This window comes from Tachyglossus aculeatus, unplaced genomic scaffold, assembly GCF_015852505.1.
Source record: "Tachyglossus aculeatus isolate mTacAcu1 unplaced genomic scaffold, mTacAcu1.pri scaffold_102_arrow_ctg1, whole genome shotgun sequence".
NCBI classification, from domain to species: domain Eukaryota; kingdom Metazoa; phylum Chordata; class Mammalia; order Monotremata; family Tachyglossidae; genus Tachyglossus; species Tachyglossus aculeatus.
Window position 1 is genome coordinate 866,946 of NW_024044843.1, and position 72,089 is coordinate 939,034.

Genomic DNA, 72,089 nt, shown 5'->3' on the forward strand with positions numbered 1-72,089 from the left:
CAGTCATACTCCCATTCCTGATTTCAGAACGGTACTCGGGTTAGGGGGTGGTGTTTCCACCCTAGTAAATTGGAGTCTAGCTTGGGTGAATTGATTCGCATGCAAGCCTCCACCCCGCTCACAGTCCGTGTGACCAGCCAGCTTTTCGGAACAAACCACCTGAAACCCCATCCCCCAACCCCAGGGGAGTCAGCGAGACCAACTCACCCATGCCCCTATCTCCACGCCAGAAAGGGAACTCCGATGGTCTCGAGGGCGCGACCTGTGTGGGGAGGAGGGGTTCAGCCCAAGTCCACCTGTTCATTTCCCAGAGATCCTTCTTTGTCTTCTCTCTCTCTTCACACCCGATCTGAAAAAAATCAAGCAGTGTGGATAAGTGGATGGCGTATGGGTCTGGGAGTCAGAAGAGCTGGGTTCTAATCCCAGCTCTGCCATTTGTCTGCTGTTCGACCTTGGGCGAATCACTTAACTTCTCTGTCCCTCGGTTACCTCACCTGTAAAATGGGGATTAATATTGTGAGCCCCAAGTGGGACAGGGTCAGAGTCCACCGTCTTTATCTTGTATCTACCCCAGAGCTTAGTACAGTTCTTGGCACATAGTAAGCACTTAGAAATGCTATCTTTATTATCATTATCATATGATCCCCCTGAAAACCCCACTTGCATTTTCCTTACTCCAATCCCCATCCTCAACCTATCCCTGAGAAGGTCCAGACCCTCGTTGGTTTCAGCCTCTATAGCAGGGCTGAGGTGCCGCAGCCTGGAAGTTGGCAAATGAAGCTGGGGTGGGGAGAGCTTCCCGCTCCCTTCACGCATGCCGGCTATTAGACTATTTCACTCTGCACCCCAAACCAGCTCTCAGACCTCCTTAACTTCATCTCCCCTGAAGCTTTTCCTTCTTTCTCCGTTTCTACTGAAGTTCAACTTCTCCCCACCCCCTCCCGACACTCTGGGCCCAGGCGGGGGTGGGGGTGGGGTGGGAGGAGGGAGTGGTTGTGGTAGCGGAATCTACATATTCAAAAGGTTTCCTCCAACTGACGCTGGTCATTTGAAAGCGGTCTTGGTGGTGAATGCCCAGCCCAGCAATTTCCATAACTGAATCCCTCAAGAAAACAAGACTTAGAGGAACTGGTGACGAGCAATCTGCAAGGCTAATTTTCTTTGTGTCGAGATTGGTAGGTGATGTTTGTGTTCCGGATATTTCTGAAGAGTTATTTATTTAATTTATTTTTATATGTCTCTCTTGTTCGTATTAGTACTCCAGTAGATACCACCTCACCCAGTGAGTTTATGATTCAGGGCACGGTAACGTTTCCGTTCTGTTTTCCTACTGCGCAGAGCTCCCAGATATTTTTGGAATAATTTTACATAGATTAAGTTGGAGGCCACGTCTCGGGTCTCCTTACGACTTTCCCGAGTCTCTGGGGGGCAAGGGGAAGGGGAAAGTGTGGGGGTGGGGAGGCCGGAGGAGCGGGAGGAGTTTGGCTTCGTTCCCGCACTAAGGGGTTAGCCCTGTTGTAAAGGAGAGACGCGTCTTGGAGCACCAATAAAGTGTCGATCTTGTTTAGATTAGAGCTTGGAAGGAACTAAACACTCGGGTCTGCTGTTCTCTGGAATGGAGCCACCCTCAGGTCCGGAGCCCATAAAGACGGGCTGGTGGCAGAGTCCACATTTACACAGTCAGAGCAGTGATTTCGCAGCGCTCACGTCCTCTGGAGGGCAGACCCAACTCCAATTTCCCCGTTCTCTTAGAGCGCTATCTTCAACCTAAGGGGTTGGGTTTGGATATTGGAACAATAATAATAATAATAATAATAATGGCATTTGTTAAGCTCTCACTACGTGCCAGTCATTGTACTAAGCACAGGAGCGGTTACAAACAAATCGTGTTGGACATAGTCCCACTCTCACGTGGGGCTCACAGTCTCGGTCCTCATTTTACAGATGAGGTAACTGATTCCCAGAAAAGTGAAGTGACTTGCCCAAGGTCACACAGCAGAAAAATGGCGGATATGGGATTTGAATTAACCACCTTCTGACTCCCAGGCCAGGGCTCTAGCCACTACACCACGCCAGCTCTGTCCTCTATCGGGGTGTCCAGGTGGAGGTGGGGGTTCGTGGGTGCCCCCAGGGAAAAGGTGTGTAGGGGGCATCTCTCCAAGCTCTTAAATCCCGGACTGCCCGGGCGGAGTCCGAACCTGCTCCCTCTGCCCCTCGGCTCTGACCTTTGCTCTGCCCTCGGCCCCACCCACCCCAGTGTCGGCCGCCCCGGCCGGACCTGAGCGTCCCCCTCCCACCCCAGGCCGGACAATGAGGCCGAGGCAGCCCCTGGCCCGGTGTCCTGTGTCGGGGGTGGCACTTTTACGTAGCTATGGGCTCGTAGAACCACAACCTACCCCTTCCCTGCCCGGTTCCCCTCCACTCCCTCGCCCGCCTGCCGCCAGCCTGCAGGAAGTCCCCAGTGCCTAGCCCTCCAGGGCCCTGTGACGGGGACGGCAATATTCCAGATTTCTGCGAGAGGAGCTAGGGGATGTTGAGGGTGCTATAGATCGCTCCAAAGGGGGATGGGGAAGGGAAATGGGGGGTGGGACTGGGAGGAGAGGTGACTTGGGGGAAGAGGAGATGGAAGTGCTTTCACGGAAGTGCAGTTTAGCGAGTAAAATGGTCCAAGAGGAGAAGGGAAATGGAGAAAAGGAGATAAAGTCAGTTAATTATATTCATTCATTCAATAGTATTTATTGAGCGCTTACTGTGTGCAGAGCACTGTACTAAGCGCTTGGGAAGTACAAATTGGCAACATATAGAGACGGACCCTACCAACGCTTACTGTGTGCAGAGAACTGTATATGTACCTGGGAGAGTACAATATAACAATTAACAAATACATCCCCTACTCACAACGAAGGTGTTGAGAGCAGTTTTGCAGAAGGGCTGGGCGGAGAAAGCGAGGAGAAGGTTGACAGAAGGAGGCAGCCAGACAACTCAGGACAACACCCTTCTTTCCTGATCGGCAGGAAATCTAGCTGTGATTAGGCTAGCTTGGCTGGACCTCTAGCCCTACATCGATTCTCTAAGTTCCTTCCGACTCCGGGGGCTGCGGCTGCAGTGTGAGAGTTTGATGGTAGACTGGCAGTGGCGAGGGCACTAAGAAACGTGGCCGGGGAAGCCTCTGCTATCCCTTTCCTTAGAGAAACCCCATCAACCGGAGGCGGGAAGAACAAGGGTCTCAAGGAGCAGGGGGATGGACAACAATAATAATGATAATAATAATTCTGGTATTTAAAAAAATCTTACTATGTGCCAAGGACGGTTCAGAACGCTGAGGTAGATTGAAGGTGATCAGGTTGGACCCAGTCCCTGTCCTTCATGGGGCTCAGAATATTGATCCTCACTTTACAGATGAGGTAACTGAGGCACAGAGAAGTTAAATGACTTGCCCAAGGTCACACAGCAGACATGTGGCAGAGCCTGGATTAGAACCTATGCCCTCTGACTCTCAGGCCCGTTCTCTTTCCACTAAGCTATGACCCCCGTAAATTCAGGAGAAGAGGCGGTGGGAACCGAAGTCTGCCTCATGGCCCAGATGGAGGCCACAAAGAAGCACGAGGTGGGTTGCGAGGTTGGACGGGGACGGAATTGCGCTGACGCAGTGCGCTCTCCTCGCTGCCCACGTTGTCCCAGACTCAGGTGCTGGAACGGAGAGTGAAACTCCGAACATCTGCCGCCCCTGTTCCGCTGAGCTACGGCGGCCGCTCCTGGACACAGCTGGCAACCGGCCAGCGGGCTGCAGCTATTTCCGGGACCCGCGTTCCCAGGTAACAGGGAGCAGCTGGGCTTCGACACCAGGGAGCCGGGGGAAAGGGGACAGCATTGGATCGGGCTGATTCTTCTGCAGAAAGGAGCCTGGGCGCGGTGACAGGGGAGAGTGTTGTTGGAGAGATATAAATCCTCTCTCAGTCAAAGACATTTTCCGAATCAGAGCTCAGGAGTTGCTTCACGGTTTCCTCGCCCGACCCCTCTCCCTCCCCCACGTCCAGAGCCGAGTTGGTCTCTATCTCCCAAAGGCCTTCCTGCTGCCTAAACCCAATTCCTCCTACTGCACCGGACGCGAGCTCCCTTCTCCTGAACAATAATGGAACCAGCTCTTTCCCCGCACCCCGGGCCGAGAGGAGAGGCAGATCAGGGGGGATTGGGGACTAGAAGACCTCAACGTTCCTCCTTCTTCCCACACCCGTGCATGCGACCCAGTCATCTCCCTGATGGCGTCTCTCAGTCTTCGAGCCAAAATAGTCAGCCCCAGTTCCTTGGGAAGCTCTCCGCTCGGGAAGCACTGATAGGGTCTCCCTCCACTCACCCCCACCCATGCCCAAGCGGTTCTGACAGTGCCCAGCTTCCCCGTCCACCCTCCCCCCCCAACCCCCAAGCCTGCCAGCACAACTGCTGCCTTGTTCGACAGTGTTGGAATCTCACTGGCTCCTTGCCCGGCCTGACTCGACCTCTCTCGCCCTGCAAAGAAGGAGGCAGCTGGGCCCGCCCCCTCCCGTTCCTTCGCCCCCTCCCGCTCCCCCCACCCCACGACTCTCCGGATGTCCACCCCATCCCACGACTCTCCATACGCCCCGGGAAGGTGCTGGAGGTCTTGGCCGCGCCCCCTCCATACCTTGCCCGCATCTCTCCTGCATTGTCCGCTGCCGTCGGTGGGGACGTAACGGGGTCAGACCGCAGCAGAGAGGGGAGGGGCGGGCTCTTTGTCCGGGCAGGTGCCTGACTCTGCTTCTTTGCTCCCGGAGCTGAACCCCTCCCCAATTGGTCAAGCCCGGTCACCATATGCTCAGGGCATACGAGGCAATCTAGCGCTGGATGTAAGGTGGTGGAGGAGGGATGGATTCCCCTAGTTCTTGGGGACGGATCAGAACAGATAGAGTCTGTCCGGGTCAGATGGGCTGGGCACTCAGGAAAACAGATGAATTTGGCTCAAGAGCTCCAGGACGGAGGGAGGACCCAGAAAGTCCTGCTGACTCCCCAGGGATACAGACAACTACGGTCCGGGTGTTAATCCACCCACCTCGGCCCCAGTACTGCTGTGTTTCCGTGTCACCGTCACATTACCTTTCTGGTTCTTCAATGACCACAGGGCAGGGTTAAACCCTCCAGGTTACCAGATCTCAGGCAGCAGACACAAGAAACAAATACACAAAGTCTGTAATTCATTCATTGATATTACTCTATTTATTTATTTTACTTGTACATATCTATTCTATTCATTTTATTTTGTTAGTATGTTTGGTTTTGTTCTCTGTCTCCCCCTTCTAGACTGTGAGCCCACTGTTGGGTAGGGACTGTCTCTATATGTTGCCAACTTGTACTTCCCAAGCGCTTAGTACAGTGCTCTGCACACAGTAAGCGCTCAATAAATACGATTGATTGACTGATTCATTCATATTTACTTATTTACGTTATTAATGTTTCTCTCCCCCTCTAGACTGTAAACCCTTGTGGGCAGGAGTGCCTACCAACTCTGTTATAATATGATTGTTGTATTTGTTAAGCACTTACAATATGCCAAGCACTGGACTAAGCACTGGGTTGTAACAGGATAGTCAGGAGCACATGAAGCTCACAAAGTAGGAAGAAGAACAGTTATTTAATCCCCATTTTGGAGAGGAGAGAACTGAGCCACAGAAAAGCTGAGTGACTTGCCCAACGTTACACATCAGGTAACTGGCAGAGTGGGGATTAGAACCCAGGGCTTCCACGTTCAGGCTCTTTTCAGTGGGCAACCCTGCTTCCCATATTGTACTCTCCTAAGCACTTAGTACAGTTCGGTGCACACAGTAAGTGTTCAGTAAGTAAGATTGAAAGAATTGAAGTTTCCACATGGCTGAGCAGAGTTTGAGGTTATTAGAGGTACGGAGGCCTCAGAGAATGTCCTGGGGAGGTGTGCCAGGGAGTGGTGGCACGAGGCTTCAAGACTCTCCATCACCTCGCCCCCTGTCACCACACCTCCCTTCTCTCCTTCTACAGCCAAGCCCGCACCCTCCTCTCTTCTGCTGCTAACCACCTCACTGTACCTCGTTCTTGACTGTCCTGCCGTCGACCCCCGGCATACGTCCTTCCCCTGGCCCGGAATGCCCTCCCTCCATACATCCGTTAAGCTAGCTCTCTTCCTCCCTTCAAAGCCTTACTGAGAGCCTTCCCAGACTGAATCCTCTTTTTCCTCTCCTCCTCCCCATCCACCCGCTCTACCTCCTTCTCTCCCCATAGCACTTGTATATATTCGTTCAGATTTATTACTACATTTACTTTACTTGTACATATTTACTATTGTATTTATTTTGTTAATGATTTGCATAGCTTTAATTCTATTTGTACTGACGTTTTTGACACCTGTCTACATATTTTGTTCTGTTGTCTCCCCCTTCTAGACTGTGAGTCCGTTGTTCGGTAGAGAGCGTCTATATATGTTGCCAAACTGTACTTCCCAAGAGCTTAGTACAGTGCTCTACACACAGTAAGCGCTCAATAAACACGATTGAATGAATGAATGAATGAATGACTAGTTATTGAATGAATGAATGAGTAGCCTTGAACAAAGGCTAAGTTTCAAGAAAAGAGGCAGAAGGAAGGAAAGAAATGATCTGCTAAAGGTGTAGTGACAAAGGCCTCCTCCATCACCACTGGGGAAACAGCTTTGTTTACAGTAAGAGGAACAGAGGATGGACTGCAGGAGGAACTTCCTGGAGATCTGGATTTGTTCAATGGAAGGAGTGATGGAATGAGGTTCCTGCCCCGATGACATTCAGAGCCCCATAATTCCCACTGCTGTTTGGGCTAGAAGCAGGTGGATGGAGAGGATAATCTCCGAACAACAGGAAGGAGGCAGCTGGTTAGAAAATGAAGCTGGGTTGGGGTGGTGGTCACCAGCTGTCCACCGGCTTCAGATCATCTAGTCCGGCTGTCCCCTGAGGCTAGTCTCCTCCTTTAGGTTTCTCTCATCAGCGTCCACCACCGTCCAGTGACCCAGTGACCTCTGGGGTTGGGGGGCAGGGGAATCTAATGAACCTGTTGGGCACCACTCGGGGGCTGCCGAGTTTCTTGTTTCTGCAGTGATTTTTAGGGTCTCTTGCACTCCCTTCCCCATCTTCCTCCGCTCCCCCCGTCCCGGAATGGGGTTCCAGGACCCTAGACAGTGTTCTTTACCCTCTTCCCCCAACTCACCATATGCAGAGCACTGTACTAGCTTCTTGAGATAGGGATCTCTCCGGTTCTTCTCTCCCTGCCAGTGGATAGAGCCTGAACCTGGGAGTCAGAAGGTCATGGGTTCTAATCCAGGATCCGCCACTTTTCTGCTGTGTGACCTTGGACAAATCACTTCACTTTTCTAGGCTTCAGTTACCTCATATGTAAAATGGGGATTAAGATTTTGAGCCCTATGCGTGACAGGGACTGTGTCCAATACTATTGGCTTGTAACCACCCCAGAGCTTAGTACAGTGCCTGGCACATAGTAAGCGCTTAACAAATATCACAATTATTATTCTTAACCCCGACTCCTGGATGTCCGGGGTTGTTACCTGGGCGAGGAACTTGCTCCATTTCTGATTGGGCCGCTGACGAGTCTGCGAGGATCACATGCAGCTGGAACCGATCTTATCCGAGCGGGGTAGGGAAATGTCCAGGGGTCCAAGGGCCCTCTCTAAGCTGTAAGCTCGTTATGGGAAGGGAACGTGTCTGCCACTTCTGTTATATTGTATTCTACCAAGTGCTTGGTTACAGTACTCTGCACACAGAAAGCCCTCACTAAATACCATTGATTGATTGATTGAGGAAGGATTCGGGGGAAGGCTAGTGATCCAACACAATTCAACAGTGGAACTGAATAATGCAGTGAGGAAAGGGTAAGAAGAAGGGATAGGGAGGGGAGAACTGGTCTACCTAAAGGTCTGGGGGCCCTGGCTCTGGGGCAAGAGCCTATCAACACTTCCATCGACTGCTGATCATTTTGCACTGAACCCAGTCTTTAGTGGAAAGCCTGGCACATAGCAAGCACTTAAATAATTTCATTATGCTAAGTCACGTCATGTCTGTGGGCCTCGGTTCCCTCCTCTATAAAACGGAGACACTTCTCCCTCTTAGATTGACCTCCGAGTGGGACAAGGACTGTGTCCCATCTGATAATCTCGTATCTATCCTAACGTTTAGCACAGTGCCTGGCACATAGAGAGTGCTGAACAAATACAGTAATTAATTAATAAGCACGATAATCAATGCGGTAATTATTATTAGATCTAAGCCCATTTTCTGGGTTCTCCACTGACTCCTTCCTCTAGAGGTCTTAAGGCAGTTTGCAAAGAAAGGAGAGAAAAGGGAAGGGAAGAGGTGGGAAGGGGAAGGGAATAGAGAGAGGAGAAATGATGAGGACGGAGGCCATACTCTGCACTGGGGGGAATGGATGGGGTCGGGGTTGCCAGGTTGAGGTGTCCCAGAGACAGTGAGAAGTCACAGCCTGTTCAGTGCTCGAGGTCAATTAGGCAAAAGATATCAGGGTGGGGTGGGTAGGGCACACAATCATCGTTCATTCTACTCCACCACTTCCCCCCTGTTTGTTCTTGCAGGTGACACCCCGTTTCCACAGATAATCTGGGCTAGTGCCCTTGGACGCTGCCGCCGTCTCGCTTAGCCGGGCATAGCGACCTGTTGGTCGCCTGGGGGATTTTTCTGAATCACCTCTCCCTGGGAGTACTGCAGGGGTGGACTGGGGGAAGGGTTAAGGGTGTGGCGGGGGCTATGGTGGTTGATGGGGCTGGGGGAAGAGCCATGGAGGCGAGCGGGGTCTCCACTGGGACTACCAAGATCTGCCTATTTTCTCTGCTTGGTGGACACTGTAGGCTGGACACAGCTCAGCCAGAGTTCTCTCTCCAGCTCCGTCATGGAATCATCTCCACCGCCCCGGACCTTCTCCATCACCTGGAGACTTCCTTAGCGGGTTTCCCAGGAAACCGGAGTGGAACAGGAGAACAACCTGCCAACCCCGTTTCCACACCGCTCCCATTCCGGGTCTAGGATGGTCGCACTTTTGGCTTTCGTCGTGTTTCCACGGCAGGTCACCCTCACTGTCCCTTACTTATGAAGGAACCCCTAGAAACTCTAATTCCTCGTTATCTAGCCTGTCAATGCTACGGAAAGTAAAGTTGTCCGGCCAATCCCACGGGCACAAAGGCATGGGGAAGAGAGGAGGAATGGGGCTGGGCATAAGAGAACTGCCCTGTTGCTCGGTCATAGTGGCATTTTGTTAAGCGCTTACTATTGCCAGACACTGCATTAAGTTCTGGGGTAGATACAAGATAAGTAGGTTGGACACAGTCCATAACCCACATGGGGTTCACCGTCTCAATCTCCATTTACCGTTTTTGGTAGGGACCATCTCTATATCTTGCCGACTTGTACTTCCAAAGCGATTAGTACAGTGTTCTCCACACGGTAAGTGCTCAATAAATAAGACTGAATGAATGAATTTACAGATGAGGTAGTTGAGGTACAGTGAAGTTAAGCGATTTGCCCAGGGTCACACAGCAGACAAGCGTCAGAGTCAGAATTAGAACCTAGGACCTTTTCCAGCCCCAGGAGGGTATCCAGCCCACAGCGGAGTAGGGAAGTTGAGAGTCATGTTTTTGCCCCCAGAAACCTGTGGGGTCACGTTGAGGTAGAAAAGGAGGGAATGGGAATTTCCTTCTCAGTTCGAAGATTGCCCCTCCCCCCCAGCCAACCCCACCTGCTCAGTTTCCACTCTCGCCTCTCGCTCTCCTCCTAATGTTAATAACAAAAATGATGGGATTTATTAAGCGCTTACTATGTGCCAAGAACTGTTCTAAGCGTTGGAGGAGATACAGCGAAATCAGGCTGTCTCACGTGGGGCTTATACTTTTACAGGTGAGGTAAACTGAGGTACAGTGAAGTGAAGTGGCTTGTCCAAGATCACACAGCATACATGTGGCGGAGTCGGGGTTTAGAGCTCTCACCAGGGTTCGTCTCTCCCGATGTGACAGAGGGGCTCGTGGAGTCGTGTTCTCCGAGGCTCTCAAGCTCCCTGGACGCGGTGACCCTGAACCTGATCCTCTCTCCACGTCCCCGTACCGCCCCAACTCCCCACCGAGCCAGTCAGCTTGTGTCAGTTAGGAGAGCAGATGGCGGGAGGAGGGGGCGGGGAGGGCGGGAGAAGGGACGTGTTGCAGTACTGTTCCGCTGCTCGGCCGGCAGCAAGCGCGGGATCCTGGTCTGTTTAGCGAGCAGACCCTTGTCTCCCACCTGCTTAACGGGAGGGATCCAGCCCGCGTCATGCGACGTTATTACCATGATTATGATGTTTACCGTCATGACATTGATTAACTAATTACTCTGTTAAGCACGAGGTAGATAAAAGGTTATGAGATCGGACATAGTTTAGTCCCACTCAGGTCTCTCAACGTATTTTACCTACATTTACAGATGAGGAAACTGAAGCCCTGAGAGAATAAATGATTTGTCCAAGATCACTTGGTAGTCTAGTGAAGGAGTCGAGATTCGAACCTGCCTCTCCTGACTCCCAGTCCCATGTTCTTTCCACTAGGTCATTATTACTACTATTATTGCTATTGTTGTTGCTTTTATCACTATTATTTTTATTCCTAATGTCACCATTATTATATGGCCGGACCCTATGCCCGCCGCTCCGAAAACACTCTATGTGGCATCTACGGCGGGGGATGAGGTAGCAGCTAGAGGGTTTAAGGGTAAATTCTAAGAAGACTTAAATGGAGGGGAGCGTTGTGAGCAGAAACGGTTCCCATCACACATTAGATCCTCTACTTAAGAGGTTTACTGAAGCCGAGACCCCTCGTCAGGAGATGGGAGGTGAGACAAAATGTGTCTGAGGATCCTCTGAAGTCCTTAGGATCAGGTAATTTAGACAGAGGAAAAGGGTCCAGTTGCGGGTAGGGGAAGTAGGGATTCGAGAGCGCACCTGAGCGGCGGCCGATAGTCCCGGCGCAGCGGCGAGATTAGTCTTATCGGCCGAGACCTTGCCACATTTTAATCAGAATTTGGACAGGAATAATCCAGTCTTTAAACTCGGCCCTCGTCCAATCCCTCTAAAAATTGCTAAGTCGCGGGGACGAGGGGGGAATGGTGCTTGAGGAGAAAAAGAATAGGGAGGAGGAAAGAGGAAGGAACTGCTAAGAGGGTCAGAGGGATGGCTCTGAGTTCATTGGGGAAGCAACGAGGGCTAATAGAAAGAGTCAGAGGACCTGGGTTCTAATTCCCCTCCTCGCCACTTGTCGGCTATGTGACCTTGGGCACGTCACTCATCTTCTCTGTATCTCAGTTTCTCCATCTGTAAAATGGAAATTCAATACTTATTCTCTCTCCCACTTGGATTGTGAGTCCCATGTGGGACAGGGACTGAGGCCAAACTGATTATATTGTTTCTACTCAGAGAAGCAGTTTAGCCTAGTGGACAGAACAGGAGCCTAGGAGACAAAAGGATCTGGGTGCTAATCCTGGCACTGCCACTTGTCAGCTGTGTGACCTTGGGGAATTCATTTCACTTCTCTGTGCCTTCATTCTCTCGTCTGTCAAAATGGGGATTAAGACTGTGAGTCCTATGTGGGACAGGGACTGTGCAAAACCCGATATACTTGTATCTACCCAGCCCTTAGTACGGTGCTTGGCACATAGTAAGCACTTAACAAATACTATAATCAATCATTAATTGGGGATATTGGAAATCCCTGCAGAGCAGAAGCCAGTTCAGTGGGGGCGATGGAGTCGGTGTTCCCTGCTGTGGAAGTTAAGCCATTTTCTCCCACAAATTGTCTGGGCTCCATTTCGCTCCCTTTCTCTGTCTCAGATCAGACACGAGAATATTCAAGCAGAAAGGACTGAAATCGCACTTTCTTTCAATAATTCATTCAATTGTATTTATTAAGCGTTTACCATGTGCAGAGCACTGTACTAACTGCTTGAAAAGTACAGTTCGGCAACAGTTTCTGCTTCATCAGATCCCCATAGCGCTTTCTGCTTCATCAGATCCCCTCACTCTCCTCACCCCATTGCTTCGTTCCGCCTTTGCCCTCCGCACTCAGTGACTCGCCGCCACCTGTAGCCTTGAGATCTTTCCTCCATCTTCGAGTCCTACAGACAGGTCTGCCTCCAAATCACCCTGGACTGAAGGGAGCTGTCAGCAGCGGTAGGGCGAGGAAGATGTGGCGAGCGAAGGATATTTCTCCAGGGGGACCAGCCTTTCTCCAAGCCACAGTGACCATCCCAGAGTCTAACCTGAATCTTCCCTGATGCAAGAAAGGGCCTTTCCCAGCATCTTCCCTCCAAACTTCTATCCATAAACAGAAATCATCTCTCCTTCCCTTACATTGTTTGCCGGACCTGCGGTAAAAATCCGTGGAAGGGCTAGAGGTACAAAGTTCGAACCTGCACCCTCACTATTTCCAGCTTGACCCTGTGTCCCCCCGCCTCTGCGAAAGAGGCTTTGTGGGGTGTGGCCGCTGCTCCAGCCTAATCCAATCTAAGAGGTAGCTCTAATGAAGTATGAAAGTGACGCTTTAATAAGAAAGGATTGGCAGCCCGCTTCGCTGATAGGGTCCACCTGGGCCTTTCAGGCTGGCCGGCCGCTGGGGAGCGTTACACGGGAGGGTCGGTGTCCAGAGATTTCTATTCCCGCACTCCCCATCCCCTTTCTGCCCTCCAGCGGGGCTGGGGACTGAAGAGGGGGCCTAGAACTAGGGTGGGGAGGGAGAGGGCAGGGATGCCCTGCCCATTTTAGATCCTTATGTAACATGATACTAGTGCGGAGATTCGCTCCCGAGTCAGCCGAGGAAAGGGATGGAGAGCTCTTTCTGTCCTTACTACATACAGGGGGATGGGCTAGTTGACCTAAAGCACATTAGGTGACTTAGGGTTTCCTGCAAAAGGCATTCCTCAATTAAGCCTTCTTTCCCCCTGCTCGCTCTCCCTTCTGTGTCATCTTTGAACTTGGATCTGTGATCTTTGGGCATTTGATATTCTCCTCAACCCCAGGGTACGTAGGTACATATCTTTAAATTGTGGATTATAAATTGTTTCTTTAATTATGTTAATGTCTGTCTCCTCCTCTACACTGTAAGATCTGCAGGAGCAGGGAAGATGGCTGATTATTCTGTTGTATTATCCCAAGATAACGTTGATTTATTGATTGATTGATCGTTTTAGGTCTCTTCGAGCCCCAGGCGTTAAAGACTTAACGATGAAAAGGAGCAAAGTGACTAGGAACCGAAACGTGCTTTCCCAGAGACAGGAGGTAAAAGGGCAAGGCCAATGGTACGGGAAACGAGGGCACAGTTACTTCTCTCCCCAGCCTACCTCTGTCTTGCGTTGTGGCCGGGCCCCAGAGGCGTCATGGTGGGGATTACACACTAACTGAGCTCCTGCTTCCGCAGCCAAGGATTCGAGCCTAAAGCTGCCGGCATTGGGGCCATCAGGATCCGACCCATTCGTGATCGTCAGGCACCGCTGAGGCTTGCATGAAACGGCTATTCGGGAGGGTTTTGCCTACGCTATCTGACTCCAGAAGCGCGGTCTAGAGAGCTGCCTGGGCAGAGAAGGAAGGTCAGGGTCGGCCAGAGGACTCGGCAGAGTTTGGCCGGAGTCCAGCACCCAGTCCGAGGGGGCTGAACCTGGAGCCGCGCGCCGAGTGGGATTAGAACCACCAGGCCCTGGACTGGCTTTTTTCCCTTCCGCTCCCCATCCCCCGCCCGCGTCGCACTCCCGAGGATGAATAGACGCTCCCTCCCCCACCCTGACAAACCCATTCCCTGTCCTTTCCGCTAAAACCATCACCCCCCAGTACTCTTGGGAAATTTTATTTCCCTCACCCCCCCCGCCCCCCGCCCAGCCTCTGGTGAGGTGGGGGTCGCAAAAGGAGGCTGGGAAACACCTCTTTCTGGCTGCACGGCTAAAGGCCAGAGCCCCGCCCCCGCCCAGGGCTCAGATTGCAGGAAATCTTTGCCCGCCGTTAGGGAGGAAAGGGAGGGGGCCAGGGAAGGGGGCCAGAGATGGCTTCGCCGCTGCAACAGTTTGTGGAGGATGGGGGGTGGGAGGAGGGGTGGGATGCCCAGGAATGTTGCATGACCTAGGCTAGGGAGGACAGCGCGGCCCAATCGCAGCGTCCACAGAACCGCTGGAGCCGATAGAGTCGGGGCGGGGTTCTGTGGCCAAACTCAGACTCCTTATTGGCGCTGGACCCAGCATGAAAGCCATTCGCACTCGGGTGCTGGCTTCAATTCCAGGCCCTCAGGGAGGCCAGCGGTGAGGAGACAAGACAGCCAGAAATGTACTCAGCGTGGCTTAGTGGAAAGAGCACGGGCCTGAGAGTCAGAGGACATGGGTTCTAATCCCAGCGCCGCGACTTGTCTGATGTGTGACCTTGGGCAAGCAATATAAATAAATAAAATTACAGATTAATTACATATAAGTGCTGTGGGGGGGAAAAGGGCGGAAAAGTAAAGGAAGCGAGTCAGGGTCACGCGGAAGGGAGTGGGAGATGAGGAAAAGTGGGAACTAGTCTGGGAAGGCCTCTTGGAGGAGATGAGGCGTGAATGTGCCGGCCACGAGAAGAACATAAGGAGAGTACGAGGGGGTACATGAAGGAGATACGTACGAACCACGAGATGAGAGCAGAATACGCAAATGGAAGCATGAGGGAGGGCGAGTATGGGTTAGACTGAGAGCACATGGAAAGCATTACGGGGAGCACGAGGAGGGCACAGGAGGGCCCGGAGAAGAGCTCAGAGCACGAGGAGGCACGAATAGGGCCCGGGCGTCCACAGTTTAGCCCGGCGTCTGACCTTGGAGGGCCGTGAGGACCCGCCGGCCCAAGATGGGACCTCCTTGAACGCTGCTCTCCCCGCAGAGGAAACAAGGTCACAGCTGCGAAAGCTGGTGTCACACAAGCCCCTGAGGTCGTGGGGGCTCCTGGGAGTCTCGGCGGAGTAATAATAATAATAATGATGATGGAATTTGGTAAGCACTTACTATGTGCCAAGCACCGTTCTAAGCCCTGAATAATAATAATGGTATTTGTAAAGTGCTTACTCTGTGCCAGGCACAGAGTTCTAAGGCACTCTGTTCTAAGAACTGGGGTAGAATACAAGGTCATCAGGCTGTCCAGAACAGAAGTCTTTCTGTCCTGGAAAGGGCCGCTTATTAAGAAGAGAAGATAAGGCCCGGTCCTGGAGTAGGGGGGGTAAGGGGCCAGAAGGCTAGCAGACTTCTCTCCCACAAAAACTCTGTTCCCCTTGCCCGGCCTCCTATTCCAACCGGCGATCCTCCCCGGGTTCATAATGGCAATGTGGGAAGATGATGCCACCTGGTGGCAGAAGGAGCTTTTTACATCTGATAAGTAACACTGGGAAAATCAAGTCGGATATAGTCCCTGACCCCCCACGGGGATCTCAGTCCAAGTAGTGAATTAAACAGTTATCGAATCCTCATTTTACAAGTGAGGAAATTTTAGTCACAGAGAAGTTAAGTCACTTACCCAAGGTTATACAGCAGGCAAATGGCGGAACTGAGATTAGAACCCAGGTTTACTGTCTCCCAGCCTCAAGCTCTTTTCCACTAAGGCACACTGCTTCTCTAAAGCCCCTTAATTCATTATATGGGATAGCTAAGCCTGGAACCCCAGAGACAACCCCCGACTTCGGGACCACAGATCCCTTCCTTTCCCCAAGGCATGATCACAGACCCTTCCTCCTGGGCCAGGACCGTAATCCAAAAGCACCCCCGGGCAGGTGCAGAGCTAGTCTTTGTCTCGGGGAGCCCCCGAGGCTCTCAGAAACCCTTTCCACTGCCCTCACCCTAAATATCGGGGAAACCTCTGGGATATCACAGTTCCAGAAGGATGGAGAGGGGTGAGAGAAGGAAATCTAACCCCATGCCTATTCCCCGTTCTACTGAGAGAAACTCCGTCCTGGTCAGGACCGAATTATTATCTCAAATGTCCACCTTATTCTGTCCTCAATGGTGCGGACCCCCATCCAGCCTGGACACAATTCCCTTCCATCCTCAGCATCAATCAACCTGCACGAACCAGAATATCAGCGTACCCGGGTTCTAATCCTGTAAGTGCCATCTGACTGCTGGGACGTTGGGCAAGTCATTTAACTTCTCTGTGCTTTAGTTTCCTCATTTTCAAAACGGGGATTAAATACCTGTTTTCCCCCCTATTTAAACTGGGAGCCTCGCGTGAAACAGGAATTGTATATGAGCTGATGGTCCTATACCTACCCCAGCTCTTGGCACAAAGTAATAGCTTCTCAACTACCCCTGTTACGATTAAGTAAACGTTTGTCTGTATCCCTCCATTAGAGGGGAAGGTCCTTGTGAGCAAAGAAAGTATCATATCTCTGGTTTGTTCTTAGTGTTTGCCCTCTCAGCTGCCCGGCAAAATTATTTCTCTACTCGGTCATTAATTCATTCACTGACATTTATGGAGGGTTTACTGTGTACAGAGCACTGAATTAATCACTTGGGAAGGTACAATTCAATAATAAACAGACACATTTCCTACCCACAACGAGCGTACACTCTAGAGGGGGGATACAGACATCAATACAAATAAATAAATTACAGATATGTAATTAATTTATCGCTATTGACACCCATGTCAATTACCCTCGCCAGTTGGTCCAGACCTTTAGCTCCCTTCTCAAACCCTCTGTCCCTTCCCCTCCCCCATCTCTTTCCCCTAGTGACCTGACACCTATTATTGAGAAAATTTTCATTATCAGGTGTGATCTCCCTTAAATTTTCCCTGTCCCTCCATAGTACCTCCCCTCTCCTTCCCCCTCTTCAACTTTCTGCTTTGCCACCAGTATCTCCAGAGAATATTTTCTATCGTCTCTCAAAATCCACCCGCTCCACCTGCGCATCTGAATCCATTCCTTCGCACCTTGTCGAAACTCCTGCCCCTCCCTTCTTCCTTCCCTGTCATCTTCAACTGTTAACTATCCAATGGATTCTACCCCACTAGTTCCAAACATAGCCATGTCTCCCCTACCCTAACCCCTCCCCCCACCCCGCCCATGACCCTAAGGCGCTCTCCAAGTTACCACCCCATCTCCCGCCTACCAAACCTCTTGAACGAGTTGTCTACACCCGCTGTCTCAAGCACCTCTCCTCCAATTTTCTCCTTGATCCCCGCCAATCTGTCTTCCATCTCCTTCAATTCGCAGACCCCGCCCTCTCAAAGGTCACCAATGACCTTATTGCCAAATTCTAGGGCCTCCACACCATTCTAATTCTTCCCGACCCCTCAGCCTCCTTCAATACTGTCGACCACTCCCTTCCCCAGAAAACATTATCCAACCACGGCTTCACTGAAACTGTCCTCTCCTGGTTCTCCTATCCCTCCGGCCATTCGTTTCCTGTCTCTTTCATGGGCTCCTCCTCTGCCTCCCATTCTCTAACGGTGGGAGCTCCTCAAGGCTCATTTCTGGATCCCCTCCTATTCTTCCACTACACCCTGGAGAATTAATTTGCTCCCATACCTTCAAATCCCACCTCTAAACGGATGGTTCCCAAATCCATATCTCCAGTCTGATTTCTCTCCCTCTCTGCAATCTCACATTCCCTCCCGCCTTCAAAGTATCTCTACTTGGACATCCTCGTGTCACCTTAAACTTAATACAGCTAAACCAGAACTTCTTAACTTCCCACCTAAACCCTGTCTTCCCCCTGACTTTCCCATTACTGTAGAAGGCACCATCATCCTTTCTGTCTGACAAATCCATAACCTAGGAGTTATCCTTAATAATAGTAATGATAGCATTTATTAAGCGCTTATTATGTGCAAAACACTGTTCCAAGCGCTGGGGAGGTTACAAGGTGATCAGTTTGTCCCACGGCGGGCTCACAGTCTTAATCCCTATTTCACAGATGAGGTAACTGAGGTGCAGAAAAGTTAAGTGACTTGCCCAAAGTCACACATCTGATAAGTGGCGGAGCCGGGATTTGAGCCCCTGACCTCGGACTCCAAAGCCCGTGCTCTTTCCACTGAGCAACGCTGCTTCTCCTTGACTCCTCTCTCTCATTCAACCCGCATATTCAATCAATCCATTACTCAATCCTGTTGGTTCGACCTTCGCAAAATCACTAAAATCTGCCCTTTCTTCTCCAAACAACCTGTTACCATGTTAATCCAAACATTTATCCTTTCCTGCCTTGATTATTTTATCAGCCTCCTTGCTGACCTCCCTGATTCCTATCTCTCCCTACTCCAATCCATACTTCACTCAGCTGCCCTGTTCATTCTTCTACAAAAACATTCCGCACATATTTCCCCACTCATCAGGAACCTCCAGTGTTTGCCCATTCGCCACCAACAGAAACTCCTCACATTTTGCTTTAAAGCACTCAGTCACACTGTCCCCTCCTACCTCACCTTCCTACTCTCCTACAATTCAGACCGAACACATTGCTGCTCTAATGCTAAACTTTGCACTGTACCTCTATCTCGTCTATGTCACTGCCGATCTCTTGCCCAAATACTGCCTCTGACCTGGAAAGCCCTTCCTTCTCATATCCTACAGACTGTCTCCCCTTTCAAAGCCATTTTGGAGGCACATTTCCTCCAAGTGACCTTCCCTGCCTAAGAGCTCTACCATGTTCCCTTTATTCATCACCAACGCCCCCAGCCCCACAGCACTTAGTTATACATCTGTAATTCATTTATATTAAAGTCTGCCTCCCCCACTAGACTCTAGACTATTGATTTCAAAATGCTCCATCACCTTGCCCCATCTTAGCTCACCTCCCTTCTCTCCTTCTACATCCCAGCCTGCAAACTCTACTTCTCTGGTTCTAACCTTCTCACTGTGCCTCGATCTTGCCTGTCACACCGTCGAGCCCTGGCCCATGCCCCAGCTCTGTCCTGCAATGCTCTCCCTCCTCAAAACTGCCAAACAATCACTTTTCCCCCTTCAAAGCCCTACTGAAGGCTCACCTCCTTCAAGAGGCCTTCCTGGATTAAGCCCCCTTTCTCACCTCCTCCTCCCTTCTGCATTGCCTCGACTCACTCTCTTCCCCCCGCCCCGCCCCACAGCACTTATGTATATATGTATATATATGTAATTCTATTTATTGATATTGATGCCTGTTTACTTGTTTTGATGCCTGTCTCTTCCCGTCTTAACTGAAAACCCAGTGTGAGCAGGGGCTGACTCTTTTGCTGAACTGTACACCGACTCTATTACTTTTCAAGTGCTTGCTACAGTGTTCTGCACAGTATGCGCTCAATAAATATGATTGACTGGCTGACTCCTTTGAACCTAGCGGGTACAAAGTAAACACTAGGACTACTATTCTAAGACACAAGAGTGCTACCCTGAGTGTGTTAGTGTTTTCTTATAGAAGGAACTAGTGGTATTACTCCGTCTCCTCCACTTTGCTGTGTGACCTTAGGCAAGTCTCTGTGGCCCTTATCTGTGCCTCAGTTACCTTATCAATAAAATGAGGATTGAGATTGGGAATCCCACGTGGGACAGGGACAGTGTTCAACCCGATTTGCTTGTACAGTGCCTGGCACATAGTACAGTGTCTGTCACCATTATTATTATTATTATTATTAGTAGTAGTAGTAGTAGTAGTAGTAGTAGTAGTCATCCCTAGCCCACGTCATTCCCCTGGCCTGGAATGCCCTCCCTCCCCAGATCCCCCAAGCTATCTCTCTTCCTCCCTTCTAGGCCCTACTGAGAGTTCACCTCCTCCAGGAGGTCTTCCTAGACTGAGCCCCCTCTTTCCTCTCTCCCTTCCTAAACTGAGCCCCCTCTCCATCCCCCCCGACTTACCACCTTCCCTTCCCCACAGCACCTGTATATATGCATATATGTTTGTTCGTATTTATTACTGTATTTATTCATTTATTTTACTTGTACATATCTATTCTATTTATTTTATTTTGTTAATATGTTTTGTTCTGTTCTCTGTCTCCCCCTTATAGACTGTGAGCCCACTGTTGGGTAGGGACCGTCTCTATATGTTGCCAACTTGTACTTCCCAAGCGCTAAGTACAGTGCTCTGCACACAGTTAGCACTCAATAAATACGATTGATTGATTGATTGATTGATAAAGGAAAAACTGAGGCTCAGAGAATTTTGGGGACTTCCCCAGGACACCCAGTGAGTGTGTGCTGGGGGAAATCTGTCCCTGTCCTCTTTTTGGACTCTCTGTAACTGTGTTACCTAGTCCTCATGGATTATGGCCCTAGAGCTCCGTGAATTCTTCTTTGATTGCCCCTGTTGTGTCTTCCTAAGTAGCTGATTTTCAGCTTCCCTCCCTCTTCCTCTTCCCCTCTCTCTCATGGGGGTCCTTCTAGGAAGCCTAAGACACCTGCTCTCTGGGTGCAATTAGCTGGAATGACTGCATAAAACTGCGAAAACCCACCAACCTCATTAACGTGACAATCTCCACCTCCCCTCCCTTCCCCCTTCTCCGGATAATTGTAGTCCGTTTCTCCCCACTTCCTCCCAGTGCTCTCATCCCTTCCACGCAGAATGGAGAATCATCTTCCTGCGGCTTGACTCCTTGCTAGCTCTTTCTACAGCTTTTGAAGCAGGTTCCGTCCGACTCCAGTCCTCTAATTTAGCCCCGTGCTCCCGGAAAGGACTGTTTCTCTGGGTAGCAGGTCTGTGACAGAGAGGGTCTTTATGCCTCCTCCAACATTCACGCTGTACCACACTCTCCCCTCACTGGCGCTTAACTGCTTCTTACCTCCACTTCCTGGAGCTCTAGGGGCTTTCCTGATTGTAACCGTTTCCAGCCCCCGAAAAGGCCCTTCAGGGCACCCCTGCCGGACAGGGGGCCTGGAAATGGACCGAAAAGCACCCCCTCCACCACCTGAGGTAAGAGTCATTGAAGCGGGAGGCAGCCATCCAAATCATTTCTTGTGCTCCCTCTGCTGCCCTTGCAGATCGACGGCTTCCGGCGATCAATCAATCAATCAATCAATCAATCAGATTTATTGAGCGTTTACTGTGTGCAGAGCATAGTACCAAGTGCTTGGGCAAGTGTAATGTAATAGAGTTGATTGACATGTTCACTTTCAACAACTAGCTTACAGTCTAGAGGGGGAGACGAACATTAAGGTAATTTAATAAATTACCGATATGTATATAAATGTTGTTGGGTTGAGTGAGGGGTGAATAAAGGATGTAAATTCAAGGGCGACGCAGAAGGGAGAGAGGAAATAGAAAGAGAAGAGGAAATGAGGGCTCAGTCAGGAAAGGAAGAGATATGCCTACAAAAAGGCTTTGAATGTGGAGAGAGTTATAATGTGTCAGATATAAAGAGGGAAGGTGCCCTAGGCCAAAGACAGGACGTTGACAAGAGTTCAGCAGTGAGGTAGACAAGAATGAGGTACAGTGAGTAGGTTGGCATTACAGAAGCAAAGTGCACAGGCTGGGTTTTAGTAGGAGAGCAGTGAGATAAGGTAGGAGGAGGCAAGTCGATTGAGTGCTTTGAGAGCTTGAATGAGGATTAAGTGACTTATAAAATCCTAGCTCCTTGAGAGATCACCTAACCCAGACAGGGCCTCACTTTGAGCATCTCCCGTTTTATCATTCATTCATTCAATAGTATTTATGGAGCACTTACTGTGTACAAAAAACTGTACAAAGTGATTGAGAGGGGACAATATAACAATGAACAGACACATTCCCTGACCACAATGAGCTCACAGTCTACAGGGGGAGACAGGTTGTAAACCCAAACCCCAGAGTCCGGTTGGTCTCCCCACAAGCCTATCAGAATCTTACTGCTGCTACTGCAGGGAATATGAGAAGTCCTGTTCTTCACTACTTCTACTAATAATAATGATAGTAATACTTATTTAGCAATTACTATGGGACTAGGTACTGTGCTAAGCCCTGGAGTAAATACAAGATAATCAGACTGGACAGAATCCCTGGCCCAACCCGGGCTCAAAGTGTAAGGGATATTAACCCTCAGAGAAGCAGCATGGCTTAGTGAAAAGAGCACGGACTTGGAAGCCAGAGGTCATGGGTTCTAATCCTCGCTCCTCCACTTCTCAGCTATGTCACTTTGGGCAAGTCACTTTACTTCCCTGTGCCTCAGTTACCTCATCTGGAAAAGGAGGATGAAAACTGTGAACCCCACGTGGGATAACCTGATTTCCTTGTACCTACCTCAGTGCTTAGAACAGTGTTTGGCACATTATAAGTGCTTAACAAATATCATCGTTATTATTTTTATTATCACTATAAACATCATGCAGCCCTTCCCACGACCCCCACTCGAAGCCTTCTTTTCTCTGGACTACACACCCCAACGTTACAAGGGCTTTCCAGAAGAGACTGTTCTGTCATTTCATTGGTCATGTCTGCTTGGCTTCTTTAGCTTGGTCTGCCTGGCTCATGTTTTTTATTTATCAGAATTCACGGGTTTCTCAAAGGCACTAACAATACCGACTTTATTAGGCTGCTCATCGTAGAGAAGCTACTATAAGGAAGGGAGGAGAAAGAGAAGGGGAAGCAAGAGGAGGAGAAGGAGGGAAAGGAGGAGGAAAAATAAGAGAAGAAAGAGCAGGAGCAAGATAAGAAAGAAAACTGCCTTAGTTTTCTTGCTTAGCACTTTTTAAAAAATTCTAAAGTGCTTATTTTCCATCCTCACAACACTGCTACAAGGGAAGAAAAATCAGACATTATTTTACAGATGAGGAAACGTAGGCCCATAGAGGTGACATGACTTGACCTAGGTCACACAGCAGGCCAGCGGATGTGTTGGGGCTAGAATCCTGATCTACTGCTCCCAGGGGGACAGAGATACTCCCTCCGATTGTCCAGCTGCCAAGGCCTAGAGAAAGGGAAAGAGGGAGGGGATAAGGGGAAGAATACGTGCGTGGAGAAAGCGGGCGCATCTCAGGTTTAGAAAACACTGGGTCTTCCTGGACTGAAGTGAAAAACTCCCTTCGGAGGAGATTCATCATCCACAAGGACACCGAGTCTGCACCTAATCTTGCGCTTCCCTGTCAGGAAGACCACAAACTCGGGCTTCAGACGGAGCCCGCTGACGGCTCTCAGGGGAAAAGGACCTAGTAGAATTTATAGAGCTGTATTCCTTGTGTACAGCTTGGGAGAGTACACAGAGGTAGAAGGCAAGATTTCTGAGAAATCGCTACTTCTACATCAAGCTACCCAGAATCCAAGGTTAAGAATTACATAATTTCGGTATTCGTTAATCACTATGTTCCAAGTACTCTACTAAACGTTAAGGTAAATACAAGATGGTTATATCAGATCAAGCCCCTGTCCCACACCAGGCTCACGATCTATGACCGAAATGAAGAAACAGGCACAGAGAAGTGAAATGATTTGCTCAGGATTCCACAGCAGGCACAAAACAGAACTGTACTCTCTCAAGTGCTTAATACAGTGCTCTGCAAAAAGTAAATGCCCACTACATACCACTAATGATGATCATGATGATGACGATGAGATTTAAGCCCCGTCTCCAGATTCCTGTACGCCAGTTCTCTTTACTAGGCCACTCTACCTCTCTGACTCCCATGCTGCCACCTCTGTTTCTGTAGTTTACCTTTACGGTGCTCAGACTAGAAGAGAGGAGGTCACTGCATCCATCCCCCTGCCCGTAAAGTGTCCAACTTCTCAGATGGTTTTAAGAGGGATATCCTAGCCTTGATTCTGTTGAAAGGTGCTCCCTGTTGTCTAGCCTAATTCCTCTTGCTGCAGCTCCAGTAAACCCCCCTCTCTGGACCTCTCACTGCTCAGAGAAGAAAAGGTACATCCCAAGGTAGTGTAAAGGAGAATGAAGTGGTTTGGTCCAGTGTACAATAATAATTAATTTGTGGTATCTGTGAAGTGCTTATTATGTGCCAGGCACTGTACTAAGTGCTGGGGTAGATGCAAGATTCACGGATCAGACCCACTCTCTGTCCCATGTGGGGCTCACTGATTCATCCCCATTTTTTCAGATGAGATAACTGAGGCACAGAGAAATTAAGTGACTTGCCCAAATTAATCCAGCAGATAAGTGGCGGAGCCAGAATTAGAACCCACATTCTCTGACTTCCATGCCCATGCTCTTTTCACTAGACCACGCTGCTTCTTTGCAAGTGGCAAGGACTAGTTACTACCACTACTATTACTGCTAGTAGTAGTACCTTGATTACTACTAGTATTAGAAATAGCATTTATTTGGCACTTACTTTAGGCAGAGCACTGTATTAAGCACTGGGATAGAGTACACAAGAAGGAATTAGGCACAGACCCTGTCCCTTGAGAGGCTCACAATCTACGGATAAAGATGGGGGAGAGTACTTGGGACACACAATGAGAGCAATGAAACAATAAAACATTAAGACAGCATAAGAGACAAAGACAAATACACATAACACGAAATAAAAAACAAGTCATTAGGGAGCTGTGACTGGAGGAGCATAATTTCAGGGTCTTTGTGATTTGGAGTTCATGGCATACAAGAAGTCACAACAATGGCTACCACAGTCACTAGCCTTCCCAAGGACAAAGGAAGTCTCATGCTGCAGATGTTGGGGAGAATGGTCAGTACGAAGTGTTGTTATACTGTCCGTAATCTCTGATCATGGCTCCTCTTATGTTTTCAACAATATGATAAGCCATTCCTCCTCAGTTGTAGGGATGCTGCGTGAATGATAAGAGAAGCAGCATTTCCTCGTGGATAAAACATTGGCCTGGGAATCAGAAGGAGCTGGGTTCTCATTGTGACTCTGTCACTCATCGTTTTATGATTCTGGGCAAGTCAATTCACTTGTTTGGTTCTCAGCTATATAATTTGTAAAATAGGTATTAATAATATAAGCTCCATGTGGTAAAGAGACTGTGTCCAACCCAGTTTGGTGGTAATAATAATAATAATGATGGTATTTGTTAAGCACTTATTAAGTGCCACGCAGTGTACAAAGTGCTGTAGTGGAGACAAGCATATCGGTTTGGACACTGTTCCCATCCCACGTGGGGCTCACAGTCTCAATCCCCATTTTACAGATTCGTTAATTCAATCAATCGCATTTATTGAGCGCTCACTGTATGCAGAGCACTGTACTAAGCGCTTGGGAAGTACAAATCAACAACATATAGAGACGGTCCTTACCCAACAGCGGCCTCATGGTCTAGAAGACGGGCTCACAGTCTAATGAGGTAACTGAGGCCCAGAGAAGTGAAGTGACTTCACACAACAGACAAACGGCAGAGCCAGAGTTAGAATCCATGACCTTTTGACTCCCAGACCCGTGCTCTATCCACTACATCATACTGCTTCTCACGGCAGTGCTTAGGCCGGTGGCTGGAACATAGTAAACACTTGCCAAATACTATCATTATCATTATTACTGTTATTACTATTATTATTAATAATAATAATGATGTGGGTCTTCATTAACTCGTATGCCTGGATGTGTTAATGCAGGAAGTCCACGCCCTTCTCTTTGCCTACAGTTTTGCTGGGTACCTGTTACATTCTGTATAGCTTTTTCCGGTCTGAATTCTACTAATTTCTACGCTACTTTTGATTTTCCTGGCTAGCTTCCCCTTCACTCCCTACCCCAGGAATTCATATACAAGCTGAAGCAGACGGTCCACTGTCCCTTTCTTCTCTCAGGTTGCCTTGCTCTTTCTCCTAGGCCTCAGTAATTGGACTCTGAGCTGCCGCAGCAACTGGCAGTCACTGCAGGCAATGGTAGCTTGGAGCATAGGATTGCCAACAGGCAACTAGACAACTGCGACTATAATTACTACCAATAGAACAGTTGCTAGTATCACTAGTAATAATAGTAACTATACTATTAGTAGTAATGATAATAAGAGCTATCTAGTACTAGTAGCAGCAGCAGTAGTAGTAGTAGTAGTAGGAGGAGGAGGAGGAGGAGGAGGAGGAGGAGGAGGAGGAGGAGGAGAATGAGGGGGAGGAGGACTACAGCATGGCTCAGTGGAAAGATGCCGGGCTTGGGAGTCGGAGATCATGTGTTCTAATCCCAGCTCCGCCACTTGTCTGCTGTGTGACTTTGGGCAAGTCACTTAACTTCTCTGTGCCTCAGGTACCTCACCTGGAAAATGGGGATTAAGATTGTGAGCCCCACGTGGGACACCCTAATCACCTTGTATCCCCCCAGCACTTAGAGCAGTGTTTCATACATAGTAAGTGCTTAACAAATACCATTATTATTATTATTATTGTCATATTATTAATAATAGTAGTAGTGGTAGTACTAGTAATAGCAGCAGCACTAATGAGAAACATTATGGCCTGGTGGATAGGGCACAGGCCTGGGAGTCAGAAGGACCTGGGTTCTAATCCCAGCTCCAGCACTTGTCTCCTGTGAAAACTTGGGCAAGTCACTTCACTTCTCTGGACTTCAGTTACCTCTTCTGTAAAATGGGAATTAAGACTGTAAGCTCCATGAGGGACCTGTGCTATGTCCAACCTTACTACCTTGTACCTATCCGAGTGCTTAGTACAATGCCTGGTATACTTAGTAAATGCTTACCGAATACCATTTTCATCATACTAGTGCTATTACCACTTCTGCTGCAATATTAACAAGGTTTTTGCTCTTCAGCAGACCTCCAGGATGGGCAGTGAGGGAGACGCCAACCGGTCGGTGGGAACCTACTTCATCTTCGTGGGCTTTAGGTTCAGCCCAGAACACCAGATCTTCCTCTTCCTAGCGTTCCTGGTGGCCTATTGTCTGGTGTTAGTGGGAACGTCGGCATGATAGCCGTGATTCAAGGGGACCTCCGGTCTCATACCCTTATGTACTTCTTCCTCCAGAAACTGTTTTTCTCTGACCTTTCTTACATCTCCACCATCACCCCCAAGGAACCGGACAGATTCTGGGAACAGGGTAAGTCCATTTTCATCCTGGGCTGTGCTGCCCAGTTCTTCCTGTTCACTACCTTCACTGTAACCGAGGGCTTCGTCCTGACGGCCATGGTCTATGACAGTCTGGTCGCTATTTGCTCACCACTCCTCTACTCCTCCCGCATGTCTTGGTCCCTCTGCATCCGGCTAGTGGCTGGCTCGTAAGCCTGTGGCTGTATCAGCTCCACTCTCCAGTCTACCATGACATTCTCTGTGGCCTTCTGCGCCTCACGGGTCATCAAACACTTTTACTGCTATGTCAATGTACTCTGCCGGATCACGTGCTCAGACACATCCGTCCAGGAGGACGTGTCCTTTGTTCCGTCCGCAGTCATCATCCTGCCAACCGTCCTGATTATCCTGGGCTCTTACATCTTCATTGTCTCTGCCATCCTGAAGATCCATTCCTTTGAGGGGCACAGGAATGCTGCCTCCACCAGTGGCTCTCATCTGGGCGTCGTGAGTCTCCTCTTTGGAACCGTGGCTTTCGTTTACCTCAATCCACCCTCATCCCCTGAGTGTCGCAAGCTGGCTGGCATATGCTACACCCTTATCACCCCTATGCTGAACCCCGTGATTTATTCTCTGAGGAACAAAGATGTCAAGAAGGCCCTGAGAAGGATACTGGGAAAGAAAATGGCTTCTCTCTGAAACGCCCCCCCCACAAATAGTAGTGGTAATAATAATAATAATTATGGTACTCGTTAAGTGCTTACTATGTGCCAAGCACTGTTCTAAGCTCCAGGGTAATGATAATAATAATTATAATAATAATGGCATTTATTAAGTGCTTACTATGTGCAAAGCACTGTTCTAAGCGCTGGGGAGGTTACAAAGTGATCATGTTGTCCCACGGTGGGTAGAGACAAATCAATCAGGTTAGACACAGTCCCTGCCCCACATGGGAGCTCACATTCCTACTCCCCATTTTACAGATGAGGTAATTGAGGCCAAGAGAAATTAAGTGACTTGCCCAAGTTCACACAACAGACATATGGCAGAGCCGGGATTAGAATCCAGGTCCTTCTGACTCCCAGAACCATATTGTATTCACTAAGCCACACCGGTAGTATTCATTGAGCACCCCCTGGGTGTGGTGCACTTGTACTGAGCTCTCAGAAAATACAGAATTTAAAATTCCTCTGCCCACACAGAATTAGTACTCTAAACATACAGCCCACTGGAGGAGGAGTAGAATTAGTATTTTTGAACACCCATGGTGCACTGCTTTTTATTGCTGTTGACGCCTTAACCATGCCCTCCCCCTAACTTGGAACTTCCGCCCACTTCACATCTGGCAGGCCACAGCTAATCACATCTCCTCCAGGAGAACTTCCCTGATTAGTCTCAAATCTCCCCACCCTATTTCCCCCCACTTCCTACCCCATCATTTCTGCATCACCCGAGCACTTGGGTACTCACGCCTGATCCCTTTGCACTTATATCCTTATCTTTAAACTCTATTTCTTCCCAATCACCTGTGATTTACATATTCATCTATTTTCTCCACTAGATTGTAAATTCTTTCAAGGCAGGGATCGTGTCTCTCTTGTACTCTCCCAAGTGCTTACTACAGTGCTAGGTACAGAGTAAGTGTTCTGTATATTCTACTGATTGACACCAAGTGTTTGGGAGGTACAGAATAAAGGACTGACACAATCCCTGTCCACAAGGATCTTAGATTCAAATCAAAGATACAGACATACAAATATTCGCAATTAGAGTGGTTAAAATTAATCTCTGAATATGTACATTAGTGTCCTCTCCTTTTCCCCTAACTGCCAAGCCTCTTCCATTTGGATACTTTTTTCTGGCAATGCCTGTGTTCTTACTGTACGACCTTCTGCAAGTCACTTTGCCACTGTGAGCTTCAGTTCTCTTCAGGGCTCTATCCAGGAAGTACATATCGCACACGGTCCCCACAGCACCAGGACAGGGTTAGGAAAGAGCTAAGGAGGTGATGGGGAGAATTTAGGGAGTTCACACAAAATGATTTCAATTTCTTTAGCAAAGTTATTAGCAATATCATTAGTGGCAAGAGGAGTTGGGGTCACAGAGGGTTGAAGGAGAAAGTCAAAAATCAGGAATAGTTGGTTCTTGGGTTTCTTGAGCAGTGAAATCGGGGAGAATTTGAGATGGATGAGGACCGTCCAAGAAAGTTTATAAGTAACCATAATAACGAAAACAGAAGTATTTATTTTACACTTACTATATGACAAGCACTGTACTAAGCACTGGCGTAGGTACATGGTAATTGGGTCAGACATACTCGTGGTTCCACATAGAGTTCATGGTCTAAGTAGGAGGGAGAACAATCATTGAACTCCTATTTTACAGATGAAGAAGCTGAGACATCGTGATGTTTTAGAAAACATGATCTGGAGAGCAGAGGGCAGTGTGGGCAAGGGAGGGGAGACGATAGTGACAGAGAGGTCTGCGAGGACAGGGAAGTAGTAATCGAGTAGGGATCTGGACTAGCATGGTGGTATTTGCTGAGCCCCACTGGGCACAACACACAGAAGTAAACATTTGGAAAGTGCGGTAGATCTACAAGACAGGTTTCCTTCCCAAGGGAACTTCCACTCTACTGAAAACAGACAAAAAAATCCCTAAACGTTATAAACAGGGTAATCAGAATAAATAAGGTAACTGCACAATCGATGATACATATATGCATATGTGCTGAGAGAGAGAGTAAATCACTCAATATGTAAGCACCCCCAGGGGTGGGGGTGTCTGGGAACTAGTGGGATCCTGAGGATAAAATGGGTAAAAATGCATTACCTAAGAGCATGACCTGGTTACAGAAACCCAAGAAACTAAAACACCTAAAGTCCTAAGACGTTCCATACTTCATCAGGTTCACCATCTACCTATGGAAGAGTTATAAACCTCTCATTCATATCTAAAGGGGGTTTAACTATGATCAAGGATTTGTGTGATATATGAATGGGCAGTCAGTAAGGACTTATTAGGGAGAAACTGGGGGTTTCAGGTGGTCAGCCCCTCAACATCAATCTGTGAAAAATATTAAATGAATGCCTACTGCTTGAACAGTCCTACACTAAGCCCTGGAGAGAGCATAGAGTAGTGGGCAAAGACATGCTCTCTGCCCTAAAACAGCTTGCACTCTAACCATAAAGATGGATACCATCAAGGGCATTCACATACCCATCTCTCCATGTTGTCCTGTTGCCACTGACAGACATGGAATTCTGGGCTGGATGCATCAATGGTCTGCCCAACTATCTTCCATCTTTGTGGATTTCTCCATACTGGGATTTGACATCTTGATGTCCAGCAAGATTCTCACTTCCTGTGGAAAATGTTTACGTTTCCTACCACATCCCTGAAGGCCTGCTTTACGTGTTGTTTCCTCAGGGTATAGATGAAGGACTTGAGCAACTGAACCTCGGAGGTGTGGAATAAGGCCACCCTCTTATTTTAGTCTAAGCCTTCCTTGGGGGAACAGATTAACATACATGAATATGAAGCTGCTGTAGGAGTTGGAGACCATGACCATGTGGGAGGAGCAGGTGAAAAGGGCCTTTTTCCTCTGCTGGGGGGAGGGAAGTCTCAGGATGTCATGGACAGTGGCCGTGTACAGCACGGTCACTAGCTCCAGAGTGACCATTCATTCATTCATTCAATCGTATTTATTGAGTGTTTACTGTGCGCAGAGCGCTGTACTAAGGCGCTTGAGAGGTACAAGTTGGCCACATATAGATATGGTCCCTACCTAACAGTGGGCTCACAGTCTAGAAGGGGGAGACAGGCAACAAAACAAAGCACATTAACAAAAGAAAATGAACAGAATAAATATGTACAAATAAAATAAATAAATAAATACAGTACTAAATACGTACAAACATATATAAATATATACAGGTGCTGTGGGGAAGGGAAGGAGGTAAGGCGAGGGGAATGGAGCGGGGGAGGAGGGGGAGATGAAGGAGGGGGCTCAGTCTGGGAAGGCCTCCTGGAGGAGGTGAGCTCTCACTAGGGCCTTGAATGGAGGAAGAGAGCTAGCTTGGCGGATGTGTGGAGGGAGGGCATTCCAGGCCAGGGGGATGACGTAGGCCGGAGGTCGACGGCAGGACAGGTGAGACGGATGCACGGTGAGGGGATTACCGGCAGAGGAGTGGAGGGTGCCGGCTGGGCTGTAGAAGGAGAGAAGGGAGGTGAGGTAGGAGGGGGCGAGGTGATGGAGAGCCTTGAAGCCGAGGGTGAGGAGTTTCTGCCGGATGCCTACGTTGACTGGTAGCCACTGGAGATTTTTGAGGAGGGAAGTAACATGCCCAGAGCGTTTCTGGACAAAGACAATCCGGACAGCGGCGTGGAGTGTGGATTGAAGTGGGGAGAGACAGGAGGATGAGAGATCGGAGAGGAGGCTGATACAGTAATCCAGACGGGATAAAATGAGAGCTTGAACAAGCAGGGTAGCGGTTTGGATGGAGAGGAAAGGGCGGATCTTGGCAATGTTGCGGAGCTGAGACCGGCAGGTTTTGGTGACGGCTTGGATGTGAGGGGTGAACGAGAGAACGGAATCGAGGATGACAACAAGGTTGCGTGTGGTGTATGAATGCACGGACTCCGGCTAGGGTAAGCACGAAATCGTTTACTGGGTTAAGCAGCAAGTCTTTTATATCTTTCAGTTACATTCTGTTTTTTTCCATGTACCTGTGTTTATAGCTAACACAGCAATTCTGTAACCTTCAAGGCCAGTAACAAGTAACAACCGTCTATGCAAGGTCGTAGGGCCGATAACAAGTAACTCTTGCCTGTACAAGGCTGTGATAACAGAGACCAGCCTTTTGGCCACAGCTCTCCTCTCGGTTCCTTGTTTACTTGGCCCTGCTGTTCCCCACATCTCCCCCTCCTTCCTTTATATAGGGGGAGATACCATTAATGAGCAATGCAAGGGAAATATAAAGATAAGATTGTTAAGTAGTGCATCTAAAGAAGAGAAACAATTCCCATACCATACATTGATCAAGTTAATACAGTACGTGCGGTTGCTGTGGCTTATGGTAGCCGCTTGTGCCATCGCAACGACGTAGGGATGTGAAATGCAAATCATAATTGGATCAGTTCGTAACTGTGTAGCGTTAGCAGTATGATTAGACAGGGTGAGATTCCATAAGGTACGATTAATAAACGCGAAGCCTAAATGCCAAATTCCCATATGTAATGGGGAGGCGGTGTTGTTGGTGGGCATATAAAACTGTAAAAGAGGGCCCAGCCAACCCACTGCCATGCCAGGATACACTGGTTATGGATGCCGAACCCAACAGATTGGTTGCTCGCCGGGTCCCACAGAACCCCATGAGGGCCCCAGTCCAAAACAGTTCCCGTAGTTCCGTTGACGCTAACAGGATAAGGACCGAGCCCGCGACATGGCTGCCAGTTTATCCGTGTGTTGTTTACGAGTGGGTCCTCCGTACAAAGGGGCAAGTCGGGGGTATATATCCCCACTTCCGTCAGGTTGTGGAGAGACGATGTTCCAGATGCACCCGGGATGCTTATTAAAGTGTAATTCTTTGTTCCACGTTTGTCCCTCACTATCAGGTGTTGCTGAGGTGACACCAGAATACAGCCGATGTCGCTGTCATTACTAGTTGTCAGACAAAGGGGTGGAAGGTCAGTCACAAACTCAGTATTGGTGAGAGCAAAAAAACTAGAATTGTTAGGCCCTCCGTCTATCACCGGGGGCATCCATATCCCACCTATCCATTCAGTGTCATTATTCCCGATAGGTGTTGTAGCATCCCACCAGGTTATAGGTTTGAAGACGGGTGGATCAAGAATATGTGCCCAGTAAAGACCATTCCCCGTGACAGGCAGGCAAAGACTCCCTATCAGGCTCCAGATCATAAACATTCTGACCGTATCGAGCGCTGTATCAGGGGGCGCCGCCCGGGCTAATGTAAGTTGTTGCGAAAGGGCAAAGGCTAACATTTCAGCCTTAAACTGCTCAGAGCCAACATTCTGGCACGCCTTAATTAGGTCCGATAGCGTCTTTGCCTTGTTCCTCAGGGGATCCAAGGCCTTCCTGCAATCAACATTAGCATTTTCAATTGCCAATTGTAACAATAACAACCGCTGAGCCTCCTCCGAATCAATCTGACGCTCTATGGCAGTTTGGAGCCTACCCAGAAACGTACCGTAAGGCTCCTGAGCACGGTGATGGACGGCAGCAAAAGAGGTCTCCCGCTGACCCGCATCAGGGACTTGTTTCTGCGCCTTCATGGCTAAGGAGGCAGCCTGGGTAAAGGCCACCCGGCTTAATTGAACCTGTGCTTGGGGCGTGGCAAACTGCCCTTGCCCTACTAACTCATCCACCCCAAGATTAATATTGTTAGCAAGATCATCCATAACATGCAGGGTAACAGCTTCCCGATACTCAGAGTCCCACACAGAGTACTGTGCCGGGCTAAGCAACAAACGCGGCAAAGTGCACCAGTCATGGGGTGTCATCACATACGATTCAGAGACAGCCACTATTAGATTCATTGTATAGGACGACTGTAAGCCACAACCGCGAACACTTTTCCGCAACTCCTTAATCAACTCATAAGGGAGAGACTCATACTGAGCCGGCCGCCCGGGACGATACATCACCGGCATCGCTTGCAGTAGCTGTACGTCCCCTCGGCGCAATGCCTCCTGCCGGCAGCCCAAAAGGGCCCCGGTATAGGCAGGCTGCGCCGTAGCAGGTGCAGCATATACATACGACGGCACAGCAGACAAAGGGGGAACAAGGGGGGAGGGTGAGCGATCGACGAACAGGATACTGCCTGCAGGCGCTGAGTCTGCAAAAGATCCTTTGCTGTGGGCGCGGCAGCAGCCGTCGTTGTAAGAGGGGCCAAAGGCGGGTATAGATCAGATCCCTCCTTGTGGTCTGCAGTCCCAGAGTCAGAAGGATCGCCAGAGTCTTTATGATCCTGGTCCCGATACAACTCCTCGGGATCCGGAACAGCAGCCTACACCGGCTCCAATTCTTCTGTTGGTGACAAACCTTCAAAGGACAGGGGGTCCTCCTGATCACTCCCTGCCCCCAAGTCGCGCGTCGCCGGCGACCCTGCAACACCCGTTCAGCGGGATGCAGCGCCCGCAGCGCCGTAAAAACAGTTTTCCATGTAATCAGTACCCCTTTGGGTAGGGGCTGAGACAAGCTTACACGAGTCTGTAGCTCCTGGCCCACCTTTTGTCATAAGGTAAGATCATAAGAACCACCTTCAGGTAACCATGTACAATGATCCCGAATCCATACTAATAACTGGACCAACTGCACACGTGGCACCTTGAACCCCTGCTCCTTCAAAATACACCGTAATATTTCAGGCTGCAACTTCTGCTCTCTCCTCGCTGATTGCCCCATGCTGTCAATTCTTCCGCGGCTGCTCACCTGTCCGTCCTGCAGATGGTGATGTCCTGGTAATCGGCCGAATCTTTTATGAATTCAAATCCTCTGTCCAGCCGCGGGCAAACCACCGGATCCTAAGTTCAGATTTGTAGTCCCGATTCGGGCGCCATTTGTGGTGTATGAAGGCACGCACTCGGCTAGGGTAAGCACGAAATCAGCAAGACTTTTATATCTTTCAGTCACATTCTGTATTTTTCCATGTTCTTGTGTTTATAGCTAACACAGCAATTCTGTAACCTTCAGGGCCAATAACAAGTAACACCCGTCTTTGCAAGGTCGTAGGGCCGATAACAAGTAACTCTTGCTTGTACAAAGCTGTGATAACAGAGACCAGCCTTTTGGCCACAGCTCTCCTCTCAGTTCCTTGTTTACTTGGCCCTGCTGTTCCCCACAGTTGCGGGCTTGTGAGACGGGGAGGATGGTAGTGCAGTCTACAGTGATGGGAAAGTCAGGGAAAGGGCAGGGTTTGCGAGGGAAGACAAGGACTACAGTATTGGACATGTTGAGTTTTAGGTGGCGGGCAGACATCCAGATGGAGATGTCCTGAAGGCAGGAGGAGATGCGAGCCTGGAGGGAGGGAGAGAGAGCACGGGCAGAGATGGAGATTTGGGTGTCATCAGCGTAGAAATGATAGTTGACGCCGTGGGAGTGAATGAGGTCACCAAGTGAGTGAATGTAGATCGAGAACAGAAGGGGACCAAGAATTGAACCTTGAGGAATCCCTACAGTAAGGGGATGGGAGGAGGAGGAGGAGCCTGCAAAGGATACTGAGAATGAACGGCCGGAGAGAAAAGAAGAGAACCAGGAGAGAACAGAATCTGTGAAGCCAAGGTTGGCTAGCGTGTTGAGGAGAAGGGGGTGGTCCACAGTGTCGAAGGCAGCTGAGAGGCCGAGGAGGATTAGGATAGAGTATGAGCCATTGGATCTGGCAAACAGGAGGTCATTGCTGACCTTTGAGAGGAGAGTTTCCGTGGAATGCAGGGGACAGAAGCCAGATTGGAGGGGGTCGAGGAGAGAGTTGGTGTTGAGGAATTCGAGGCAGCGCGTGTAGACGACTCGTTCAAGGAGTTTGGAAAGGAATGGGAGGAGGGAGATAGGGCGATATCTAGAAGGTGAGGTGGGGTCAAGAGAGGGTTTTTCTAAGATGGGAGAGACATGTGCATGTTTGAAGGCAGAGGGGAAGGAACGAGTGGAGAGTGAGCTGTTGAAGATGGAAGTTAAGGAGGGGAGAAGGGATGGTGCGAGGGATTTCATGAAATGTGAGGGAATGGGGTCAGAAGCACAGGTGGCCGGAGTAGCACTTGAGAGGAGGGAGGAGAGTTCCTCTGAGGATACTGCTGGGAAGGATGGGAGAGTAGTGGAGAGCGTTGAGAGCCGGGGGTTTGGAGAAGGGCGGGGGAGTGACTTTGGGGAGCTCAGATCTGATGGATGTAATTTTATTAATGAAGTAGGAGGCCAGATCGTTGAGGGTGAGGGAAGGAGGAAGGGGAGGAACCGGGGGCATGAGAAGGGAGTTGAATGTGTGGAATTGCTGAAGGCGATGATGTCCATAGGAGTCAATAAGAGAGAAGAAATAGTTTTCTCTTGCAGAGGAGAGGGCTGAGTTAAGGCAGGAAAGGATAAACCAGAAGTGAACGAGGTTGGCATGGTGTTCAGATTTTTGCCAGCAGCGTTCAGCAGCTCGAGCATAAGAGCAAAGGAGGCGGACAGTGGTACTGATCCAGGGCTTTGGTTTAGTGGTTACGAGAGCGGCGAAGGGAAACCAGGAGTGTGACTACTACCAAGGCAAGAACTATCCCCTTTATAGGGTGGGTGTCCGAGCAGGTCGCTGCAGTAATATTATGTAGTCGCAGCAGTAATGGTTGATTACGTTGGGGCCATCGAAAGGTAGCTGGCTGATCATGATGTTTGGCACTAAAACAGTAAACAATCCAGACATCCTGGAACCAAGAACCAGCAGGATGCAGACGCTGCCGCTCATGACGGCCGTGTAGTGCAGGGGCCGGCTGATGGCGACATAACAGACATGGCGGCCAAGAGGAAATACTCTGTCGCCTCCAGCAGGATGGCAAAAAATTTTACAAAACAGCTAACTGTAGAAAAAGCTAATGGTCTTGTTCCCAGTTCCGATGCTGCTTTTCTGGGGACAAAGATAGACGTGAAGAAGATCTCCAGAAAGGAGAAATTGCACAGGAAGAAGTACATGGAAGTGTGTCACCCTTCGTCCGGGGACGGGTTCGTTCAGTAATCAGCGCGGCGAGAGAGGGAGAAAGAGAGAGGACGGGGACGAAAAGTCTGAGTTTTTTTATAAAATTTATTCCGTGAGGCGAATTGAATTATTTAGTTGTTTAGGCGCATTGGATTGAGCTTCCCTTTCGCGAGGAATGTAATCAATTAGCAATATTCGAGCTTCCCGAACGGAACACAATCATACGTCAGTCTCACGTGGGTGAGGTGGCTAGCTCTTACCCATTTGCACTTCCCACTCGGGGCGAATCCACTTAGTTTCCCACACGGGATGAATCCATTACGTTACTCGCGCACGTGGTGGGCGGCTAGCTCTCACCATGTGCTCTCCCTACATGGGAGGAATCCACTTATGATCCCCATCCGCAACGGGGCACCTGTGTCCCTCCCACGAGACACTCACCCGTCCCTCCCGCCAACCTAGCCTCAGTGTGTTGGTTCTGGTTGCAGAGCGGGCATCTGGCCTTCTAGACAGAGAAAGACACGTGGGCCGCTGATGCTGCTGCGACTCCTCCTGCTGATGCGTGTCTCGGTGTCTTGCCCCCGAGGATCAGAGGCGACAAGTATTTATCACCTGTGCTCCTCGGCCATTCCAGCTTCCGGCCTCAATTTATCCAATCTCTGCCCTCCTCCCTCCTCCATACCTAATTTTATTGGCACGGGGAGGCGAGGGACACCTGTATTCCCGGCTTGGGCTGTCACTCTAGCAGTTTTGGTTGTGGGGGCGGTATGCCTCCCTCACTTCCGAGTTCGGCCTGCTGGCTCAGGTGGTGACGAGATAGCATTTGACCTTGAGATGGCCGGTACCCCAGGGTCACCTTGGGACAAGGTGTGGAGGCAAGAGTCCAGCAAGGTGAGGGTGATGATGGTCAGGTTCCCGGCGACGCTTGGCCCATAAGTGGCAAACAGAAAAAGGAAAAGCAGAGCCTGAAATTCTGGATTGTTTGTCAACCTGTGGAGAATGAACTCTGTCACCATTCTTCGGTTTCTCATCTTTGACTCCTGCGGGCACTGAAAGAGTAGGGAGAACGCAGGTGGAAGAAGAATTGAAGACTAATCATTCCATAATTCTCTCAATACATCAGTCATCTTTATTGAGCTCCTATTGTGTGTGGAGCACTATGTTGAGCACTGGGGAGAATACAGTAAAGTTAGAAAACATGATCCCTCCTCTCCTTTGAAGTCTAGCAGGGGGAACCAGACTCTGACAAGATTTATAACAAATCAGTCATATTGAGTAAGCTCCTAAAGTGTGTAGGGCACAATGCCAAGCACTTGGGAGAGTATGATAGAATTAGTAGATATGATCCCTGCCTTCTAGGAACTTACAGTCTCTCCTGGAACACAGACAGAAAAATCAATTACTAATGTCCAACCTGATTATCTTGTATCTACCCTAGAGCTTAGACCAGCGCTTGACATCTAGTAAACGCTTAACAAATGCTGTTGTCATTATCATTATTAATAGGGGGAAACACTAGAGTGTAAAGATCTGTACATAAGTGCTACAGGGAAAGGGGGAGGATGAGTTCCCAAGTGTATAGTTGGAAAGAGAGGGCTGAAAAATGGCAGCTGGACAGGGCCAAAAGAAAACAATTTTATGGAATCATGAAAAAGGGGATAATGTCTTCATCTGTCTACCTTGACCTCCTTTAAATATTCTCTTCTTTGGTCTTCATCTTCTGGGTTCCCTCGTGCTTACTAGCTCTGTTGGCTCTCATGAAGGCACTCCCACTTTCCAAATCTTCATTCATGCCGAAACGTTTCTCTGAAAACGATTCCATCTACTTCTAAGCCAGGAATATTAATCTTCTGCTTTTCATTCCTCTTTGGCGTATTCCCTTCTACTGTGAATTCTCATCTCAGTCTCACCTTCTCCCTGAGACTTGTTTTCTTCTCTGACTCCCTCTCTCGCCACAGCAGTCCTTCCACAGCTCTCCCCATCCACAAAGCTTTCCTGAAATCCTAACTCCTCCAGAAGCCCCATCTTGATTCGTTTTTCTTCACTCTAGATCACATCCTCCCAACTACAACAACAGGCCTCTTGCACCAACTACATATTTCTCTACACGTCGACTTACATAAGTTATTCTTTCAGCACCAACGCTTTGACAACAAGCACATTTTTCTTTCTCTTTTTCATCAGACATCTCTCTATCTGTTATTTCTTTCGATGTTTGCTTCTTCCAGGTGACTGTAAGCTTATGGAGGGCATAAATCATTCCCGCTAACTCTAATATACACTCCCAGGTTCTTAGTACAATACTCTGCACAGAGTAGACAGTAAGCTTCTGGGTCTGTGTCTACCAATTCTAGTTTATTGTACTCTCCTAAGCTCTAGATTCAGTGCTCCACATATAGTAAACACTCAATAATTACAATTGTTTGTTTGATTGAAGTGTTTCCCCTCCCAGTCTTCATCTTCCCCAACCCCTGTCCCTAAAGGTTTGACTCCTATTCCTTCCCCCAGTCCCTCGAAGCAGTTACAGGAACATATGACACTCTGTGAGAGAGTGAGGAGTTTTCTCACACCCAAATACCTTACAGCATTCTGAAAAAAAGAATTTCATTTATATGATCCCACTCAGGGTTTTTCGTACACTCACCATCTCAAAATCAATCTGACCATAGAATTTACTGAGATAATTTAGGAGGCATTCAACAGACCTGGGATTTCAGCAAACTACCACACCAGAAGGCAGATGCCTCTTTGAGAAACTAAGTTGTTTCCGTCTTTCCCGAAGTGGTGAGAACAGCTACAGGGTGTTCGCATTTAAGGGATAGCATCTGTAAAGAACCCGTATGGAGGAGAGAGCTCTCCAGGAGCCCCAAAATATTAATTGCAGCACTTAGTAAATGCTTAGCATATTCTATGAGCTGCAGTGGATACATGATTAATAGATCGGGCAGAGTCCCTCTCCCACATGGAGCTCATATTTATTTCCATCCTTGCTAGCCTTTCCTACAGTTTCTATTCAGTCTAACTCAAACCTTCGAGAGGACCTCTGTGGTCAGTTAGTGCTGCCCCCATCCCCCAGGAAGGGCTGTTTTTCACGGTGGGAGAGAATCTGCCCTAGGCAGAGATAAAAAGTAGAAGATCCATTAGCTAGTTTGGGACGGAGAGGGTCTCTCTCTCTCCTCCATCCACCCTCTACTTCACTCTCCCTGAACCGGATCTGAACTGCTTTTTTCTCCATCCTTCTGGAGCTTGAGGGGCATTCTAGTTTGTAACCATTTCCAGCCTCCAGAAAGAGCCTTTAGGGCACCCCGACCGGATGGGTGCAGGGAAAAGGGCCGAAAGCTTTCCCTCCACCTCCCGAGGAAAGAGTCAGTGGAGCCAAGCTCTGCGGCCAGCCATCCATTCCAGGCCTTGCGTGCCCTCTGTTGTCCTCGCAGATCACCACTTGCAGCGATGAGGGATTTTGGTCTGGGGCGAGGTGATTCACAGAATCATAGCTTCTCCGAGCTATAATCTAGTCCAGTTCCCTGCTCCCAGGAAGTGCAACACCTACCACATCTCCCCTGTTTTAGACCCAGCCCTCACAGCCTGTACGTTCTTCCTGCAGCCTATCAGAACCTTGCAGCTGCTGCTGCTGCCACTACTATTTCTGTTGAGGAGTCCCAGTCTTCACTACTACTACTACTACTACTACTACTACTACTACTACTACTACTACTACTACTACTACCACTACTACTAATGATAATAAAATAATTGTTTAATATGGCCTACTGGAAAAAAACTGACCTGGGTGTTAGAGGACCTGAGTTTTTACCCCGTCTCTGTTACTTGCCTGCTATATGATCTTGGACAAGTCAATTAACCTCTCTAGGCATCAGTTCCTTCCTCTGTAAAATGGGGATTCAACCCCTGGTCTCCCTCCAACTTAAACTGTGAACCCCATGTGGGATATGATGATTTGATTTTGTATCTACCCCAACACTTATAAAGAACTTGGCACATAATAATAGCATAATATTGCTATTTCATTATTATTATTATTATTATTATTATTATTATTATTATTATTATTATTACTAGCCAAGTGCAATGCTAAGTGCTGGGAGTAAATGTGGGATAACCAGACTAGACAGAGTCCCTGACCCAAGCGGGGCTCACTGTCTGAGGGACATTAACTCTTGGATAGCCTCATCCAGCCTCGACCGCCCCCCATCTCACCTCCCTTAGCCTTATCATCTCATAACTAAACAGCCCAGCACCCTAAGGCTTTCTGAGAAGAGACCATTCTATCATTTTATTGGCCTTCTCTTCTGGTATTTGTTAGCTTGATCTGCCTGGGTCATATTTTCAATTTATCAGAATTCACAGCTTTCTTAATGCCACTAACCATACCAACTTTTCTGGCTGTTTACTTTAGGGGAGCTGCTGTCAGGAGGAGAACAGAAGGAGAAAGAAGAGGAGGAGGTCAAGGGAGAGGAGGAAGAGGGAAGAAGAGAGGTGAAAGAAGAGGTAGTAGTGTTTATTTTTTGTTTAGCATAATAATAAAATTTCCAAAGTACTTTCACAACGTTCATATACTTTGCGGTAATTATTAAGTGCTCACTTTGCCCAAAAAGCTACAGTAGATACATGATTAACGTAGTCCCTCGCTCACACATAGAACACAATCTACGTAATAGTCTTTTGACAGGGGAGGAAACTGATTTAGGGAAGGTGAAATGAATTACCCAAGTTCACCCAGCAGCACAGTGGCAGAGGAGAACTCAAACTCGGGTCTACTGATTTCCTAATGAGCAGTGAAGGAAATCAAACCCTTCTCTGGGACTATAACTCTTCCATCCTCATTCAGAACGCTTGCCCATCAGATACGTCTCGTTCTTCAGGCATCTTCAGGCAAACCGGGCATCGCTGAAAGGCACTGTTAAAGATACAAAGCATGTGTTAGGAGTCTGAGGTGAGGTAAACGGGTCCTGACTAGAAGAGCTATGGCTTCTCTGGAAAATGCCCAGAGACAATGGTTGTATTGTGGCGAGAGCAGAGACGTGAAGGAGATGGGAGCCTGAAAAATCTTAGCAGGACTAATGTCTTGCTTGCCTCCCTCTCTCTTACCTCACTCGGGGGACGGGTGGCCCTAGTTCCTTGGGGCCCTTCATCTGACTCCCAGTATTTGAGGGCTCATGTGCCATAGGAGACGCGGATTCATTTAGCCTAAAGAGAGTGGAATTATTAGATAAGCTTTTTTTGTCACCTGAGTCATCTTCAGATGAGAGCGAGCCTTCGATACCTTATAGTGGATAGCTCACTATACACTGTGATAATAGCTCCCCATACAGTGTGCTGAGTAGCTGTCAGCAGAATTACGTATGGACTGAAGTGGGGAGAGACAAGAGGCGGAGAAGTCTACTAGAAGTCTGATGCAGTAATTAAGTTAGGATAGGATAAATGCTGGGATTAGCATGGTAGCCATTTGAGTGGAGCGGAAAGGATGGATTTTAGCAATGTTGTGAAGGTTGAGCTGACAGGATTTGATAATAGATTTAATATATGTTTTGAATGAGAGAGCTGAGTCGAGGATAACGCTAAGGTTACAGGTTGGTGAGACAGGGAAGATTGTGGTGCTGTCTACAGTGATGGGAAAGTCGGACGAGGACAGGGTTTGGGTGGAAAGATGAGGAGTTCTGCTTTTGGCATGTTGAGATTGAGGTGTTGGAAGGTCATCCACATAGAGATGTCTTGAATGAAGGCAGAAGGAAATAGGAGAATACAGAGAAGGAAAAAGATCAGAACTGGATGTAGAGTTGGGGTTGATAGAGATGGCAGTTTGGTGAATGAGTGCTCTCAGGGAGTGGGTGTAGTTACAGAATAAAAGGGGTCTCCAACTGAACCATTAGGGACACCCACATTTAGGGGTTGCGTGGCAGAGGAGAAGCCCGCAAAAGAGACTATGAATAAGTGGCCAGAGAGATAGAACCAGGAGAGGATGGTGTCAGTGAAACCAAGGCTGAATCATGTTTCCAGGAGATGGATGTAGTCGATAGCGTTGAAGACAGCTGAGAGGTTGACAAGGATTAACATGGAGTGGAGTCCATTGGTTTTAGCATGAAAGATCATTTGTTACCAACTCTTAGCACAAAATAGTAGCTTGGCCTACTGGAGAGAGCGTGGGACTGGGAATCAGAAGGGCCTGGGTTGTAATCCCTGCTCTGCCAAATTGATTGCTGTGTAATCCTGTACAGGTCACTTAACTTCTCTCTGCTTCAGTTTTCTCAACAACGAGGATACCTGTTCCTCCTCCTATTTAGACTTGTGAATCGACTCCGCTCATTCATTCAACCCACACATCCAATCGGTCACCAAAACCTGCCGGTCTCACCTTCACAACATCGTCAAGGTCCGCCCTTGCCGTCACTGTAGACGGCACTACAATCCTTCCCGTCTCACGAGCCCGCAGCCTTGGTGTCATCCTCGACTCTGCTCTCGCGTTCACCGCGCACATCCAATCTGTCACCAAAACCTGCCGTTCTCACCTCCACAACATCGCCAAGATCCTCCCTTTCCTCTCCATCCAAACCACTATCCTGCTGGTTCAATCTCTCATCTTATCCCGACTGAATTATTGCATTAGCCTCCTCTCTGATTTCCCATCCTCCCGTCTCTCCCTACTTCAGTCTATACTTCACGCTGCTGCCCGGATCATCTTTGTGAAAGAAACGCTCTGGGCATTATACTCACCTCCTCAAACAACTCCATTGGCTACCAGTCAACCTACTCATCAGGCAAAAACTCCTCACTCTCGGCTTCAAGGCTCTCCATCACCTCGCCCCCTCCTACCTCACCTCCCTTCTTTCCTTCTACAGCCCAGCCCGCACCCTCCGCTCCTCTGCCGCTAGCCTCCTCACTGTGCCTCGTTCTCGCCTGCCCCTCCAAAGACCCCCAGCCACGTCCTCCCCCTAGCCTGGAATGCCCTCTCTCCACACATCCGCCAAGCTAGCTCTCTTCCTCCCTTCAAAGCCCTACTGAGAGTTCACCTCCTCCAGGAGGCTTTCCCAAACTGAGCCCCTTCTTTCCTTTTCCCCTCCCCATCACCCCGCTCTACCTCCTTCCCCTCCACACAGCAATTGTACACATTTTTACAGATTTATTACTCTATTTGATTTGTACACATTTACTATTCTATTTATTTGGTTAAAGGTGTACATATAGCTATAATTCTATTTGTTCTGACGATTTTGACACCAGTCTTCATGTTTTGTTTTGTTTTATGTCTCCCCCTTCTAGACTGTGAGCCCATTGTTGGGTTCGGACCGTCTTTATATGTTGCTGACTTGTACTTCCCAAGCGCTTAGTACAGTGCTCTGCACACGCTAAGCATACAATAAAAATGATTGAATTTATTCGTTCATTCATTCAATCAATCGTATTTATTGAGCGCTTACTGTGTGCAGAGCACTGTACTAAGCTCTTGGGAATTACAAGTTGGCAAAATATAGAGACGGTCCCTACCCAACAATGGGCTCACAGTCTAGAAGGGGGAGACAGACAACGAAACAAAACATACTGAGAGGTGTCAAGTCTTCAGAATAAATAGAGATAAAGCTAGATGCACATAACAACATAAATAGAATAGTAAATATGTACAAGTAAAATGAATAGAGTAATAAATCTGTACAAAAATATATACAGGTGCTGTGAGGAGGGGAAGGAGGTAGGGCGGGGGAGATGGGGAGGAGGAGAGGAACAAGGGGGCTCAGTCTGGGAAGGTCTCCTGGAGGAGGTGAGCTCTCAGTAGGGCTTTTAAGGGCAGAAGAGAGCTGGCTTGGCGGATGTGTGGAGGGAGGGCGTTGCAGACCAGGGGGAGGACGTGGGCCGGGGGTCGATGGCGGGACAGGCGAGAACGAGGTACAGTGAGGAGGTTAACAGCAGAGGAGCGGAGGGTCCGTCAGGAGGATCATCATGTTGGAGTGGATAAACCACTAGTCGGGGAGTCAGAAGGTCATGGGTCCTAATCCCGGCTCTGCTACCCATCTGCTGTGTGACTTTGGGCAAGTCACTTCACTTCTCCGGGCCTTCAGTTACGTCCTCTGGAAAATGGAGGTTGAAACTGTGAGCCCCGCGTGAGAACAACCCGATTTGCCAGTATTCGCCCCAGTGCTTAGTATAGTACAGTGACTCACACATTGTAAGCGCTTAGCACATACCGTAATTATTATTTGAAGGGGTGGGAGTTCTAAGCTGGGGGAGATACGTGGGGGTAATGAGAGTGAGGCAGAGCTAGAAGATTGTCAGGGATGAATTAAAATAATATTTTGGGGAATAGAAGGTGAGGCGAATAGATATGAAAGGTAAAGGAGCTATTGAAAGGATAGGAAGGGATTTGACTAGTTCATACTAATGATAATAATAATAATAAAAATGACATTTGTTAAGCATTTACTACGTGGTAAGCACTGCAATAAGTGCTGGGATAGATACAAGTTAATCAGGCCCCTCATGGACCTCACAGTCTAAATAGGAAGGAAAACAGTTACTGAATCCCCATTTTGCAAATGTGGGAACTGAGGCCAGAGAAGTGAAGTGACTTGCCCAAGGTCACAGAACATGTAAATGGCAGAGCGGGGATTAAAAGCCAGATGCTCTGATTCCCAGGTCCGAGCTCTTTCCACTAGTCTGCGCTGCTTTTCAAATGATGTGGAATGAAGTGACTAGAATCCTTGCAGATATTTGCCAATGGAATAGAAAGCTAGGAGTCAGAAATGGTTTCTGTGTGTTCCTCAGTAGGTAAACTGAGGGGGATGAACACCGTGATTAACTTGTCGCTATCCTAGCTCAATACAGTTCTTGATACGTATTAAAAAATTAACAAATATTTACCAAACCAAAAATCTGAGATTTCCCTCCAACCCAAAGATTTTCACATCTGTGCACTTTTCTCTGGATAATTATTCTCGTCCCTATTTGACTCTACTTCTCTTTTCTTAATGTCCTTAGGCAGTCCGTGTCAATTCCCAGAAAATGACCAATGTCACTGTGAAGACAGAATTCCTGCTGCCGGGATTCTCGGAAGCCCCGGAGCTGCAGCTGGTCCACGTTGCACAGTTCCTCCTCATCGACCTGGAGGCCCTGACGGGGAATGTCCGAATCGTCGCCGTCACCATCCTCGACCGGCGCCTCCACACCTCCACGTACTCCTTCCTCAGGCACCTGTTATTTACCTTATCTGGCCTCGACCTCTGCCTCAACTCTGTCATCCTCCCCAAGTCGATTCACAACTCCCTGAACAATGATAACTCCATCTCCTTCATAGGCTGCATCGCTCAGCTCTTTTTGTGGATCTTGTTTGTGGGGTCTAAGTATTTTATCCTCACGGGGATGTCCTACGGCCGCTACACCTCAATCTGCCTCCCCTTGCGCCACGACGTCATCATGGACCGAGGGTCCTGTGGGAAGATGGTCGCCACCTCATGGCTCAGCAGAGGACTGATTGGGATCTTATTTTCAGCTTCGCCCTTCTCCATGTCCTTCTGCAGGTCCAACGTTGTCCCCCAGTTCTTCTACGACGTCCCCGCTTGTCTGATGATCTCCTGCTCCGAGGACCACGTTGCACGGATGTGAGCATAATAATAATAATAATAATAATAATAATAATAATAATGGCATTTATTAAGCACTTACTATGTGCAAAGCACTGTTCTAAGCGCTGAGGAGATTACAAGGTGATCAGGTTGTCCCACGGGGGGCTCACAGTCTTCATCCCATTTTACAGATGAGGTAACTGAGGCACATAGAAGTGAAGTGACTTGCCCAAAGACATACAGCTGACAATTGGCAGAACTGGGATTTGAACCCATGACCTCTGACTCCAAAACCCGTGCTCTTTCCACTAAGGCACGCTGCTTCTCATTGAGCCACGCTGCTTCTCACTGATCATGACCACAGGGTCATGACCACAGGGTCACGTTAAGCCGTCGTCTGCTTCGTGCCATCCTCGTCTCGTACATCCGCATTTTCTGGGCCGTGCTGAGGATGACGGCCACTGAGGGCCGGGCCAAAGCCTTCTTCATCAGCCTGCCTCACTTCACTGTCGTCATTGTTTTTTTCTCTAATGGGACTTTCGCCTATCTCAAACCACCCTCGGCCTCCCCCTCGACGTTGGACCTGTGGTGTCCGCGTTCTACCTACACCGTGGTACCCCCTGCCCTCATCCCCTAATTACAGCCTGAAGAATAAAGATGTGAAATCTGCCCTCGGGAGGGTCCTAAAGAGTACATTCTCCCAGTTCCATCTCTGGAATAAAATTTCTGTCACTCCGTTCCAATAATCCCAGCCGTTGTCAGAGGGATTGTCCAAGGATTTGTCAAAATTTACAGCCATCCTTCGGGTCTAAAGACAGAGACCCAACAGGGAAGATTTTCGTATGTGTGCTGCTGTGGCTGAGAAGGACCTTCTTCATGTTCACGATTTAGAGATCTTTCCTTGATCCCGCATGGGAGAAATGCAAGGTACCCCTGTAGATTGTAAACTTCATGTGGGCAGGGAACATGTCTACCGACTTTGTTGTACTGTACTCTCCCAAGCACTTAGTACCATGCTCGGCACTTAATAAGAGCTCAATAAATACCGCTGATTGATTGACTGCTTTAGACAGTGCTCCACACAGAGTAAGTGCTCAATAAATACCATTGACTGATTGTCTGACTGATTGATTGATATCTGCATCCTTCTCTAGACTTATAAGTATACTTCTTTAATAATATAATAATAATCTTCGTATTTGTTAAGCGCATACTATGTGCAACGCACCATTCAAGCGCTGGGGTGGATATAAGGTCATCAGGTTGTCCCATATGGGGCTCACAATCTTAATCCCGATTTTACAGATGAGGTAACTGAGGCACAGAGAAGTTAAGTGACTTGCCCAAAGTCAAACAACTGACAAGAGGCGGAGCCAGGATTTGAACACATGACCTCTGACTCTCAAGCTCGTGCTCTTTCTGCTGAGACATGCTGCTTCTCTAAAATTTTAAACTCACTGTGGGCAGAGAATATGTCTACCAACTCAGATATATTGTACTCTCCTAAATGCTTACTATAGTGCTCTGCACATAGTAAGCACTCAATAAATACCATTGATTGATTGATTGTTTTATACAGTGCTCCGCACAGAGTAAGTGCTCAATAAATACCACTAGTAAACTGTCTGATTAATATCTGTGTCCTCCTCTAGATTTCTCATGAACAATAATAATGATGGCATTTATTAAGCGCTTACTATGTGCAAGGCAGTGCCAACTCAGTTATACTGCACTCTCCCAAGGACCTTCTACAGTGCTCTGTATATGGAAAGTGCTCAATAAATACCATTGATTGATTGAGTGATCGATTGATTAATGTCTCTATCCTCCTCTAGCTTGTAAACTCATTGTGGACAGAAAACCTGCCTAGCAGCTCAGTATTACTGTACAATACCAGGCACTTAGTACAGTGCTCTGCACACAGAAATCGCTCAGTAAAAACCAGGGATTGATTGATTATTTGATGAGGTGGGATGAGTGGGGACAGGGAAAGGGGGTATAGAAGGGGGTACCAAGTCTCAAGAGACACAGTTGCCATTTCCCCAATTCCTGGACGTCTGCTTCAAGCAACTCACAACAGTTTAGCTGTATCAGGGCAACAGTTACCCTTCATCCCGATGTATGCTTTTACACTCCCAATTATTACCTATTCATAGATTACCAATTGTATATTCAAGTAGTAATGGATCTACTTCATCCTGGCATTGGTACCCCTCCCTGTAAAATCCTTACGTTCTCTGATGAGAATCACTGGTGTCTACTCTCTTCATTAAATTGTGAACTCCCTGAGACTAGAATGTGCATGTCTTCCATTTTTTGGAATTTGTTAAGTGCTCAGTATGTAGCAGGCATCGTACTAAGTGCTAGAGTAGATACAAGATAATCAGTCAGTCATTTGGTCAAATGTATTTATTGAGTGCTTTTTGCGTGTAGAACACTGTACTAGGTACTTAGGAGAGTACAATAGTACAATATAAAAGATCCATTCCCTGTCCACCACGAGCTTACAGGCTAGAAGGGGAGACAGACATTAATGTAAATAAATAATGGGTATGGCTATAAGTGTTATGGGGCTGGATGAAAGAAAAGAGCAAATCAGGATGACACAGAAGGGAGTGGGAAAAAAGGAAATCAAATCTTATTCGGAGAAGGCGTTTTGGAGGAGCTGTGCCTTAAATAAGGCTTTGAAGGTGGGCAGAGTGATTATCCATCTGATATTAAGACGAAGGGCACTCGAGCTCAGACAGGATGTGAGTGACAGGGCAGGAGTGAGAAAGACTACATCGTGGTACAGTAAGAAAGTTAGCACTAGAGGAGTGAGGTGCGCAGGCTGTGTTGCAACAGTGAGGTGAAGTAGGAGGGGGCAAGCTGATTGAGTGATTGAAAACCAATGATAAGGAGTTTCTGCTGTATATGGACGTGGATAGGAAAAAGCTGGAGGTTCCTGAGGAGGGGGGACACATGCCCTGAACGTTTTTGTAGTAAAATGATCCGGGCAGCAGAGTGAAGCATGGACAGGAATGGAGAGAGAAAGGAGACAGGGAGGTCATCAAGGAGGCTGATGCAGTAATCAAGGTGGGACAGGATAAGTGATTGGATTCATTTGGGAGCCCTTTCGATGGAGAGGAAAGGAAATTGTTTTCTGTACTTCAATATTGAAGTACTAAGCCAATCAAATTGAATTACAACAGAAGGGCAAGATATATTCTTTGCAAATAAATAGCTTACAATTTCCCAGAGTTTTACATGGGCTTGTGAACACCAGAGTTCTAAAATGACAGATAGGAAAACGAAATTTGATTGGAAAATCCTCCTGGATTAGGTGGGCTTCCAAGAGGGATTTGAAAATGTGGAGAAATGAAGCTTGGCAGGTTTCAAGGAGGGAGGGCGCACCAGGCAGGAGGAATGGTACAGTCCAAGGGTTATAGGCAGGGAGGTTCAGCACGAGACACTGTACGAAAGTCTGGGGGGATTGGAGAATGTGAGCTGGGGTGTAGTGGGAGAAGAGAATGGGTAGGTAAGAGAGAGAGCTGATTTAGAATGGTCCACGGTCTTAGCCTGATATATCTCCAGTCTCCAGAACTGAAACAGAGACCAATTATTAATCATGAAAAAGGAATGATGATGAGTCCACTATTGTTGTACTAGGAAGGAGTCCCAGAGTGGGAACCACGTGGGAGTGGGCAATTATTTAGGTTGTAATGGCTGAGACCACAGGGAGCCCACGAACCCAGCCTTCTGAGATTCCCGGACAGTAAACTGCCTCAGCCAAGCTCCGGGCCTCTCCTCCCATGGGGAATTTCCCAGAATATAACCCGGCCGTTGTCTGAGGGGACGGCGCAGACATCCGGAGAGGTAACAGGGGGAGGGAGTATCCTGACAGCCCCCTCCACCCACCCAGAACTTTCTGCTACACACACACCCCCACCAGCGTCCAGGATCGACGAGGTGGAGTGAGCCTGTCTCTCAGCAGAGGTTGATGCTCCCCAGCCCAGCACAGGCCAAGTGATTCTGGAGAGGAGTAAGGGAAGGAGGGGCGCGGGGAAGGAAAATTTCAATATAAGCCCAGGATATAACAGGAATTTACCTGTTCTTTCTTAATATTAATAATAGCGGTGTTTATTAAGTGCTTACCTTGAGCCAACACCATACTCGGTGCTGGAGTAGATATGATATAATCCGACTGGACACTGTCCCTGTCCTGCATGGGACTCACCATCTTAAACCCCATTTTACAGATGAGGAAACCGAGGGACAGAAAAGTTAAGTGACTTGCCCGAGGTCGCCCAGCAGGTAAATGGCAAAGTCGGGATTAAGAACAAGGTTCCCTAGACTCCCAGGGCCATCCTATTTCCAGTAGACTGTGCTGCTACTTCAGGTATGTAGAATTATGTGACCACAATCCTTGCAGATGCTTGCAAATGGAATAGACTTCTAGGAGTCAGGAATGGATTCAATGCTGTCCTGAACCAAGGCAGGTTGATTGGAGGAGATTAACAACCTGATTAGTGTTTAGTACAATGTCTGTAACATAGTGAGCGTGAAAATGTACCGTAAAAGACCCCGAGATTCCCTCCAACCCAAAGACTTTCCCCTCTCCTGTGCACCCTTCTCTGGAACATTATTCTTATCCGTATCTTTTCTAAATGTCTTTAGGCAGTCAACGTCTATTCCCCGAAAAAGACCGATGTCACCGTGAAGACAGAATTCCTCCTGCTGGCATTCTTGGAGGTCCGGGAACTGCAGCTGTTTCAGGCCGCGCTGTTCCTTCTGGTCTACCTGGCGGCCCTGACGGGGAATCTCCACATCGTCGCCATCACGACCCTCGACTGGCTCCTCCACACCCCCATGTACTTCTTCCGCAGGACCCTGTCCGTCTTCGACCTCTGCTACATCTACATTACAGTCCCCAAATCCATCCAGAAATCTCTGAGCAACACGACATTCAACTCCCAAGAGGGCTGTGCCATCCAAGTCTTCTCCATGGTCTGGTTTGCGGACTTAGAGCTGTCCGTCTTCACGATGATGTCCTACAACCGCTATGCTGCCATCTGCCTCTCCCTGAGCTACGAGGTCGTCATGGTTCAAGGGGCCTGTGGGAAGATGGCCGTAGTCTCCTGGCGCCGCGGGAGCCTGTTTGCAGCACTTTGTTCAGCTGGGAGGTTCTCCCTATTCTTCGGCGGATCCAACACCGTCGCCCAGTTGTTCTGTGACGTCCTTCCTCTGCTGAAGATCACCTGCTCCGAAAAGCACATCGCCATCGTCGAGACGGTTATTTCGGGGCAGCCTTAGCTGTCGTTTGCTTCAGTTCCATCGACGTCTCATAAGCGCGCATCTTCCAGGCCATGCTGAGGATGCCGGTCACTGAGCACTGGGCCAAAGCCTTTTACACCTGCCTGCCCCACCTTGTCGACGTCACTGCTTTCCTCTCTGCGGGTGCAGCTAAATTCATAAAGCCGCCCTCAGACTCCTCCTTGATCGTGGACTGCTGGTGTCCGTGTTCTACGCAACGATACCCCCTGCTCTGAAACCCCTTATTTACAGTCTGAGGAACTGGGACCTGAAGGCCGCCATGGGCAGGATCCTCTGCTCTGGGACAAAATGGCTCCTTCCTCGTGAAAATAATCACACAACACCACTTAACCAAGGAATTGTTCTTGGACCTAGCCAGATAACTGTCCTACTGGATTCACAGAAAATGCTGGACATTGATGAATTATTAAAGTCTGGGAGGGAGGCGGCTAAGACTGAAGTAGGACGGACAATCCAGTTTTGGGGAGGCATCATGGACTAAAGGAAGGGTAGTCCCTGTATCCTGTAAACTCACTGTGGACAGGGACTGTGTTTAACAACTTTGGTAAATGAACTCTCCCAAGTGTTTAGCACAGTAAATCCAGTTTGGGGGCGGTTCTAATCCCTACTCAGCCTCTTGTCTTCTGTGTGACCTTGGGCGATGCCACTTAACTTCTCTGTACCTCAGTTACATCATCTGTAAAATGGGGATTGAGACTGTGAACCCCACATGGGATAACTTTATTACCTTGCACCTACTGCACTGTGATTAGAACAGTGCTTGGCACATAGCACATGCTTAACAAATGCCATCATTTGTTTTTAAAACTTTATCATGGCCTAAAGAAATGGGAATCTCTCTAAACTGTAAGCTCATTGTGGGCAGGGAACGTGCCTACCAACTCTGTTATATTGAACTTTTCCAAGTGCTTAGTACAGTGATGGGCCCAGAGTAAGTGCTCAATAAATGTGATTGATTGATTGATTGAGACTTGCACTCTGCTGCCAGCTCTGCTACTGGCCTGCTGTGTGAACTTGAAGCAGCAACCTAATATCTCTTGGCTCTCTCTTCCTCTTACATTTTAAGCCCCTTCGGGACAGGAATTGTGTCTTTACTGATTGTTTTGTTCCTACTGTAGCAAGTGGAACAATTTAGGGACACAACCTCTCAATAAATACAATAATGATATCATTATTAGCAATGACTATGAAACAACAGTGATATGTATGCTCCCTAGCATGACTGAGGGTGTGGGTATGAAAGTTGGAAAATGTGCAGAGATATGGGAAAAGGGAAGAAAGGATGACTGCATCTCCATCTGTCTTGCCAAATCCATCCTCTCTCATCAATCCATTTTTCCTTCATTCTATCCATCCATTCATCCAACCATTCATCTATTCATCTATTCATCCATCCATCCATCCATCCATCCATCCATCCATCCATCCATCCATCCATCCATCCATCCAACCATCCATCCGTCCTTCCATCCATCCATCCATCCACCCATCAATCCATCCATTCCCCCATCCATCCAGAGAACGGGCTTGGGAGTCTGAGGCCGCGGTTCTAATCTCAGTTGTGCTACTTGTCTGCCTTATGACCTGGAACAAATCACTTCACTTCTCTGTGCTCAGTTCCCTCATCTGCAAAATGTGGATTGACACTGTGAGACCCATGTGGGACAGGGACTATCTGATTACCCTGTATCTACTCCAACACTTAGAACACAGAGTTAAGCACTTAACAAAGACCATAATTATTACTATTATTATTATCAATGGTATTTATTGACCTAATCCTGAATGCAAAGGAGTGTACTAAGCTCTCAGGAAAGGTGTAAAGAGATAAAATTGCATTGTTCCTGCTCTCCAGGAGATTATAATCTAATAGGGGAGATAGACACAGAGTAAATTACGTAGAGGAGGAAGGAGAGAAGGGAAAGATGAGAAAGAGGATGAAAGCTTGATTCAAGAGTACAGTTTATATAATCAGTATGAACAGCACTTAAACCGATTAGCAATCAGGACAAATCAGAAGAAGTAGCGTTGCCTAGTGGGTAGAGCGAGGGCCTGGGATTCAGATGGACATGGGTTCTGATCCCGGTTCCACCACATGTCTGCTGTTTGACCTTGGGCAGGATCCCTTCAATTATCTGTGCTTCAGTTCCCTGATCTGTAAAACGGGGTTTGAGATGTGAACCCAACGGGAAATGTGGACTCTGTCCAATCTGATTAGCTTGTATCTACTCAAGCACTTAGTATAATGCCTGATATATAGTAAGCACTTCACAAATACCACAAGAAAAAGTTACAATTGGCTGGTTAACTGACAGATTGTGTGTCTCAGGTTTTGAATTAGACAAAGGTGATACCAATCACAGTGGCTAAAGACTGTCGTTGACAACAGGAATCATTACGATGCTGGGATGCGGATGCTGCTGTTTCCATAGGAACCCCGAGGGGCAGCACTATCGCTGATTTTGCAGGGACCAGACCCTTGTCTCCCAGGAGACTGAGGAACCACGTGACTAGAAGGTGCGTGGCTTAACCAGGCCACAAGATCCCTCGGCAGGGCCCTGAGCCATTCTCCAGGGATCCCCCTCGGAGCAGCTCCTGCTTTATCTACAGGGATGGGACGTTGTCTGGAGAGCTTTTCAGGGTCTGAAGGAGAGCAGAGAGGGATCGAGGGCTCCTCTCTGTTCCTTCTTGGCTGAATGAACCCAGGAGTCTTGGAGGAAAAAGGGGACCAGCCGAGCCCTGCAGAAGTCAGCGACCCTCAGCCCCACGTAGCCCCGGTGAGAGTAACCAGGGGTGAGTGGGATAGAGAGGCAGGGAGAGACAAGATAGAAGAGATGGAGCCAGTCTGGGGCCTGAGCTGGGGTTTGGAACAAGGCCGCGGCCACTAGCAGGGGAGGTGGGCTTGTAGGAGTGGGGTTTTCCAGTTCAGTAACCACCATCACACACAACTCCTCCTTCCTTCTCAAACCTCGCTACCATGCCAACCACCCACCGGGCTGCGGTGCTCCAGCGCAGTGTCATGGACAGTCACTTCAGCCTTCAGTGGGTCCCAGAATCCCATGGAGTGGGTAAATGACAAGTAGGGCTGAGAGAGTGTGACCAGCTTTGGTCAGCCACCAGCGCTATCAGAAATTCCTCCTTGTAAGAGTTTTTCGCAAATGTTGGAAGGAGACAAATACTGGGAAATGTTGTAATCCCTGCCCTCAAGAACTTTCCAGTCTACCAGGCTAGGTTGACACAATATAACTTACTATCAGTCAGTTAATCTTGAATCATATTTATTGAGGGCTTACTGTGGGCACCAAGCCCTTGGGAGAGTAGTAATAATAATAATAATAATAGCAGTACTTGTTAAACTCTTACTCTGTTCCAAACACTGTTCTAAGCGCTGGGGTAGATACAGGTTAAGCAGGTTGGATACAGTTGTGGTTCCAAATTGGGTTCACAGTCTTAACCTCCATTTTACAGATGAAACAACTGAGGCTCAGAGAAATTAAATGACTTGCTCATGGTCACACAGCAGACATGAGACAGAGCCGGAAGTAGAACCCAGGTCTTTCTGACTCCTTCTGACTCCCGTGCTCTATCCACTTTAGAACGCCATAACAGAAACATTCCCTGACCCTTCTAGAAGGAAAGAAGGACTGGAAAGGTGAATATGCAATTATTGCATGCCATTGTACAGATGAGGAAGCTGAAGTCCAGAAAAGTTAAGCGACTTGCCCAAGGTCCCAAAGGGACAGAGGAAGGATTAGCACTCAAGTCCTCTGACTCCCTCTAAGCTATTCCTGTGAGAGTATAATAGAAGAGAGCTGGTAGATGTGTATGCTTCCCTCAAGGAGTTCACAGTCAAGAAGAGAACTCCTGGGCCCATGCTTTTCCCACTAAATGAGGATGGAAATGAGTTGATTCGAGCTTGAGATAGGTGAAGTAGGTTTAGAAAGCTGGTAAATGAATCGGGGAAGCTGGTTGGAGAAGGGAGGATCTTAGCAGTGCTCAGAATTCAGAAAGAACTGTGCTCTCTCTGATTTTGAGTGTGTAAGGGAGGGAGTTCCAGGCTAGGATGGAAAGGGAGAGTCGATCATGAGTAACAACTAGAAACTTGCTTTGAGAGCTGAGAAGACGAGCTGAACGATGGAAGGGGGTGAAGTGCAGTCATAAGGTGGAGAGCCTTCAAGCCGATGGTGTTTTTTTGTTGCTTGTGAAAAGACACAACTTGTCGGGAGAGGATGTTGAGGAGAGGAGAGATGTAGGCTGAGCGATGCTTTAACAAAGGACTAGATGAGTGTTGAGGTATGTTTGTGTTTGTGTGACTACCAGTGTGAATGCAGATATGTGAGCAAATTCAGTTTGGTTTACACGTGGGTATCATTTTTGTTGTTTGTTTTATGGTATGGCTAAGGGCTTATTATATGCCAGGTAGTGTACTAAGCACTAGGGTGGATACAAGGTGATGAGGTTGGATATAGTCCATGCCCCATATGGTGCTCCCTGTTGTAATCCCCAATTTAATGATGAGGTAACTGAGGCACAGAGAAGTAAGTGACTGGCCCCAGGTCACCCAGCAGACAAGACAAGGAGACAGGATTAAAATCCAGGTCCTTCTGTATAGCAGGCTCATTCTCTCTCCACTAAATGGATGAATTAATATATAAAGGCACTTCTCGTTTAACTATAAAACCACAGAAAAAATTTCACAATGGTCATGTACATATATTTATGTTCTCTGACTTCTCCTATCCACTATTCATTTTAGTTTCAGTCTCCTTGATCAGAAATAATACTCTTGATATTTGTTAAGTGCTTACTACATTGCAAGGAAAGTATTAAGTGCTGGGGGAGACTCAGGACAATCTAGTAGAACACAGTTTGTGACCCACAAGGGATTCACAGGCCAAGTAGGAGGGAAAACAGGTATCGAATCCTCATTTTACTATTGAGAAAACTGAGGTGTAGAGAAATTAAGTTACTTTCCCATAGCTATGCAGCTGACAAGTGGAAAAGTTAGGATTAAAACCCAGGTCCTTGAACTCCGAGGCCTGGTTTCTTCCCATGAGCAGCCTGTTTCTATACAGTTCGAAGCTTGGTGCTTCCAATAGAATGGAATTTCTCTGGGGGCAGTGAGGGCCATCATTATTACTATTAGTAGTATTATATGTACTAATACCGTGAATTCTGTAGGTACACGGTAAGTAGAATTGATTGACTTTGTCTTATTCCTTCACCCTGAACATCAGTGTCTCTAAATTGAAGTCTTCCTCTTCCTAAAGCTCAACACGTCGAAGACTGAGCTACTTGTCTTCCCTCCCAAGCCTTGTCCTCTCCCAGACTTTCCCATTTCTGTTGACGGCACTACCATCCTTCCCGTCTCACAAGCCCGCAACCTTGGTGTCATCCTCGACTCCGCTCTCTCATTCACCCCTCACATCCAAGCCGTCACCAAAACCTGCCGGTCTCAGCTCCGCAACATTGCCAAGATCCGCCCTTTCCTCTCCATCCCAACCGCTGCCCTGCTCATTCAAGCTCTCATCCTATCCCGTCTGGACTACTGCACCAGCCTTCTCTCTGATCTCCCATCCTCGTGTCTCTCTCCACTTCAATCCATACTTCATGCTGCTGCCCGGATTATCTTTGTCCAGAAACGCTCTGGGCATATTACTCCCCTCCTCAAAAACCTCCAATGGCTACCAATCAATCTGCGCATCAGGCAGAAACTCCTCACCCTGGGCTTCAAGGCTGTCCATCACCTCGCCCCCTCCTACCTCACCTCCCTTCTCTCCTTCTACTGCCCAGCCCGCACCCTCCGCTCCTCCACCGCTAATCTCCTCACTGTACCTCGTTCTCGCCTGTCCCGCCATCGACCCCCGGCCCACGTCATCCCCCGGGCCTGGAATGCCCTCCCTCTGCCCCTCCGCCAAGCTAGCTCTCTTCCTCCCTTCAAGGCCCTGCTGAGAGCTCACCTCCTCCAGGAGGCCTTCCCAGATTGAGCCCCTTCCTTCCTCTCCCCCTCGTCCCCCTCTCCATCCCCCCATCTTACCTCCTTCCCTTCCCCACAGCACCTGTATATATGTATATATGGTTGTACATATTTATTACTCTATTTATTTATTTATTTATTTATTTTACTTGTACATTTCTATCCTATTTATTTTATTTTTTTGGTATGTTTGGCTTTGTTCTCTGCCTCCCCCTTTTAGACTGTGAGCCCACTGTTGGGTAGGGACTGTCTGTATGTGTTGCCAATTTGTACTTCCCAAGCTCTTAGTACAGTGCTCTGCACATAGTAAGCGCTCAATAAATACGATTGATTGATTGATTGATTGATTGATTCCTCTGCAGAGAGTTATTAAATTATTAATTCAATAGTATTTATTGAGCGCTTATTGTATGCAGAGCACTGTACTAAGCGCTTGGGCAGTACAAGTTGGCAACATATTTTGACGGTCCCTACCCAGCCACGGGCTCACAGTCTAGAAGGGGGAGACAGACAACAAAACAAAACATGTGGACAGGTGTCAAGTCGTCAGAACAAAAAGGATTAAAGCTAAATGCACATCATTAACAAAATGAATAGAATAGTAAATATGTACAACTAAAATAAGTAGAGTAATAAATCTGTACAAATATATACACAGGTGCTGTGGGGAAGGGAAGGAGGTAGGGATGGGGAGGACTGGGAAAGAGTAGAGGAAAAAGGGGGCTCGGTCTGGGAAGGCTTTTTGGAGGAGGTGAGCTCTCAGTAGGGATCTGAAGGTAGGAAGAGAGCTGGCTTGGCAGATGTGTGGAGGGAGGGCATTCCAGGCCAGGGGGAGGACGTGGGCCGGGGGTCGATGGCGGGACAGGCGAGAACGAGGTTCAGTGAGGAGGTTAGCGGCAGAGGAGCAGAGGGTGTGAGCTGGGCTGGTAGGAGAAAAGCGAGGTGAGGTAGGATGGGGCGAGGTGATAGAGAACCTTGAAGCCGAAAGTGAGGAGTTTTTGCTTGATGCGTAGGTTGACTGGCAGCCACGGGAGACTTTTGAGGAGGGGAGTAACATACCCCGAGCGTTTCTTTCACAGATATGATCCGGGCAGCAACGAGAAGTACAGACTGAAGTTGGGAGAGACAAGAGAATGGGAGATCAGAGAGGAGGCTGATGAAGTAATCCAGTCCGGCTAAAATGAGAGATTGAGCCAGCAAGGTAGCCGTTTGGATGGAGAGGAAAGGGCAGATCTTGGCGATGCTATGGAGGTGAGACCGGAAGGTTTTGGTGACAGATTGGATGTGAGGGGTTAACGAGAGAGTGGAGTCGAGGATGACACCAAGGTTGAGGGGCTTGTGAGATGGGAAGGATGGTCATGCCATCTACAGTGACGGGAAAGTCAGGGAGAGGGCAGGGTTTGGGAGAGAAGACAAGGAATTCAGTCTTAGACGTATTGAGGTTTAGATGGCAGGAAGACAGCCAGATGGAGATGTCCTGAAGGCAGGAGGAGAAACGAGCCCGAAGGAGGGAGAGAGAGCAGAGGAAGAGATGTAGATTTGGGTATCATCAGCATGGAGATGATAGTTTAAGCCGTGGGAGCGAATGAGTTTACCAAGGGAGTGAATGTAGATAGAGAACAGAAGGGGACCAAGACCTGACCCTTGAGGAACGCCTACAGTAACGGGATAGGAGGAGGAGGAAGAGCCCTTAAAGAAACTGAGAATGAACGGCCGGAGAGACAAGAGGAGAAACAGGAGAGGATGTAGTCTATGAAGCAAAAGCTGGATAGTGCTTTGAGGAGAAGTGGGTGGTCCACAGTGTCAAAGGCAGCTGAGACGCCGAGGAGGGTTAGTACAGAGTAGGAGCCGTTGGAGTTGGCAAGGAGGAGGTCATTGGTGATCTTTGAGAGGGCAGTTTTGGTGGAGTGTAGGGGACGGAAGCCAGATTAAAAAGGGTCAAGGAGACATTTGGCATTGAGGAATTCGAGGCAGCGGGTGTAGACGACTCGTTCTACGAGTTTGGAAAGGAATGATAGGAGGCAGATAAGGCGATAACTAGAAGGGGAGATGGGGCCAGGAAATGGTTTTTTTAGGATTGGGGAAACGTGGGCATGTTTCAAGACAGAAGGGAAGGAACCAGTGGATAGAGTGGTTGAATATGGACGTAAAGGAACGGAGGAGGGAAGGGGCGAGAGATTTCATAAGATGAGAGGGAATGGATGGATGGAGTAGCACTTGAGAGGAGGTAGGAGATCTCACCTGAGAAAACTTCTGGGAAGTATGGGAGAGTAATGGAGAAGGTTGGGAGCAGGTGGGTTGGAGAAGGAGGAGGAGTGACTTTGGGGAGCTCAGACCTGATGGAGTCAATATAACTAATCAATTAGGAGACCAGACCGTTGGGTGTGAGGGATGGAGGAGGGGGAGGAACAGGGGGCCCCAGAAGGGAGTTGAATGTACCGAAAGTCTGACGGAGATGACGGTCGTGGGTGTCAATCAGGGAGGAGAAATAGTTTTGTCTGGCAGAGGAGAGAACAGAGTTAAGGCAAGAAAGGATAAACTTGAAATGAACAAGCTTGGCCGGGTGTTTGGAGTTTCACCAGCAGAGATCAGCAGCTCGAGCATAAGAGCGAAGTACTCGGACAGTGGCAGTGATCCAAGGCTGTGGGTTAGTGGTACGAGAGTGGCAAACGGAAAGGGGAGCGAGCGAGTTGAGTAGTGAGGGTAGAGCTGAGAGCAGTAATCTGGTCATCAAGATTGGGTAGAGAGGAAAGGGAGGCGAGATGGGGTGTGATGCGCTGATAAAGATGGGTGGGGTGGAGAGAGCAGAGGTCTCTGTGAGGTACTAATATAGATTTACAGGGGAGTGGAGTGTGAGTGAGGAGGCAGGTGAGAAGGTTATTATTAGAGAGAGGGATTTCAGAGTTGGTGAGGGTAGAGATAGTGCAGCGGTAGGAGATGTTGAGGTCGAGGCTGTGACCAGGTTGGTCAGTGGACGAGATGGGGTGGAGCAGGAGGTTGGCAGCGACTAGGAGATATAAAAGGCGGGCGGGAGAGAAGTCACCAGGGACATCCATGTGGGTGTTGAAGTCTCCGAGGATGAGTGCGCAAGAATTGACATCATTTCCCAGAAATGTTCAATATTTCCACTGTGAACTCAAAGTTCATTTTGAATTCAATAACGGTCTCCTCTCCATAGATAATCACCAGCAAGTGTCCTATCAATTCCTTCACTCATGCCATCAAATGAATCTAACTTTGCCTCTTCCATGATCCACTGTAGAAAGTCAATGCTGCCTCCAAAGAATGCCCAACGTCTCCACGGTGAGGGAATTCCTCCTGCTGGGATTCTCGGAGGTCCGGGAGCTGCAGTTGGTCTATGTCACGGTATTTCTCCTCTTCTACCTGGAGGCCCTGATGGGGAATCTCCTCATCGTCGCCCTCACCGCCCTCGACCGGCGCCTCCAAACCCCCATGTACTTCTTCATCAGGCACCTGTCCGTCTTCGAACTCTGCTACGTCTCCGGCACCGTCCCCAAGTCTGTCGTCATCTTCCTGACCGTTCGTAGATCCATCTCCCACCTGGGCAGTGCCTCCCAGGTCTTTTTGTTGTTTCTGTCTGCTGTTCCCGAGCTGTTCGTCCTCACGGCGATGTCCTATGATCGCTAAGCTGCCATCTACCGCCCCCTGCGCTATGAGTTCATCATGAACAACACAGCCTTTGGAAAGATGGTGGCTGCCTCCTGGCTCAGCGGGGTGCTGTATGGGGTCTCGTTTTCAGCTTCGCCTTTCTTTCTGAGCTTCTGTGGGTCCAATATCGTCCGGCAGGTCTTTTGTGACGTCCCTTCCCTGCTGAAGATCTCCTGCTCAGAGGTCCATGTCGCTATCGATGTGAGCATCACCGGAGGGGTAGCTTTAGGTGTCGTCTGCTTCGTCTTCATCCTACGTCCGCATCTTCCATGCCGTGCTGAGGATGCCGGCCTCTGAAAGGCAGGCTAAAGCCTTCTCCACCTGCCTGCCTCACCTCACCGTCGTCATCTTCTTCCTCTCTACTGGAGCGGTTGACCATCTCAAGCCCGTGTCAGACTTCCCCTCAACCCTGGACCTGCTGGTGTCCGTGTTCTACACAGTGGTGCCCCCTGCCCTGAATTGCCTCATCTACAGCCTTAGGAACAGGGACATGATTGCCACCCTGGAGAGAATCCTAAAGGGGAGATTCCTCATCCCTCCTTTAACGGACACAATGTCTGTTTCGTTTTGCTGACTATCCCATTCCTCATCAAGGTTCTGACCGTGGGGGTATCCATATAAAGAGCTGTCCAAAGAGAAAGTCCAGCGTCTGAGGATTTCTCAATGTCTGGGACAGATGTTGATAAGCCCTGTATGACTGTAAACCTGGTGTGGGCAGGGATTGTCTCTCTTTAATCTGAATTGTACTCTCCAAGCGCTTAATACAGTTCTGTACACACAGTAAACACTCAATAAATATGATTGAATGAATGAATGAATGACAAGTGATTGCTTGGGTGGCACCATGGATTAGTGGAATGAGCATGTGGCTGGGAATCAAAAGACTTGAAATGTCTGCCCGGTTCTGCCACCGGCCTGCTGAATGACATTTGTCCAGCAACGTAACCTCTTTGGGTCTCTCTGTAAAATTGGGATTCAATACGTACTCTCTCTTTCTTTTACAATCTGAGCCACTTTACGTCAGGAAACCTGACCATCTGATTAGTTTGTTTCTACTCCAGCACTCGGCAGTCTTTTGCAAATAAATTCTTAATAAATTAGATAATGATAATGTTGATACTACTACTGATCACTCTTGGTGGTTATGAAAATCAGAAAATCGGAGGGTTACAAGGGACGCAGTCATGGAAACTGTTCCCCACATTTGAATGCCTGTTTACTTGTAATGATGCCTGTCATTCATTCATCCATTCATTCAATAGTATTTATTGAGTGCTTACTGTGTGCAAAGAACTGTACTAAGCATTTGAGAAGTACAAGTTGGCAGCATTTAGAAATGGTCCCTAACCATAATGGGCTTACAGTCTCTGCTGTGCCGTTGTGGGAAGGGATTATCTCTATTGGAATTGTACTTTACAAGTGCCTAGTACAGTGCTCTGCACACAGTAAGCGCTCAATAAATATGAATGAATGAATGAATGAATGAATGAATTTGACTGATCAAATCCTTGCTTCAAATCCATTCGTTCATCCATCCATCCATCCGACCACCCAGGCATCCATCCATCCATCCATACATTCATTCATTCATCCTTCAGTCCACGCACGCATCCTTCAATCCACGCACCCATGTATCCATCCATAATAAAAATAATAGTGGTATTTGTTGAGCACTTATGTGCCAGGCACAGTACTAAGTGCTGAGGCAGATACAAGCTATTCAGCTTTTACACAGTCCCTATCCCGCATCATTCATTCAATCGTATTTATTGACCGCTTACTCTAGGCATAGCACTGTACTAAGCGCTTAGGAAGTACAAGTTGGCAACATATACAGACGGTCCCTACACAACAGTGGGATCACAGTCTAGAAGGGGGAGACACAGAACAAAACAAAACATATTAACAAAATAAAATAAATAGAATAAATATGTACAAGTAAAATAAATAGAGTAATAAATATGTACAAACATATATACATAAATACAGGTGCTGTGGGGAAGGGAAGGAAGCAAGGTGGGGGGATGGAGAGGGGCAGGAGGGGGAGAGGAAGGAGTGGGCTCAGTCTGGTAAGGCCTCCTGGAGGAGGTGAGCTCTCAGTAGGGCCTTGAAGGGAGGAACAGAGCTAGCTTGGCTGTTGTGCGGAGGGAGGGCATTCCAGGCCAGGGGGATGACGTGGGCCGGGGTTCGATGGCGGGACAGGCGAGAACGAGGCACGGTGAGGAGATTAGTGGCAGAGGAGTGGAGGGTGCGGGCTGGGCTGTAGAAGGAGAGAAGGGAGGTGAGGTAGGAGAGGCGAGTTGATGGACAGCCTTGAAGCCGAGGGTAAGGAGTTTCTGCCTGATGAGTAGGTTGCTTGGTAGCCACTGGAGATTATTGAGGAGGGGGGTAACATTCCCAGAGCATTTTTGTACACAGACAATCCGGACAGCAGCGTGAAGAATGGATTAAAGTGGGGAGAGACAGGAGGATGAGAGATCGGAGAGGAGGCTGATACAGTAATCCAGACGGGATAGCATGAGAGCTTGAACGAACAGCGTAGCGCTTTGGATGGAGAGAAAATGGCGGACCTTGGCAATGTTGCAGAGGTGAGACCGGCAGGTTTTGGTGACGGCTTGGATGTGAGGGGTGAATGAGAGAGCGGAGTAGAGGATGGCACCAAGGTTGCGGGCTTGTGAGACGGGAAGGATGGTAGTGTTATCAACAGTGATGGGAAAGTCAGGGAGAGAGCAGGGTTTGGGAGGGAAGACAAGGAGTTCAGTCTTGGACATGTTGAGTTTTAGGTGGCGGGCAGACATCCAGATGGAGATGTCCTGAAGGCAGGAAGAGATGCGAGCCTGGAGGGAGGGAGAGAGTGCAGAGGCAGAGATGTAGATTTGGGTGTCATTAGCGTAGAGATGATAGTTGAAGCCGTGGGAGCTAATGAGTTCACCAAGGGAGTGAGTGTAAATCTAGAACACAAGGGGACCAAGAACTGAACCTTGAGGAACGCCTACAGTAAGGGGATGGGAGGGGGAGGAGGAGCCTGCTATAGAGACTGAGAATGAACGACCGGAAACATAAGAGGAGAACCCTGAGAGGACGGAGTCTGTGAAGTCAAGGTTGGATAGCGTGTTGAGGAGAAGGGGGTGGTCCGCATTGTCGAAGGCAGCTGAGAGGTCGAGGAGGACTAGGATACAGTATGAGCCTTTGGATTTGGCAAGCAGGAGGTCATTGGTGACCTTTGAGAGGGCAGTTTCCGTCGAATGTAGGGGCCGGAAACCACATTGGAGGGGGTCAAGGAGAGAGTTGGTGTTGAGGATTTCGAGCCAGCGTGTGTAGACGACTCGTTCAAGGAGCTGGGAAAGGAATGGTAGGAGAGAGATGGGGCGATAACTAGAAGGTGAGGTGGGGTCAAGAGAGGGTTTTTTTAGGATGGGAGAGACATGGGCATGTTTGAAGGCAGAAGTGAAGGTACCAGTGGAGAGTGAGCTGTTGAAGATGGAAGTTAAGGAGGGGAGAAGGGACGGAGCGAGAGATTTCATGAGATGCAGCGAGAGATTTCATGGGATGAGAGGGAATGGGGCCAGAAGCACAGGTGGCCGGATTAGCCCTTGAGAGGAAGGAGGAGAGCTCCTCTGAGGATACTGCTGGGAAGGATGGGAGAGTAGCAGAGAGCTGAGAGCCGGGGTGTTGGAGAAGGTGGGGGGGAATACCTTTGGGGAAGTCAGACCGGATGGATTTAATTTTATTAATGAAGCAGGAGGCCAGATCGTTGGGCATGAGGGAAGGAGGAAGGGGAGCAACAGGGGGCCTGAGAAGGGAGTTGAATGTACGGAAGAGCTGACGGCGATGATGGGCATCGTGCTCACAGTCTCAGTCCCCATTTTACAGGTATGATAACTGAGGCACAGAGAAGTGAAGTGCCTTGCCTAAGGTCACACAGCAGACATTCCACCCATCCATCCGTCCATCAATCAATGATATTTGTTGAATGCATCCTGGGTGTAAAGTACTGTGGTTAACTCTTCAGAGAGATCAAAATAAATTAAACACCATCCCTGCTTTCCAAGAACTTACATTCCAACGGGGAGATAGACACAGATTTAATTCCTGAGAGGACAGAGAAGAGAATGGAAAGAATGGTAAATAGATGACTGTGTGCTTAAAGAGTACATTTTATAAAAGCCACTATGTATAAAACTATGTTGGGTGTGAGTGCAATAATGAAGAAGTGGTCCAAGATGCTGATTGGAAGTTGGAAGAAGATGACTTAGGGAGAAGAAAAGTGAATCATGTGAGGCATCCTGGAAGTGATGGGAAGACAGAGGAGCTATGAAGATGGGGAAAGCTGTGCTCTGATGGACTGGAAGTGGGGAGGAGGAAATGTGGGCTGAAAGATTATTTCTCCATTTACTATAACAGGTATTTTGAAAGGGGACAGGGCCATTCAGAGGAGAGAATGCAATGACCTCCTCATCTCCCTTTTGGTACAGTGTCTCAGCTCTGAGATAGAGGAGGACGAACAGTATCCTACAACCTGTTCCTTCTGAAACCAGGGATTTTCCCGTCGTGTCCCCCAGCCAGGATCAGTATTTCCTTCCCATCACCCCATTTTCAGAACCCCTCAGCTCTTCCCAAACTGAAAATAGTAATAACAATAATAATAATCACATTTGTTCAGCACTCACTTTGTGTCAATCGTTGTTTTAAATGCTCGGGTAGATGCAGCGTAATCAGGTTGTCTCAAGTGGGGTTGGTTCATAGTCTTATTGGCGGGGCCAAAGGAAAGATTTGCTTCAAGCAAAGAATCTCCACTTTGCTTTCCACTTAGCTAAGGTGGTCTTCAGGGCCACAAAGGAGAACACTTGAGATGAAAAGGGGGAAATTTGCTATAAGAGGAAAATCTCCTGCTCCAGTTTCTCTACCTAACATTTTCAAGGCCTGAAAAGACTATATTTGGGGTTAAAAAAGGAGAGATTTGCTTCGAGCAAATACTCTCCTCATTTTCCCACACAAGGTCTTCAAGGCCTCAAAAGACAGTAGATGAGGTGCCAAAGAAGAAATCTGTTTCAGTGGACATACATCCTCTGGTCCTTTCTCCACCTAGGGCCATCAAGGTCTTTTAACTGAGAATGAACAAGGGAATATTTGAGACAAAAAGGGAGAAACTGTCTGCATTTAAACGATCTCGGCTTTTCATTCTCTGCCTGAGGATTTTGAGGCCTCCGAAAGAGGGTATTTGAGGTGAAAATGGAGAAGGTTTGTCTCAAGCACAAAATCTCCAATTTCCAGAATCTTTCCAGGGAAAAAGGAGACATTTGCTTTACACAAATCATTTCCTGCTTTCATTTTTATCACTTAGTTCTTGAAGGCCTGAAAAAATGTGGTATGGCGTTACAAAAAAGGAGAAGTTTACTTCATGTAAAAACTGTCCTGCTTATTTGTCCACCTTAGGTCTTCAAGGCCTTCGAAGGGCATATGAGAGGTGAAAAATGGTCCATTTGCTTCAAGAAAACAATCCCGAGCTTTAATTCCTTTAAGGCCTTCAAGGCCTTTGAAGAGAATGATTTAGGCAGAAAGGGAGAAATCTTCTTCATGTGGCAGATACATCTCCTATCAATTACTCCACTTCAGACCTTCCAGGTCTTTTCACTGAGAACAAATATTTGAGGTTCTAAAGGAGAAATTCGCTTCATGCAAACCGTCTCCAGCTTTTATTTCTCCATCTGAGGTCTTCAAGACCTCCAAAGAGAATAGTTGAGGTGAAACCGGAGAAATTAGCTTCATGCAAAACCATCTCCTGCTTTCATTTGTCTGAGTCTTCAAGACCTTTAAAGAGGATATTTGAGATGAAGAAGGTGAAATGTGCTTCATGCAAAGACTTGCAGCTTAGATTTCTCTACCAAAGGTCTTCAACGCTAGCAGAGAGGATATATGAGGAGCATAAGGAGAACTCTGCTCCGTGCATCCATCTCCAACTCTTACCGCTCTACTGAAGGTCTTCAAAGCTCAAAAAGAGAATATTTGAGGTGAGTAAGGGAATCTTGCTGCATGCAAATCATCTCCAGCTTTTATTTCTGTTCTCAAAGTCTTCAAGGTCTAAAAAAGAAATTTATGAGGTGGAAAGGAGGAATCTGCTTCATGCAACGACTTGCAGCTTTGATTTCTCTACCCAAGGTCTTCAAGACCTGAAAAGAGAATATCTGAGGTGTAGAAGGGGAACTTTGTTTCATGCAAACCATCTCCAGCTTTTATTTCTCTACTTAATGTCTTCCAGGCCTTAAAAAGGAGAATATATGAGGTGAAAATGGAGGAATTTGCTTCCTGCAAAGACCTCCAGCTTTGAATTCTCTACCCAAGGCCTTCTAGGCCAAAAGAGAGAGTATTTGAGGTGCATAAGGAGAAAGTCATTTAATGGAATCCGACTCCAGCTTTTCTCTCGTACACTCTTTGAGGTCTCAAAAGCAAGTATTTTAGATGAAAAAGGAGAATATTTCCTTCTTGCAAACAATCTTCAGCTTTGATTTCTCTAACTAGGGTCTTCAAGGTCAGAAAAGAGGATATTTGAGATGGAAAGGGAGAAATTTGCTACATGCAAAGAGTCTGCAGCTTTGATTCCTCTTCTAAGGGTCTTCAAGTCCCCGAAAGAGGATATTTGAGGTAGAAAAGGAGAAAGTTCATGCAATCTCCCTGTTTGTATTTCTCCAACGTCTTCAAGCCCTTTAAAGAGAATATGTCTAGTGCAAAAGGAGAAATTTGATTTATGCAAACAATTTCCTGCACTCATTTTTCTAAATCAGATATTCCAGGCATGAAAAAATGATATGTGGGGTCCAGGAAGGAGAACTTTGCTTCAAGAAAAAGCTGTCCTGCTCATTTGTCCACCTTAGTCTTCAAGGCCTTTCCAAGAGAATATATGAGGTGAAAAAAGATTAGTTTACTTCAGGCAAACAATCTCCAGGTGTTATAAGACTCTGTAAAGTTTTGGTCTTCAAGGCCTCCAAAGAGAACATTTGAGAGAAAAAGGAGAAATTTGGTTCATGCAAGCCAATTCCAGTTTTGATTTCACTAATAGACTACAAGGCCTAAAAAGAGAATATTTAAGGTGGGAAAGGAGAAATTTACTTCATGTAAACAAACTCTAGCTTTTATTTCTCTAAGGTCTTTAAGTCCTGATGAAATAGTATACCTGGTGAAAAAGGATGAATTTGCTTCATGCAAACAATCTCCAGCTGTTATTTCTCTATATAAAGTCTTCTTCAAGGCAGAGCATCAAGGGAAGATAAACTACGTGTGCACTACTCCACCTCAGGCCTTCAGGGTGTTGTAATTGAGAGTATTTGTGGTGCAAAAGGAGACATTTGCTTCATGCAAACCATCTCCATCTTTTACTTCTCTGTTTAAGGTCTTCAAGGCCTTAAAGGAGAATATTTGAGGAGGGAAAGGAGAAAATCTGCTCCATGCAAACAACCGCCAGCTTTTATTTCTCAATCAAAGATCTTCAAGGCCAGAAAAGAGAATACTAGAGGTGAAAATGGAGGAATTTGGTTCATGCAATCCAACTCTAGTTTTGATTAATAGAGACTTCTAGGCCTCCAAAGAGAATATTTGAGGTGGAAAAGAAGAAATTTTCTTCATGCAAACAAACTCTAACTTTTATTTCTCTAAGGTCTTCAAGGCCTGAAGTGATAGTATATGACATTATAAAAGGAGAATTTAGCTTCTTGAAAAAAATGTCTTGCTTATATGTCACCCTAAGGGCTTCAAGGCCATCAAGGGGAATTTCTGTGGTGATCAAGGATGAATTTTCTTCATGCAAGCAATCTCTGGTTGTTATTTCTCCATACAAGGCAGACCTTCAAGGACAGATACACTTCCTGTGCACTATGCCTCTTCAAAGCCTTGTACTTGAGAATGAATAGAGAATATTTGAGGTGCAAAAGCAGAACCTTGCTTCATGCAAACCTTTTCCAGCTTTTACTGGAAAAAGGATGATTGTCTGCATAAAGGAGAAAGTATCATGCAGACAATCTCCAGTTTGTATATCTCTAAGGCCTTCAAGGCCTCAGAGGAGAAGCTTTCAAGTGAAAAGGGGGAAATTTGCTTTGGGCATAACAGTTTCCTGAACTCATTTTTCTAAATCAGCTCTTCAAGGAATTAAAAAAAAATATGAGGTTAAAGAAGGAGAATTTTGCTTCATGAAAAAACCCTGCCTGCTCATTTGTCCACCTTAGGTCTTCAAGGCCTTTCCAAGAGAATATATGAGATGACAAATGCTTCGTTTACATCATGTAAACAATCTTCAGGTGTTATTTCTGTAAGGTCTTAGGTCTTCAAGGCCACCAAAGAGAACATTTGAGGTGAAAAAGGCTAAATTTGCTTCATGCAGTCCTACTCTAGCTTTTATTTCTCTAAAGTCTTCAAGGCCTGAAGAGATAGTGTATGGGAATAAAAAAGGTGACGTTTGCTTCATGCAAACAATGTCCTCCTTACTTGACAATGTAAGGTCTTCAAGCCCGTTAAAGAGAATGTCTGTGGTGGAAAAGGAAGAATTTGCTTTATGCAAACCAACCCTAGCTTTGATTTCTCTATACAAGGTCGTCAAGGCAGACCTTCTAACTCAGTTATGCTTCTAGTGCATTCCTCCACATCAGGCCTTCAAGGCCTTTTATTTGAAAATGAATAGAGATTATGTGGAGGTTTAAAAAGGAAAACCTCCAGTATTTTCCTTCTCTAAGGTCTTCAAGACCTCAAAAGAGAATACCAGAGGGAAAACAGAAAATGGATTTCATGCAAACCACCTCAGGCTTTTATTTCTCTACCCTAAGGTCTTCAAGGCCAGAAAAGAGAAGAATCGAGATGCGAAAGGAGAAATCAGATTCATGCAAAAATCGTCTTCAGCTTTTACTTCTCTAAGTTCTTCAAGGCCGCAGAAGAGAATATTTGAAGAGGGAAAGGAGAAAATTTGCTTCATATAAGCGGCCCCCAGCCCTTATTTCACTACCTAAGGTCTTCAAGGCTAGAAAAGAGAATATTTGATGTGAAAATGGAGAAATATGCTTTCTGCATACAGTCTCCAGCTCTTACATCTCTAAAGGTCCTCAAGGCCTGAATAAAAGAATGTTTGAGTTGAAAATGGAGAAATGTGCTTCATGCAAACCATCTCCTACTTTGATTTCTCATAATGAACGTCTTCAAGACATGAAAAGAGAATATGTGTGTTGAGAAAGGACAAGTTTTCTTCATGAAAATTATCTCCTGCTTTTGTTTCTCTGCCTAAGGGCTGGAGAAGGTATTAAATGGAGTTCAAAAAGGAGAAATTTCTGGATACAAAAACTCACCTCGTAATATTCCACTTAAGGTCTTTAAGACCTGAAGGGAAAATGTACGAACTTGAAAAGGAGAAATTGACTTCCTGCAGAGACACCTCCTGTGTAATAGTTTATCTAAGGCCCTCAAGGCCTCTGAAATGAGAATGGAAAGAGTATATTGGTGCTGAAAGGAAGAAATTTGTTTCATGAAAAAAAGATCTGTTCTGAGTTCTCGCCATAAGGTCCCCATGGTCTGAAAATAAAATATTTGATGGCAGAAAGGAGAGGTTTGCTTCATGCAGATAAATATCCTGTTTATTACAACACTTGAGGCCTTCAAGGCCTTTTAATGGAGGTTATTTGACTCGTTGGGTCACTTGGGCCCCGACCACCTCTGTTTCTGACCCATTGGGTCACCGAGACACTGACTAGCTGTCTGAGAGGTTTTGGTGAGGGGCGTGCAGAGCTTCCAGCTCGAAGTAAGAGCCCAGGACACAAGGGAGGAGAAGGGGAATGAGGTTTAGGCACGAAAGGGAATTGATGGAAAGGAATCCGTTCAAATAATATCTAAACGGAAAAATGACTAGAGAAATCAAAAATACTAGCCCGACCATTGTAGTCCCACTCCTTGGGGAATTTGACGGGATTTGCGTGACCTAGTGGAAAGAGCGTGGCTTGGGAAACAAAGGACGTGAGGTCTAATCCAGCCCCCGCCACCTGGCTGCTGTGTGACCTTGGGCAAGCTACTTAACTTCTGTGTGCCTGTTACCTCATCTAGAAAATGGGGATTAAGACTGAGAGCTCCATGTGGGACAACCTGATTACATTGTATCTAACCCAGCACTTAGAACAGTGCTTTTCAGGTAGTAAGCACGTAGCAAATATGACGATTCTTACTATGATTATTATGATGATTATTATTCTTAATCCTCATTTTTCAGATGAGGTAACTGAGGCCCAGAGAAGTTAAATGGCTTGCCCAAGGTCACATAGCAGAGAAATGGTGGAGCTGGAATTAGAATACACGTCCTCACAAGCCTTGGCCCTTGTCACTAAGCTAGGCTGCTTCTTGTGCTGCTCTCCGGGTTGATCCACCAAGCCAGCCCAGTGGAGGGTCTTAGCATGGATTATAGTCATTTCTCATTTTCTCGAGATTTGCAGTCAGAAGGTGTCAGAGAATACAACTCATTAAATGACCGATTGATTGTTTGCGGTCATGAACAAGATGTAACTCAGAGAAGCAGCATGGCCTAGTCTATACAACATGGACCTGGGAGTAAGAACGACCCGGTTTCTAATTTCGTCTCTGTTACGTTAAGCTATGTGACTGTGGGCAAGACTCTTCACTTCTCTGAGCCTCACTTCCCTCATCTGTGAAATAGGAGTTGAGACGGTGAGCCCATGTGGGACCGGGACTTGCCAGGCCCAATTTGCTTTTGTCCACTTCAGCGCTTAGTACAGTGCCTGGCACATAATAAACGCTTATCAAATGCCACAATTATTATTATTGTTATTAGTATTATTATTAAGGATGGGTAGGGGGGCTTTTCACACAGGCTCAGACTGAGACAATTAAGCACCCTGAGACAGGGAAGCCCAGGGAAGCAGCATAGCCCAATTGATAAAGCATGGACCTAGGAGTCAGAGCACCTGGGTTCTTTTGTCCAGTAGC

The 72,089-nt window shown here is 47.7% G+C and overlaps 1 pseudogene; it reads left to right on the forward strand.

Moving 5' to 3' along the window:
• The first annotated feature begins 26,668 nt into the window (after positions 1–26,668).
• Positions 26,669–27,609, forward strand: LOC119922460 (annotated as a pseudogene).
• Positions 27,610–72,089: the final 44,480 nt, after the last annotated feature.